This window comes from Neolamprologus brichardi, chromosome 9, assembly GCF_056152115.1.
Source record: "Neolamprologus brichardi isolate AB-2024 chromosome 9, ASM5615211v1, whole genome shotgun sequence".
NCBI lineage: Eukaryota > Metazoa > Chordata > Actinopteri > Cichliformes > Cichlidae > Neolamprologus > Neolamprologus brichardi.
The window spans coordinates 13,205,710-13,277,798 of record NC_142112.1 but is presented as its reverse complement, the minus strand read 5'-3'; positions in this window follow the sequence as shown (position 1 = coordinate 13,277,798).

The following is a 72,089-nucleotide window of genomic DNA, read 5'->3' as shown; positions in this document are numbered from 1 at the left end:
AGCTGCATGGTAATCAGAGATTAAAGGTAACGAGTGAAGAAACAGATATTGGCTTGTGCAAAAAGCCAGGATGAAACGTTCTCACATTCAGGCATGCATACACATGCGCACGCTCTAACAAACACTACACTTACACTAACTAAGAGATGAAAAATGACCACGGGCGTTTTCACACACTCGACATGCCGGCACATGCGCTTACGCACCAATTCACCCACCGATGCAGACCTGACCTGTAATTCAACACCTGACAGGATGGAATTTATCACAGATATTTGCACTTTTCGGTTTCACATGGACAACACCATTGTGCAATCGTGATGTATAGCAGGGTTACACCTAGCGCTCATGTCACAGGTAGACTCAGGCGAGTCTTGACGCAGAGCAGAAATTGATATTCAGTTTTCCCAAGAGATCAGCTTGTTTAGACTTGTGTTCTTGTTTCAAATTCTTTTTTCTCCCGTTGTGATTGTGACCCTTATTTTAGCAGTCTGTCCGCTGGGTGAATCGTTGGCTCACACTAACAATGCCAGTACTTGTCATTTGATGGATGCAATATTAATCTTCCACCTGAATTTGCAGAGTCTGCTGAGGCGGTTGGAAGCCTTCCGATTTCTGTTTGTAGTCCGAGCAGTGTTGACCAGTCATGGTTTAGGTGGCTTTAGCTTCATATTGGAACAGTCCCTCTGAAGCCCAAAAGAGGCAATGCATTTGAAATCTTACAGCTAAAGGCTAGATGGCTCTGATGATGATATTTAAGTTGCTTTACAAGCAGTGGGGTTTTCAAAAAATCAATACTTGGAATCGAAAAATGTAAAAATCAGTCATTTGCAACAGTATCGATACCAACAGAGCCGTCTTTGCTGCTTATAACTGACGCACAAGCTCTTGTTTCAACAACACTGAATTAGTAAGAAGTTAGCATAAATGCTAACCTGGCCAGCGCAAAAGTTAACGTTAGCCTTTTAGCAATTAGCAACAACAACGTTAGCCTCTTGCTGTCATTAACGTAGCAGCTAGCAGCAGTTATTGGAGGCTGAACGGGTCACAGATTGAATATTGAGCTGTCACAGAGAGGATTACGGACACATGAAAAACCAGGCGGGTTGCTGGCTGGACAAAATGACCAAATTTAACTTTTCTGTTTTTATACAATAATTTATGAAAATGTGTCTCTGTTGTTGTTGTTGTAGCCAGCTGTGAGGTTCTAAAACATAATTTACTTTCATGATCTGTAAGAAAATAATAATTTATATGACAAACCTTTTTTATCTTGTTAAATCTAACTAATAATTGGGTAAATTAGTTGAAAATTAACAAGTTCACTTCTTCACAAGTTCTGTTATTGCAGGATGGGGTTGAAATCCTCTCATTTTCCTGGGCATCGGTATCAAGTTTGAAATTCTAGTACCTTGAAACCCTAACAAGCAGTCAAAGTTGTCACTTCTGTAACTCACATGCTGTACATTTCCCTCTTACACTCTGTGGCCTATTCTAACTAGAAGTAAACATGTACATATGGTGTGCTGAAACAACAAGTAGGACTACTTCACCATAACTGAAACAACAAAAGGGCACCTAGCAGTCAGTCAGTCACTGTCGTGGGAAAGATCCTCACGTCCTGACGATTAGTCCACAATAATATTGTTTTACCCTCATTTAAATAATGAGGAAATATATGAGTTCTGTGTTTTACTGGTCTTTGTATACAAGTCACCTAAAAGGTTTGACCTTCCCTTTGCGCCGCTTCTATAAACAGTGACGTCTAGGGAAAAAAAAATCAAATAGTTTCCATGTAAGGCTCCGTTCACCTGATGCCATCTCAGTTTATCGCGATTTATTGGTTGTGATCTTACACACGTCTATAAAAGTTAACAAGCTCGCTGTTAAACCCAGGTTTGGACATTTATATGGGCTTTCTGCCTCTCTGTGTTGTGCAGAGAGAGAGGACAGAGGGCATTTGTTGAAAGCCCCGCTGATCTATCGGTCATCCTCGGACTTCAATGAATACATCTTTTCTTTGATCTGCTAAAGTTGTTTATAATGATTCTTTATTAGTGGGACAGTCATTACCTTTTCCCATGGGAGTGATGCATCCCCACATTTTAACACACACACACATATATGTGGACTATTTATTCCCATCCACAGCAGAATGTCCAGCAGATTAAAAAGAGAAAGGGGACATTTCTCAGAGAGCCCATACATCAATCCTCTGTGGTGCCACTGTAAAGGCTGGGGTGCTCTGCTGCCGCTTTATGTCTTGTAACTCTTCTTCTTCGTCTTTTTTCTTAAAGGAAGAGATAGAGGAGCCTTTCATTGCTGGTTGCTGTCGGAGATAGTTAATCTGGGGCCTGTAATAGACTCGCTTCAACTCTACAACGTAGCAGAGCATGTCCCTCTGATTTGAAGGCCTTGTTCCAATCTGGCTCCAATCAGCGCGTTGAGTTTCTGAGACTGCTGCTGATTTTCTCGCCTCAGATGAGTGATCGCTGGGAGACAGTCGGACATGCGATGCCAAGCCCTCTACTCCCACCCGGCTCCCCGCAATCACATGTTTTGAAAAATCGCACAATCTTAACGCTGAAATGACCAACTGTGTGTATTTGTGTGCGTGAGTGTCCTGCCAAGGCGCCGCGGTAAACCAAAATGCGCTGGCTGGCCTCCAGTTTGGGAGCTCTTTAATGCTCCATCTGCAGGGGAGCGCGCAGGTTGCACGGCACACCTCGGCACGCACGCTTTCACACGCATTCCAAGTGCTGCGCTGTGATATTATGCTGTTTGCGTTTGATGTGGGAGACTGAAGAATCATTTTGTAACGTGGCACAAAGCAAAGCCACAGTGGGGGGAAACAACCTGCTGCTTCGATTGAAGCGCGCTCGTCGGTGGCGACCTGCCGGATCAAAACAACCACGCAGCAAACCCCTGTGGCTTGCACACCTTTGTCACTTCCTTTAGAAGATGCAACGTTTAGAATTTAAAAAGGGACGAAGAAGAGGTTATTACTTTGTCAGAGGATATTTCCAGATGACAAAAGATGACAAATACTCCCCTCACCGTGACAGCCGGCGAACGAGCGCAAGAGAGACGGTAACCTTGGTGGTTGGTGATGCGCTGACCCGGGTCACTTTGCCTGATGTATGATGCAGCATCACGGGGCACACAGCACATTTATTAGGCGGTGTAATGATAAAAAGATAGCGGAGGGGAATGGATGACGGTCGAATTGGAGCCCACACATGGAGACGAGGCCGCTGCTGGCAGTCTCCTGGCGGTAATATCATAAAGAAGGCGAGAGAAGACGCTCCTCAGGAATACAAATGCTGCCTTTAAGTTGGAAACGTGTGGTCTGAGATGTGCCACCATATTGGAGGTGGAGGGGGGGAGATTTAGCTCTTTAGCCGATTAATCTTTGTCATCATCTCGGCATTGTGGAGAAGCAATTTAGATGGTAAATACAGTTTGTGTTCCATATATCATCTGTTTGGGTGCCAAAGTTTAGGCGCACATTTAGGGGCTAAGCAGGATTTATGCTAAATAAATGGTCTCGTGTGTCATTGAGATTTTTTATTTATTTACTTTTTATGTCTTTTGTGGCAACAAGAAGGAAATTTTGCCACTGCACATTTGAATTTCATCACCTATGGAAATAATATGGCTTGTGGGGCAAAATGTCAATATTGTCCACAGGAGGAGAAACGTATTCCACTGTATGACAATATCAACATGTAGCAGAAAAAATGATAGATGCTCCTTTAAAATTAAAATGTTAAAACTTGGGGGTTGGAAGCACGTTAGGCGGTTGAGTTATGAAACGCCCTCCTCTGCTGGAGTTGGCTGTCAGACCGAAAAACAGCGCTGCCACACCCACTCTATGGGCTGGTGTATTTGGAAGCCACCATGCTGGTTTATATCCAAGTTATGCGTTGCAGTGAGCTGTTTTGACTTAGAAAAGGAAAAGGGGAAAAATACCAACAGTTTCAGGTTAAAATAAAAAAGTACTTTTTAAGTTTAAGTTAACTTACATCTTGCTTATTGTCAGTGTTGGGGAGTAACGGAATACATGTACCGCCGTTACGTATTTAAAATACAAAATATGAGTAACTGTATTCCGTTACAGTTACCGTTTAAAAAGGTGGTATTTAGAATACAGTTACTTTGTTGAAATAAATGGATTACATGGCGGTACTTTCCTGTTTCATATTGTGGCGGGTCAGGACTGTTTGGGTTTTGTTTGACAGCTACGTTCTGTTGTTCCAGGTGGCAGCGTTACGGTTGCCGTGGTTACAGGGTGACGCTCTCTCTCTGCGTGTTTCCTGGGTGAGAGAGGCCTTTTTGTTGTTGTTGTGCTAAGCTAATAGGCAGAATGCTACAGGTATAGCTCTAAAGAATGTAGCATCATAGGCAGTGTAGTCCGTGCTGCAGGGAGAATGGACTGCCATACACGTTATGTGTCTGTGAGCGAGGGAGGGAGAAAAAGGAAAAGTACGAGCTGTCATCGAGCAAAAACGGGAGCTGGAAGCATGTAAATATAATAATAACCACTGCAGCCAAGAAGAGTGCCTGACGAGCCCAGTTGTAAGTAAGCTATTAAGACTCGACTGTACACCGTGTTCGTGTTTTCCTCCAAAAACAATAAGTTCAGTTGGAGCAGCTTTTCAACGCCTCTCTTTGTCTCTCGCTAGCAAACTTGACCCAGACAACAAAGTAAAGCTAGTTTTCGGCTACGAGCCCGACACAGAACCCACCGTATTAGTCAGAGGTCCCTTTACTACGGTTCGGAGCCGCGGACCTTCAGTAACAGTAATAAATTACAGCAATAGTACATTCATGTAGTTGTAAACAGCATGATAATATATTAAGTAATCCAAAGTATTCCGTTACGTTACTCTCATTGAGTAACGTAACGGAATACGTTACAAAATACATTTTGGGGCATGTATTCTGTATTCTGTAATGGAATACATTTTAAAAGTAACCTTCCCAACACTGCTTATTGTCTGTGTAAGTAAAATAAGGTTGATTTTTAGGGGGAAATTGTTTTACTTTCCTTTTAAGGAGACAGATGTTATGCATTGTCTTTTCTTTTTTCGTACAGTAAGTGTCAGATTGATTCCCAGGAGTTTCAAAGTGGTCAGTTTGTAATGTTGCTAAGCTTACGTGAGTTTAAATCTGCCTGCAAACGTATAATTTATCCATGAAAAACAGCATTTTTTGCAACAAGAAGCTGAATCAACAGCTGTTTAAAATAAAAATTTTATAAAATGAACGTAATTAAAAGACCAAAATAGCTGTATTTTAATGTGTTTATAGCAATATCATAGTTCGTGTTTATCCAGTTTCATATTCATCACAATAGGTCAAGCAGTCCTCTAAAATAGCAATGACTGGTAACAAATGTAACTGTTTCTCATAATTACCAGGCTTTTTATCATTTCGTTTGTAAATGCAGTACATTTTGGCTCAAATGCAAGCTGAGCCACTGCAGCCTATTAATATGTCAACAATGAAAATGTGGTTATTAAAAAAACTGGAATTGTATTGAAACTTTTTGATACCTGTAAAGTGTAACTTTACCAGTTATGTTGCTTTCCTCCAGAGCAGCTCTGCCTCTGCCAAGCGTTTGCATAACCAAACCTCAGCCTGCATGTGTCCACGATGCCTATTAGACTTTCAACATATGTCATAAACACTCTCACAGAATCAAACTGGGAGCATTTTTCTCTGTGCTGCTCTACTCCGTCTGGCTCTCCTCACATCTTACTTTTAATGAGCAAAATATTTCTGGAGTCCGTCCAAGACTTTTGCTGCTCCCCGGCAGACCTATAGAATAAGATTATCTGCCCAGTAGCTGCTGAAAACTGTGGGAAAGAGAGAGAAAAGTGTGTATGGAAATTACACAACAGTCGCACCGCTCCCTTGACTGTAATGTATGAGATCTACTGCCTTAATATCTCTGTTTGAAGGCATAAAGTCTGTCTCTTTATAAGTCCCGAGAAAACTCCAGCGCGCCCGCTCCACTCCACTGGCCCGGTGACAGAAGTGGCTTGATATGGAACGCATGTTTCATATTCAGTAGTCAATGGGGTGAGTAGTGAATTATGCTACAGTCTGCCAGCAAAGCATACAGATTGTCCCCTCTGTGTGCATAACAAATGCAAAACAATTTTACATATGGTATTCAGATGACATCTGGAGCTAATGGAAAAGATATAAAACACAGCTTCACCCTGAGTGATGGAATTTTAAATAGTATTCTACACACGAATGCCTCCCTGTGTGACCGTCGGATAGTCCTTTATGGCGACGAGGATGTTTGCGGCAAAGCCACGAGAGAAATGGGAAATGGAAGATGCAGAAATGAAGTTCCTTTGTGTTGTTTTCTTTCCGCGTGCACGTCTGCCAAAGGATTCCCTAGGAGGGTGATGTCACCCCGTCGTTGCGCGCGTTGACCTTACATCCCCGTAGCCGAGTGAAACCCATGTGAGCAAACTGGAAGCAGCTCAGCCTCGGATAATTGACAGAGGAGCGGCTTTGAAATGCTGATTAAGCGCAACCTGCCCCGTAGCCTCCCAGACTGATGGCTCCTCGTGTGGAGGATGGGGGCTTCTGACACAGGGAGAAATCCTTAAAGAGGAGCTCTCAGTGATGGAGTTACAGCATCAGAATTCAGGGCTGCTTCTCCAGAGATGCTCGTGTAAAAACGGAGGGGGTGTGTGGGTATGAACAGCATTCATTAGGGCGTCAGAGCTTCATTAAAACCTCCTTTTCTGGGTTAATATTTCCTGGGTAGCTGCACGCGAATTCTGTCACATCGCCTCTGCTTCTTCGCCACTTCACTAGTGCTATCTGAGCCGCCTTACAGTGGGAGATAACGCCACTTGTCGAGATTAGGATCACATTTGGAATTAAAATTTCAAGGCTCATTAATTTTTAAATCAGCCTTTCCACGCCTGCGTATGTTAACACGGTTTGTATCATTTACAAATTTCATACTTTTTTTTCTCTCTTTAACATAACTTCAACAACGTGGACATACGTTTTTAGGCGTGCTTCCAGGGAATGTGGTAATGATCCAATCAAGCAGCAATAAGCAACATCTTTAATAGCTGCATGTAAATAATCAGAGCAGAAACTTGTCTCCTCCTGCCAATAACCACGGCAAGGTCAAAGCCGTGGAGGTCATTTGTCTCCCTCCCACCTGATGAGAAATATTGACCAAGAAGCTGTGAAGAACCAGGAAAGTGCCGTAGCGCAACTTTTTCATTCTGACATATAAGCGAGGCAGAACAGTGAGTGTGGATTAAAAGACTTGACACGGAGGAGAGAGCTATCACTCAGGATGAAGGATTGAGGGGTTACGTGGGGGCCATTTGCGCTCAACCTTTTTTTCCGGGTATATAGTCAGTGTCAACAGACTGGAAACCCATAGGTCGAGTTCTGCCCGACAGAAGCGACGGCTTACCCTCGTCTCGCTCGGGAACCGGTCAAATTTGTCCCCTGGGAGTGGAAAGACCTTCTAACATAACTCAGCCCTTTGACCTTTCAACCCCAACGAGGCCTTTTGCCAACTGTGATGGATGGCTTTTTGTGCAAGTCTCATGATTTATAGAGAGCTGCAAACATCTTTTCCCCCCTCCGCCCGCTCTCTTCCCCAGCTTCGTGCCGATTTTTGATTAAATCGGGTCTCCCAGCTCACATGTTCATCTTTTCTTATCAATTAGCATCTCACCAGAAGATCCTGTGACACTATGTGAGGCGGACTAATGCAGGGTTACAGATGGATATGGTAATCGTGACAGAAGCTCCCTCTCTCTCTCTCTGACGTCTCTTCACTGGGGTAATTTTTCACTTTTTTAATATCCATGTGCCAGAATGTGTGCTTAATGGCTTCGTGGGGGCTATAGGCTCAAATGCATTTTGTGTCAAAGTGCTGTTTCCTAAGTGTTCTGGGAAACTCCCATGGTGAGGAAACCTTTCCATTAGAGGTATGAGAGGCTCCATATCAGTCTTAGTTTTGACCCAAACCCAGAACTCTGATTCTATAACGCTGGTCGTGTCTACTCAGAAACTTTAATAATGAATCTGTAACCAATATGCAGTTATGGGGATTGCCTTAACTTCAATTGTATCTTTAGGCACTTTGTTATTAGCAGCCTGTCATATAAAAGTGATCATTTGTTCCTATTTCTTTAGTTGAAACCATGAAAAATGCCAAAGATAACACAGTTAGACTTACACAAAATAGTATTATTGCACCAAAGAGCTATTAGCTGAAAACTTTGCGTATGTTGGCGTGGTGTGCAGTGGATCATTACAGAATTACAGTACAAAAGAAGAAGTGGGGCTTAAAAACTTTCTGTGACAGATGAGCGATATCTGAAAGTCATATCTGTAAAAAGTCCAGCAAAGACCTGACACAGGACCTGAGAGACGCATCTGGCCCTTCAGCGGATCCACCTACTGTTTACTGAAGCCTCATCAGAAATGGCCTCGGTTCAAGGGTGGCTGTCAACAGCCATTCTTAAGGAAGGAGCACACTGAGAAAAAGCTGAGATATGCCAAATTACACAAGAACTGGACTGAAAGTCAGTGTAGTTCTGCTCAGTTTGGGATTGCATTACAGCCAGTGGTACGGGCATCTTTTCAAAATGATGGAATTAAGAACGCAGAAAAATATCATCACCATGCAGTGGCATCTTGATTTGCACCTATGTTTTTTTTCAGGATGATAATGAGTCCGAACACACAGATATAGATTGGCCTCCCCAACGGGACTGTGGGGGCGTCAAGATTCCTGTTTATTGTATGAAATGTCCTTCAAGAAGTCTGGAGAAGTATTCCTAAAGCTGGGCATATACTGTGCGATTTTGGCCCATTTTGAGCCGATTTTTCAGTCGTGTGACCGTTTTGGCGATCGGCCCGATTTTGGCCTTCATCGTGCGTCGTGCATCGTGTAGTATACGTGGGGTAACGAGAAGCGATTAACACCTCACCACCAGTTCCGGATCATCAATCGCTTGGTCGGGATTTCAAACCTGTTTGAAATCCTCCCGACCATTGTGAGGGTGTCACCGCAGCTTCTCACACTGCTCACGCGCAAACACGTAAATGTCGGTGAAAAAGACGGAGCTGCACGGCTGTGCAGCGTGTGATCTGGACACAAGCAATGGACGCACAACTTGTAGAACTTTGGAAAGCTCATCCGAACCTTTTCGATGTGGCCTCACAAAATTATCACGACCACAACAACCGTGAAAATAGTTGGATAGACATTGCTGCTCAATCACAGCTGCCTGATCATGTTTTTCATTAGCAATTTAGCAAAGTTGATGGCGGTGGTGTGCGTGTCTGTGTGAGTGAAAGACAGAGAGGGAGAGCGAGCGACAGATTTTCTGTTATAACCTTCATTTTTATGGACGCACAGTGTGAGCACTCGGGTCGCATCAGAGCATCGGGCCGTATAGTGTGAGACCCTGCATCGTGACCTATGAACTTCTAACCTCTGCGAGTCAATCGTACAGTTTGAGCAGGAGCTGAACTGAAAAAATCGGACAGTGTAAGCCCAGCTTAAGACCACTGAAGGAAACGGCCTGAAAGCCTCCTAGGAACTAAAGGTGGTCAGACCAAATACTGACTTTAAGAACTGCACAAACTCAGTTTCAAGTTTTTCCATTTTCCCAGCAAAGTATGAATAAATGAAGGGTGGCTCAAGACTTTTGCACAGCACCATGTTTCAGTCTTTATTTCTGTCTTGTCATGAAGTTGGAAGCAACATATGAAAAAATCCTTCATATGTGCACAAAGTGTGCTGGTGTTCCAAGACATCCTAGTGGACATATTTTCCATCCATTCTCTTCCACTTCTCCTTTTTCAGGGTGATGGGGGGCCGGAGCCTATCCCAGCTGTCTTAGGGCAGGAGGCAGGGTACACCTGTTTCTGGGCTAACACATGACTGGGCTGACACAGACAACCATTCGCACTCACATTCACACCTATGGGCAATTTAGAATTTCCAATTAACCTATACCCACTAACTGCATGTCTTTGGACTGTGGGAGGAAGCCGGAGAGAACCCACTTCATGCAAACTCCACACAGGAAGACCCGGCCTGATGGTGGAATTGAGCTCAGGAAAAAAAAAATCTACAGTAGGAAAATGTAACAAAGCTTATTTATTCAAATCACAAAAATGTGATTCAATAGCCCACGAAAAATTAGGTAATCAGAGTATGCATACATCAAGAATATTAAAAAGAAAAATAATTATACAACTGTTTAAATAATGTGCACCACAGCTCAGTATTCAACGCATGATTAAAATTAATACCAAGTGCCATTTCCCTGCAGAGGAAGTTGTTTTGTCCTGTTACCGTTTTTATCTTGTGGTTTTATCTTGTGTCAGAATGGAGACGAGTCAGAGCAAAGACATGCAGCACAAACTGTATCGGTGACAACGCGTGCACAGGAAACACAGGAAATCTCAAGACCTTATCCTCGGAGGCCTTTTATTTAGCGTGCTAATCACGCCTCATCTCTTTTATGTCACACGCTCATCATTTTCTACATCAGAGCCAGGCCATATAAGTTTCTCTACCTTTTCTTTCTTTTGATCTTGCGCTCGCGAACAGGGTGTTAAATGTTACGTTTCGCACTAGGGTCAAATTTAAACCAGAGAACTTTTTCATGTTCAATTTAGTTCTCTGAAAGTCACCGTCCAGAAATGTGTTCAGCAAACGCTGACTTCTTCCACATCTGTCTCTGCACGACTATCTAATCATTTGTGGTCACACCTCAAACAGGAACTACTCGAAGGCTCATGCAGAGCACCTCGCGGAGCAGATTTTTACAAAATGTGGTCGAAAATGAGACGACGCCAGCGCCGCAGCTAACGGACCGTCTCTGCAGCAGCATCACACTTCCTGTTTATTGTTTGTAGATGATTATTGTTGCCTGGCAATGCAGTCCAAGAATTTATGAAGACGTATGCACTTGTGCCGTATCTGTATCTGACAGATGAGTGCAGATCTAACGATTACGGTGATGGATTAAAATACCAGCAAATGCACTCTAACTACTTTTCCAACTAAACATGTCACTCTGTAAGCTGCATTTGTTGGATATCTGCAGTATCAGTGAATCCTGCCAAACTACAGTTCAGTCCTTGTACTCTCAAAGCAGCCAGATGATCTGCAGCGAGGCCTGTTGGTAAAAAAAGATGAAGGGTGTTGAGAGTGTTGCTCTTCTGGATTACTTTTGACACTCGCGCTCTCTCGCTACTGTTTTTTTTGTTGCTAGGGCTCATCTTTGTGTCCTCACTGTCAGCCGAGCTCCATCCACATACAATGATCTGCAAAGAAGCACAATTTTTTTTTTTTTAAATGGCTGAAAGCTGAAAATGGAATGTGAGCAAGCTGAAACTGGATGGAGGCTTTAACAATGTTAGCTCTACTCTTCTCCACGCTGTTGCATCTACACCCCGGGCTCTCTACCTGAGAAATTCATGCTTCAGGTCCTTGTCAGTCGTGCAGACAATCACAGCTAACCCATGTGATCCATAGGCCGAGTGGAAAATCACAGACAGCCAGAGTATATGGGGTAAACTGGGCCAATCTGTTACATAATAGGCCGACAGGTTAGAACAGTGCAAGCAGCTCCCCGTGCAGATAAGTGACCCAGAAATATCAGCTGCAGGTTTATGGCACATATATACTACATGTAGTTCTCACTTTCACAGCGGCTGGCTGGTTCCCTGCGCTCACGAGTGCATGTAATGTTCAAGCCAAGAATTAAAAACATCTTCATGTCAGGTACAGAGTAACACGTTTTTCCAAATCATACATCTTGTTCTGGTGTTTTGGCTTAAATAAATATACCGAAAATTTTACTGTCTATAAGGTTGCTTTAATAAGCTTTTTCTTTCACACCTACTTGTGTACGCAAGCTGTGTGAATATATTGCAAACATTTTTTTGATATTTGAGATGAATAATGGGCTCTTACCTTAAAATCCTTAAAAACAAATTGTGTCACAATAACTTAAGCAAAAAGCAAAAAGGTCTGGATGTTACCAGAGTTCTGTAACCATGCTAGTTTTGTAGCACTGTGACAGGATGATCTGTTTAAACCTAGACAACATGATGATTACCATTAGATTTAATTGTACAGACATTCATGTTCACGAGAAAAAACAAAACTCAAAAAAGGTTGAATCCTCTGACTTTTCTCTATAGTTTTCTTTGGAAATTGTCATCCAGCCCACATTTCACTTTCATTTCATGTGTAGCTGTAGCTTTGGACCTGCTGTGCAGACACTAAGCTCACCAACTAAGCAGCACAGAAAGAAGAGGAACAAAAAGGAAAGTTCATTCTGAAAGGAGAGTTTACAATAAATTAATTCAATTCAGTTTTGTTTTTAAAGCACCAAATCATAGCAACAGTCACCTCAAGGCTACCCTACAGTGATACAGAGAAAACCCCAACAATCAGATGACCCCCTTTGACCACGCACTTGGTGACAGCAGGAAGGAAGAACTCCCTCTTAACAGGAAGAAACCTCCAGCGGAACCATGGCAAGCAAGCCAGAGTTTAATAGCAACTAATGATTAGATGCAGAGTGGTGGATAAACACAGGGCGGGAAAAGAACTGAGTGAAGTTGCAGCAGACTACTTACTGCTTAATAAAGTGTAAAAATAAAAAAAGCCCATGAATGCATTTACCATGAGACAAGCTATGTTTTCAAAGGATGTAATTTGCATCATTATTCTGATGATTGAATACACACAGCAGCAGTGGTTTAGCTAATACGCTGGAAGCAGAGGCTTCAGCAGAAGCCTGCAGCTACAGCTCAGCACGCTAGGTTTCTTGGAGCCTAAAAGCACAGCAAAGACAAGTGTCGTGACAGGAGGGCTGACTGTGTGGTGCTGCATGATCAAAGGTTTCTTATTGATTTATTTACTGAAAAATAAAGCTCTTAAATTCAGGCTTGTGAAGCAAGTTGGCTGTGTGGTAGTCTTCCTTCAGAGATGTAATAAGTATGAAGTGTCTTTTTGAAATATTTAAACTTTGGTGCAAGTCAAACGATTAACTAAGACACGAGTTTGATTAAATGAAAGCTTCAGACGCACCTGGTAAGCAGTGTTGGAAAGGTTACTTTTAAAATGTATTCCATTACAGAATACAGAATACATGCCCCAAAATGTATTCTGTAACGTATTCCGTTACGTTACTCAATGAGAGTAACGTATTCTGAATACTTTGGATTACTTAATATATTATCATGCTGTTTACAACTACGTGAATGTACTATTGCTGTGATTTATTACTGTTACTGAAGGTCCGCGGCACCGAACCGTAGTAAAGGGACCTCTGGCTAATACGGTGGGTTCTGTGTCGGGCTAGTAGCCGAAAACTAGCTTTACTTTGTTGTCTGGGTGAAGTTTGCCAGCGAGAGACAGAGAGAGGCGTTGAAAGGCTGCTCCAACTGAACTTATTGTTTCAGCGGAAAACACGAACACGGTGTACAGCCGAGTCTTAATAGCTTACTTACAACTGGGCTCGTCAGGCACTCTTCTTGGCTGCAGTGGTTATTATTATATTTACATGCTTCCAGCTCCCGTTTTTGCTCGATGACAGCTCGTACTTTTCCTTTCTCTCCCTCCCTCGCTCACAGACACATAACGGGTATGGCAGTCCATTCTCCCTGCAGCACGGACTACACTGCCTATGATGCTACATTCTTTAGAGCTATACCTGTAGCATTCTGCCTATTAGCTTAGCACAACAACAACAGGCGCTCTCTCACCCAGGAAACACGCAGAGAGAGCGAGAGCGTCACCCTGTAACCATGGCAACCGTAACGCTGCCACCTGGAACAACAGAACGTAGTTGTCAAACAAAACCCAAACAGTCCTGACCCGCCACAATATAAAACAGGAAAGTACCGCCGTGTAATCCATTTATTTCAACAAAGTAACTGTATTCTAAATACCACATTTTTAAACGGTAACTGTAACGGAATACAGTTACTCATATTTTGTATTTTAAATACGTAACGGCGGTACATGTATTCCGTTACTCCCCAACACTGCTGGTAAGCATCAATTCAATTTTCACTCATGCAGTAGCGAATACAATGACAAATATCACTGGCGCCTTTGCACATTAAGATCAAGACCTACAGTAACAGTGCTGGAGAAAGAAACTCAGCAGCTACTTTTGAGCAGCGCTTGGCGAGAGTGGGAAGAATAAAAAAAAATGCTTTTTATTGGATGAAGCTTGCAGTAGAACCAAGCTGAGACAGGGCAGCCCTCTGCTTTGACCTACTGGGGTGAGAGATGAGCAGTGAGAAACAGCCAACCGCATAACAAGCGCTCGACAGATTGCGAGGCCAGAAACAGCAGATCCTTAAAAAAAAGCCTGAACTTTAAAAGGAAATTAAAATATCTTGGCATTGTTTATGGGGCTACAAGAAAGCGTGAGTAACAAAAACCATGTTCATTCACGTTTCTATACAATCAGCAGCTCCACGTGGGTAGATTTAACCCCCCACCCAGCCATCAAATTCAGAGTGACAGCACCGTGCCCACCCCCTCCGAGCTTCAATCGACCACAGGCACGAGAATTTTGAGGGATAAGTGTGTTTTTATTGGGAGAGATGTAAAAGGAAATAATACAAAATAGCTGTGGGCCAACTGGAATTAATTGAAATCTTGCACAAAAACATCACTGAATCACTTCCGAAATTCTTCTTCCCAACCAGCTGTGATGTTTACAACCTTGAGACCCACACACACGCGCATTAACGCACAGATGTATTTCCAATGGAAAAAAGAAAGCGGCAATGAAAGAGGAGGGGAAGAAAAACAGAATAATTACACAGATCAGAGGAAGAGATCCCTCGCTAGAGGTCATGCGGCTGATAAACGATAGGCTAGCTCGCGACGCATGCTAAGTGGGTATCGGTTTAATTATCCGGGCTGTGGCACCCGTAAGAATGTGTGTAATGTCACGGCCTTTCTTCCCTCACCCTCCTCAGGCGCTTTCCTTCCTTGTCAGACACTGCGCAGACAGGGAGTGAAGGTCACTTGACCACAAGAAGAAAGGTCGAGGGAGGGACCTGGCCCACGACGCACCGATCACCCCACCGCCACCGAACGGTCCATTTAATTAAGATGGAAAGTGACATTTTCCTTTCTCGTCTCCTCTTTCCCGACTTCCTGGTCTCCGAGGTTCTGATTATCAATTTTTCTGAAAGAATAAGCACTTCAATCAAATGAGGATAGAGCCTCCTAAGGGGATTAATGAAGGTTTAGTAGGCTTATTTTCTCATTCCCTCTTCTTCTTCCTTTCTTTTTTATTTCTTTTAGCAGAAACTTTTGGGAAAATCACATGCCAAAAATTCTCTTTTTACCTAATCTTGGAGGTTGACAAGTTCGTGCGTAACAAGACGCTCTCAGAAATGTGTGAAATATCTTCATTAAAACATCAAAAAAAAAAAAAAGAAAAAAAACTTTGGGATCCAGGCAGCGGCTCATCCAAGGCAGACCTCCTTCCTCTAAATTGAGAGGAGCCGGTGCCACGACAATCTGTGCTTGCTTTGCAGATTCTTTGGAGCCATTCGGAGGGTGGTGGGGGGGACCCAGTGCAATAAAAGGAGTCCTTCCTGAAGGTTTGGCGGTATGTTTCTGTGGGCGACACGCAGGAGATCAAGGGAGCGAGAGAACTGACTGGGCAGGCCTAGAGCCGCCTCTCTCTCTCCGGGGACTCTTCTCTTTAATCACTGTGCAGCCAAGCAAAGTGATGGTGAACTCCACATGCCTTTGGTCTCCCTCTCCTCTCTCTGTCTTCATCTCTGTCTCTCCCATTCTGCTTCTCTTAGTTTTCTCTCGCCGTCCTTTACCCCACCGCTCATCTCCTCCTCTTGCTCGTTCATCTTACCCCCTCGTCGTCTTCTTCTTCTTCTATTTCACCTCATGGATTTTTGTTGTAAATTTCAAACTACCGCCTGCATGCATCTTTTTTTTCCTCTTTATATTGCACCACAAAGTAAATGCATACAGCCCCGCAGAGGTGTTAATCGTGTAAAAGAAGGCGCCTGTAAACAAACACGGGCTCTTTCCTGCAGCTCTAATTGAGGGCTGGACATGTCTCTGATCACGGGGCCTCAGGAGGCCAGCTGCCATAAAAGCAGTGCTAGGAGCGGTCATTACTGCACAGGGAAACATATGGTGTCAGGTATCTTTACTTAACTGTCCAGTGGCACAGTGAAGAAATGAATGCTGGGGACACGGGGAGCTGACCATTATGAGAAATCCTGAAGGTTGTCTTAGACAAGCATGTCATTTACCGCCTGTTGTCTCTGGCATGTTTTATTGAAACAGCTGCAAGCTGAGGATGTGCTGTCAGGCTGCAGATAGCATGTCGTCACCCCACCGTCCCGCAACCCAACATGCTTACAAACCACTGCATGGATTGTGCTTTTCTCTTTATTCACTATTTTCATTATATTTCAAAAATAGATACACAATGCAATTAAAGTTGCGCTGCTGTCAGTATTTGGAATATTTTATCTTGCTATATTATCATCTTCTTGTGATCTTCTTGTGATGCCTGAATTTTCCGGTTGGTTTTCCACCCTGGACAGCTTCCTACTCCATCACAACTACATATTAGTTGCAATAACAGCTTTTTTGGGGAACAATTTGTGAACACTACATCTTTCATATTAATAGTTTGAGGTGATTTCTTTTATTTACACATCCCGCACCAAAACTCAAACTTATTTGGAGTTGTCGTTTAGGGTGACTGAGGCTCAGCGGGTACAGCGGGTTATTTATCAATCGGAAGGATGTCGGTTTGATCCCTGGCTGCTCCACTGGTTCATCCACTCTAAGTCTATACTGAACCCGATGCTCCCGATCCATTTATCATCAGTGTGAATGTTAGCTAGAATTAATGTGTGTGTGTGTCTCTGTGTGTGTGAATAGGCTCTTTGAGTGCTTTAGTAGAGTATAAAAGTTATATACAAGAGCCAGTCCTGTCCTGTCCATTGTGCCCCTGATGAATATAAGCCCTTTCTGCCCAGCTGTTGGTGTTTACCTGTTTTTATTCTGGCCTTTCAGGTGAAGAATGCTCTACTTTGATCTCCTGCTAACTTTGTCTGTCTGCTGTTTGATGGCGAACAGGAAGCACGCAGCAGGTTTACCAGAGCTTCTGCCTGTGGGCTGGAAAAGCAAAGCACATGCTAAAAGCTCCGTAAAGAAGAAGGAAGACAATCCACTCTGGTTTTATAATGATGAACAGCTCTAACACGCTGCTCGCGTTCATTCGATTCTTCGGCGACATAAAAGTCATAATTATTGCTGCTTTTAAAAATTATTATCTAGTACTTTGTAGCTCCAAAATCTTTGAGAGGGAACTGTTGTTTTTCCCCCCTTAAGCTTCTTTTTTGCACAGATCATCACTTTTTTTGTTTACGGTATGATTTTTTTATGGGCCTGTCTAATCCTGCATGTTTAGCAATGTTTAAAAATTCATGCTGGAATTGCAACTCTGCATCACTTTATTAACATTATATCAAATTCAAATGATTTCTTCAACTCATTCAGCTCAGATCTTGACAGACCCCAGAAGTTGCGACGCGCACATATCCCCGAGCTGTACTTCACCTCTCCTGCACGCGGTCTCGTACGGCGGGTGCTGCAGCCGCCATCCTGTCAAATTTGGCCCTCTGGCCTGTGACAGGATCTCCACATTCCCAGAATGCTTCTTTAGGCAAAATTGCAGAGAGCGAGCCGCAACGTAACATACCGATACAACAGCAGGAATTGGGTTAGCGTGCTTAAAGATACTCTCAGAATGCTCCGTTATTGCTTGCAGCAAGGAGCTGTGAGCCATTAGCATTTCAGTCCTCCTGCTCTATGATGCAGGGTAGTAAAACTGTCAGCGAGTCCTTATCAAGTCAGTGACGTCTCTGTTGTTCGGCAGGCGTCAAAAACAAATGACGGTTGAAGCACAATCTTCGTTGTGAAACTCATTTCCTCTCGTGTGTTTGTGTGTGTGTGTGATGGTTCGGGGGGAGGAGGGGAAGAGAAATGTTATTGAGGTTACTATGGCGATTCAATTTCAGAACACCCCCCCCTCCACACTTATACACAAACACACGCTTCCCTCCGCCTCACTCACCCCGATTCCCTCGCTAGAACAAAAAAGCAAATATTTCTGAGAGGAATTCCCTCGGTCGCGGAGGCTGCGTCGGGTTTCACCAACTGATCTGAGCGAGGTTTGGGTGAACGTGTTCCCCGCTGGGGATCCCTGCTCACATATGCATCCTCACAGATCTGCTGAGCACGGAAGTTACACAAAACAATGTTAATTTCTGGAATTTTAAGTGTTTTGTGAGGGGCGGGGGGGGTGGAAGTCAGACTGGAAATCAGTAGAATGGAAATGAGGAAAGCTTGGAAAGACTGCGACAGTTAGGAGAGAAGACGGAGTTTGTGCGAGTAAATGTCACATCCTGCGCGTTCTTTATGCTCCAGTCAAAGGTGAACGATTAGCATGTGATTTCCAGGCGCCGCCAAGTCAAAATGTCACTCTGGTAGATGCAGATTTATGCTTCACATTAGGAAGCGTTTGGTGAAACTCTGCACTGTGTTTTTATTTGAACTTCAAACAGGAAGGCTATTTTTGCCCCTGAATCTCCTCCCACATCTCAGCAGAGTCCGCTGAGGTTTTGATTTTTCCTCCCAAAAATAGACCGGCTGGTAACAGAGGGAGAATGCTTGTAATTCCCCAAACAAAAGATGAGCACCGGGGCTGCTCTATTTTGACATCTAACAGTCTGATAACAGCAATTTGTTTCTCCCTCATCACTCTAAATCGCCTCAGGTGGATGAGGAGCCGCAAGACGAGCAGCCCCGAATGTGTGAGCTTGTTAGAAGGGTGTTTTTATTTGATTTATACACTTTCCTATTGATGAAATGCTGCGGACTGTGATACAAGCCCCCCCCACACACACACTCACAGACACTCTGGCTTCCTCTTCAGCTTAAGCTCGGCTCTTCCTCTCCACTGACTGTCTCGCAGTCACCATCTGCCATGTTGGAAGTCTGCCCTCAGTCTGAGAGCTGGAGGCCGACTCGGGAGCTGTATATATAGCTCTCCATATTTCACCTCTTTAGAAGTGGGGTTTTATAATCTCGCCTGCCTGTAAATCACAAAAATCACAAACCATTAATAATTGAGGGCATTTTTCAACTCACAGCACAGCACCTCGGCCCTGGTTAGCGCGCTAAAAGCACAGAACCATACAACCGCATATTGTGGTTTTCCTGCACCGAGGCCTGCGTGGAGCGGTAATTAGAGCCGCCACATGTTCTGGTTGAGGAGTGCGCGCGTGTGCGCGTTGATGGGGGGATTTACCGCCAAGCACTTGGCGCAACTGAACAAGATGGGGGAAGCCCACAGTAATGCCAGGGAAAGGTTGACGGGAATCCGTGTCACTCTGCGGTCGTCACTAGGCTGAATAGGGAATCCCTTCCTGCCACCCCCTCCCTACTGTTGTCAGACTACTGCCATGGCGACCTGGTGTTTACTGTAGTGACGCGGCTGGCAACTAACTACACAGCAACAGGCGGATGATGGGCTCATATGGTAATGCCTATTTATAAGTTTCAACCGTAAGCCTGTGCATGTGTGAATGCACCGCCTCAGCGGAAAACAACAGACGCTGATTACATGAGCGACCGGTCAGTTGCTGCAAAACAGAGGTTCAAATCAAAAGAGGGAAAAAAGACTTGTGGTAACTTAATCTCCATGGCAACCTACTGTATCATAAACAGATGATTGCTGTTAGATCTACTCATTTTCTTACGTTGCTTTAGAATTATTAGCTGATTTAAACTTTGTCTTTCTCTTATGACATTGAAATTCTCTGGTTTGTGAAAGCTGAGTGGGATCTTTTTTTTTGAAACATAAATTAATCTTTCCCATAAAAAAAGAGGATATTATGCATGTCTTCTTCTTTTCTTTTTTTTAAACACAAATCCAAAATAATGAGAGAAATTCTGGAGAAAAGGACCACCAGATAGCAGCGCTCTGTAGAGCTCAATTAGGAGTCATCTCTATCATTAACTCAACCCATAAACTATTAATGGTCTCCAGCCATTTTTCATGATAAGGCTCCCCGCATTTGAAAAAATCTCTTTAGGGGCTAAATTAGGGAGCTCTGGTTGATCAAATTTGGTCTTATCTGGGACTTTTTACATTCCAAAATAAAGATTTAATGAAACATCGCTTCTGTTTTTTAACTTTATCGCCAGGCTTTCTCTTCTGCTCCTCTAACAGGGTATTTCCATGCATTATAAGCAGGTAAATGCCTAGAAAGGTGTATTTTAATGTGCAAATTCTTCCTCTACGTTGTGAGATCCGCTCCTCTGTTTGTCACATCGTTTACCTCAGAATACCCAAATGACTTCCAAACTCCACAAACACCCAACACCTTTGATTTTCTACCAAAAAACGAGTGACTTATAGAATAATACATCACCCGCTCCACCCCCACCAACCCTTTGCGTGAAAAAAAAAGAATAAGTCTGAATTTTAAACAGCTCCATATGAATGAAAATGAAAGCCGTGTAAAAATTAATATTACATTTCCGTGACTTCCTATGCTGTTTAAAAAGTAATGAGACTGAATAAAAAAGCACTCAAGTTAATAGCCTTGAAATATTGTGCCCCTGACATTTCATCTGCACTTCCAGGAAGCAGACAGTGTTCAAATTGTTGGCAATGGAACCCGCCTTTTACATAATGGTTGTGTCCATTTGATAACTTAATTGTTCCCTGCATTAGGAGGAAGCTTTTACGTGCATTCGCGCAAATAGCTCAAGGATGACAGGGAACGTCGGGAAAGTTGACAAGTATGAACAGAACGAGGCTCGACCGAGGAAGAATTTATAGAAGCAGAAGAACAGATATGCAGATAGTGGCTTGGTGTGGACTTTCTCTCCCTCTGCCTCACACACACACACACCACTCCTCCATTTGTTCTGGTGTTAACCTGTGGAGGAGTGTGAGCAGGGATATCCCCTATGGTTTTCAAATAGGTCTGACTCGTTGCCAAGAACATTTTTTTCCAAGGCAAACACTTTGTCCTATTTGCTCCAGAACAAGTTCCCTGTTCCCTGAGAAAGATCCAGCTTCCAGGAGTGCAAATCTACAGCGAACCTTCTCAGGGTAATTCCAGGTCAGTGTAACCTTTGAGGCGAGCAGCCAGTAGACATGTTTCAGAGGAAAGAGTTATCACAAGTTGAAGTGACGAAACAGATTTTCTGCGGCTTTAATTTAAAACCACCGTGCTGTGGCTTATATAGAGAGGAAGGAAAGAGAGAAAGCTAACATATTCGTGGGTAAGGCCTTTAAAGAAAGCAAAATAAAAATATCCTGACAGCTGCGATGGAGCTCAGGGAGCAAACCTGCTTTGTGACAAATGATTCAGCAGTATAAACCGTGACTCTGAGGAGTTGAAAAAGAACCTGATCAATCATCTCTCAGTTAGCTATAATTTATAGTTGTGAATAATCAGGGTAAAGCCTGTGAGTTACACGTGTAAATACATGGAAGTCGTGGGTGCTCATGGAGAGAGACCGGTGTTGTCTAAGGCTTCTGAAAATAACCAAGTCCATCTTCTTTACTCTCTGTCATTGTCACCTTCTTTCAGAAGCGTGATCTCCCAATATCTCTGTATTGGTGTTGTTCCATTATAATTAATGTTGATGTCATAGTTTGTGATGTGGAAAAACTTGCTGATATCTAAAGAGGCTAGGCTCAGGGTCAAAAATGTGATTGGTCAGTTGCAATGTCCAACCTGGACCAATATTAATTCTGCTGATCCACGAACAACACCAACACAGGGATTTTATGAAGATCATGCTTCTCAAAGGTGATTTCTACGGAGCCCCGCAGGGGACATGGGAGAAAAAAAATTAAGAGATCTCGCAAAACTAACTCGGGATCTCGCAAAACTTTTACGAGATCTCGCAAAACTAACTCGGGATCTCGCAAAACAAACTCGGGATCTCACAAAACTTTTGCAAGATCTCGCAAAAAAAACTTGGGATCTCGCAAAAGTTGAATTCCAACAATGGCGGCAGCTACTTAGTTGTAATATTACTCTTTCTGGGTCACAAAATACAGTTTTAAGATATTTTGAGGCGTGAATGTAGACATGAAGACATCCCATATTTGCAAAAGTGCTCCGACGTTTTCGGAGATCTGACACCCACTAGCTCGAAGCTAACGGGAGGTCAAGACCTACTACAGCTGGGAGGAACACCGCTTTCCCGGCACATCGTGCCTCGACCTCCCGGTCGGCTTCGAGCTGGCGGCCTCCGAAGAATGCGGTTAAACTTTTGCGAGATCCCAAGTTTGTTTTGCGAGATCTCGCAAACGTTTTTGCGAGATCTTGCAAAAGTCCGTCTTAATTTTTTTTTTTCTCCCATGTCCCCTGCGGGGCTCCGTAGATTTCTGGTAACAATGACAGAGAGTAAAGATGGTCATGGTTGAGATGGTTGGGTTGGATGGGCTGCTTTTTCTCAAGTCTTCTTTTGAAACGTTTCTGCCGTCACCGTCTTGGCTACGAAAAACAAGTGCGACCAGGAAGGATGACACACAGCACACTTGTTGGCTAACCACAAGACAAGTTCATACCACAAGCCATACTATTTTCAAACATGGTACCATCAAGATACACAAAATAAACTTAACTTGACCCAAAAATGAGCGACTGAGCCAGAAGACTTGAAGCACAACCACGGCGATCACCACCTGGTGTTGGTTTTAGGCACTTCTGCAGTGGCTTCATTTTTCTGACCTGGAAGCTACAGTAGATTCAAAGTAACAACTTATAGCCAGAAAAGAGTGCAGTCAAAAACATAGCCTTGCCATTTCAGAAGAGTTCTATCAATAGGATGATGAGTCGCCTTGAAAGCTGCTTTCACAGTTGGTGAATCTGGGTTTGAGTCCCAGCCATTGCAGAGAGTAGCTTGAGATGAAGCACTTGCATGTGTCTTCAGTGTGAGTGCAGTTTAGGTCAAAAACACACGAGCAACTGCTTATATTCTGAAGCATCAGCAAATACTTTGGATCTTGTTCATCCAGGTTTACAAATGAGCAATTTGGCATCGCTGCTAATGTTGTCCACTGCTGTGGAAAGCATCTATTTACAAAGTCTCTTAGCTTTAATCACTGCATAAATCTACCTGAAACTTGAACCTGACACTACTACATAGCTACATAATAGGACATTTTAATAAAAACATGCAGTAGTGCAGTCCCCAGAGTCCCTCTTTGAATATTGTGCTAAATGGTTTTTCTGTGGTTAAAATAGACTCTTTCACAAGACTTATTCTTAGTTTCCAAGTCCCATCTAATATGTAATTTCTAGACTGAGAAGCAGTGACAGTGACGTCTTAAGAATAGAGTATACACAAAAAAAACAACCCTGCAGATATTCTTCATGCAGCAATTTTAACTCCTTTGTTGAGGTCAGGTTGAACGGGATTGTTTCATTGTTCCGATGTCACACTGACAGAGGATACACCTCGGGTTCCTGAGAAATGTATCAAAAATGTTTTTTATCCTCTGCATCATGTTGCAGAGCAGTTATAGTCCATAATTCAATACTCTATAATATTAGACGTGAGCTGTTAGCTTGACTAAGATTGACTCGTAATCCTGTTCATCAACCTGAGAATGCACAAGAACATGTGGCTCAAGCTTTTTATAAATTAATTTAAAAAATTTTAAGAGGACTTTGTGAGGACTGGTAATACTGGTCCATCTCTGCAAGGCTAAAATGGTAATCTCCAGAAGAAAAGATGAGAATGGCCTCAAGCAGTGGAAAGCATTCTTTAGCATGCATTCAAAGAGGCCAAAAAGTTCTGCGGTTCTGTTGAGTGTTAACTAAATGTTAACTAAAAGTGCACTGCGCGAAGCCTGTGTCCTTTTCAACACTGCATGTACACAGCTAAAAATGACTGAGTTTTCAGGCCTGTCGGCTACAGCGCCACGGCCCCTGCAGAACTATAAAAGAACGTTATCCTATACTGCTGACAGATCTCTGCACCAACTCGAGCTCTTACTGCAGCATGTAAATATTTCAGTCCCATTTAAATTTAGTGCCTGCAAACAGCCATCAGTCCCCTGTGTGCTTTTTTTTTTTTTTTTTTGGAGTGAGAGGCTTACGACCTTACTGTAGTAACGCAAACAAACCAAAGGCTGGAGCTGCGTAATTAGGAACATCTGGATGTCATTTTGGTCTTTTCAGCCCCACAGTCATGATCGTTATAACATCTTATTTGGCCATTTGCAACGCTGCGGACTGGCTCGCGGATGAAAACAAAACAAAACAACAACAATAAATTCCTGAAATAAACGTCCTTCTCTGGCAACCGGAGAGTACGACATGCATAAGTGATGTGAGAAAAAAACCCATCAAGACATATCGAACGGCACTCCTGCGCCTTTATCGTCACCATCGGATGATTATTATCTCGTTGTGGGTTATAGTGAAGTAATACCAGCCTGTCACCTTGCTCTGACCCGTGCGTGCCACTGAGCATTTCTTTCACCATCACTGGTGTTTCCCACATGCTGTCTGCAGCAGATAAATGACAAAATTGTATATTAAAGCCGACAGCAAACAATGAGAAAAATGGAAATATGTGTTTGGGAACTGACAAATAAATACACAAAAATGAATCACCTGCAGGTCTTGAACCAGGGCCACCTTCTTAAAGATTGGATCTGACAAGCGGGTAGCCCACAAAAGCTCTGCAGCCGGGGTTAGAAAATGAGAATGAATGAGCTTTTAAAGCCTAATGAAGGATTTAACCTAAATGAAGCACAGGTGGCTGGTAATAGTTGCTGCTGCCACATCTGCAGGTTTGAAAGATTTTTAGTCAACGCTCCACTGCTGCCCCCCACCCCAACACCCCTCCCTCGCCTTTGGTATTTACTCATGCTTTTTTCCTGAGGTCGCCGTGTCACCGAGCTTAGCTGATGGGAACGTGTCGTTTTCCAGTGTTTTCATTGGCTCTGGAGTATATGGGAAAAGAAGTCGGGCATCCTCTGTGGTCCCGCTCGGAGTGGAGGACCCCGCAACCCCCCCCACCCAACTTCCCCGCTCCTGCCACATCCAACCCGTTCGAAACCAGCTCCAGCACATGTAAAACGTTCTGCTCCGGACATGCGAGGAAATAATGATGTCAGAAAGATGGGGCTTGACCTTTGCAGCCTCGTTTCATGGGAAGAACTTTAAACCAAAGTGACAAAGTATCCTCTTGGGTAAAAGCGGAGCAAAGGAATTTCAACTCTCATATCCATGACAGAGTTCACGAACTGCTTTTTTTTTTTTTTTTGCTGGTGTGGCAAACATGACTTTAATGGAAGAGGAGTAAATATATCAGCGTTTATGTGCTCTAAACAATAGCTTCAGATCCTCTTTTGATAGATTAAGTAAAGCACCAAAGGCCGTGTAAGAAAAATAGAGCTTATTTCATGATTAAACAGCTACATGATCAAAATTATCCAGATCAAAGAAACTCCTGGAGTTAAAACTGAATAAAAAATTACTCAGTGGAATTAATTTATTTTCTATTTTCTGTGTTAACATGTATTCGTTTGCATTTGGCATTAGGCAGCTTCAGCTTTCAACAAATTAGCTTTCCCCTTCCTTTTCTTTCCACTTACTTTATACATTTGTAATCAGATATTAGCAGCTGATGTTTCAGATATTACTCAAGCTGTGTGGAGGGATCCCTCGCTAATTTGAAGCTTGCGTGTTGACTGTCGCTTCCCATACACACGGAAGTTAGTCATTTTCCAGCGTGAGTGGCAGCCAACAAGGAAAAAAACACTCAAGCCTTTTGTTTAAGGGAGGTGCGTTCACTGTGCTTTGAATCATGTAATGAGATTATATACAGTATGTGGTCATGTTTTCCAGGAAGTACATTTAAAAATATAAATGTAATGCTGCTTTGCAAAGACTGTGGTGCATTATAAATGACTTAAAACTATAATTATTGCATGCTGTATATCAGTTGTATTTACTCTGTAATTGGTTTAAATTTATCTCTGGAAAAAAAAGCTCAACACCTCCATTTTTTTTAAACCCGCAATTCTATTTACTATCGAGTAAATCATCCAGCGAATCAATTATTTAAAACCCTCCTCATAATGAGGCAAAGAAAATAAACTGGCCGGCATATTACACCGAGAGGAGTTTGAGGGTCAAAGCAGAGTGATTAAAAAGTGGAAGAATCCATCTCGCACGTTTAAAAGTCGGCGTGCGTGTGCGATCACGCACCTGCACGTCATTAATCTGGGATGTAAACTCCAGCATTTTGGGTGTAACCTGTTTGCCTCCCTTTGACAGAGGGTGTTTTTCATTATGCTAACGTGTCGTCTCATTTCCTTCAGTCGCATCTTAACTCCTCCCAGAGAGGATGTGTGTGATAGATGTGAGGATGGAGGAGTTAAATGAGGAATGCTTGACTCCATAGTCTGACTCTTAAGTGACATCAGTTACAGGTGACATGCTTTGTCTCTTTTATTCCTACAGTATATAAAAACTTGTTAACACAGTTGTTTGTAAGTGGTTGCATTAGTTGTCATGGATCAGTGTTGTTATTTGGATATTTAGTACTGTACTTTTAAAGGGTACAGCCTGAGCAAGCCGTCGGCAGCAATACGATCACTCATGATCAGAGATGGGCACGTTGCTGTAATCTGATTACTTTTTTCAAGTAACGAGTAAAGTAAGGGATTACTATTGCAAACACTGTAATTAGATTACCGTTACTTTCCCGTAGGAACGCTGCGTTACTGCGTTACTAAAACCGTGATTTTTTTTTTGCCAGAATGTCTCATGACTTGACGTAAGCGAGTGCGACATTCGTGACAACAGCTGTGTGCAGATCAACAATGGATAATATATCGAGTGCGGGAGAGAGTATGAGCGTGCAGCGTTTAAAGCGTGGAAGTACTGACCTTACTTTGAGTTTGATTCCATAAAAAGTGACAAAAACATTAGTGTCCGTTGTGCGTGGGAAGAAAACTTCTTTTTACAGCAAAAAACCCCCTAAACTTCCAAGCAAACACCGAGTGCACTACGACATAATGGGAAATTCACAGAGAAACTCGCGGATTCTTCCACTGACCGCTGCGGCACACCTGCACCAGGGTAAACCTCCGCCTACCCAACTCCTGCTTTACAGGTGAAAATAGAGCAAAAGGACCGCTAGTCTTTGGCTTTATTTATTTTCTGCTGTGTTTTACTTGTATCTATTTGAAAGAGTGAGTGTAAACACAAAAAAATATTTTATTTTATGTGCTGGAATGTGCAGAAAATAGGTTTAAATATTAAACAAATTTCTTCAAGTTAGTGAATGTTGCATATAATTAAATTTTTGCTTGATGCATAAAGTTAAAAGATTAAAACTAATAAAACATGTTAAAAAAAGAGACTTTTCCATTTGATTACATTTTGTATGATGGATTATGCAGAAAAAGTAGAATTGGGCTGAAAGATCTATCGCTTTATCACCTATTCAGGTTGTAAATTGTGTTTTTGAAAAGTAACTAAGTAACTAAGTAATTAATTACTTTTGAAAATAAGTAATAAGTAAAGTAACAGGATTACTTTTTGGGGGAAGTAATCAGTAATTAGTTACTGATTACTTTTTTCAGGTAACGTGACCAACACTGCTCATGATTAAACCTAGAAATGGCAGTTAATCAGTTAACAATCATCTATTGGAGTTGGACTCCACCAGTGCACCAATGCTTATACATATCATTATGGAATCATCACTGTGTTGAATCCACATAATTTGGTATTTGGAGTTTGTGCTTGTAAGCACTGCGGTTTATGCCACAGTTAGCCTCTGTTAGCTGCAGTTAGTGGGCGTTAGTAAAAGTTTGTTGGATTCCGACACTTAGTGTGTAAACTCTCATGTGATGTTAGATCAAAGTGTTTATCAGAGTGTGATTTGTAACAATCACCTAACATTAGCTGGCATAAAGTTAGCCAGAAGGGTTGCATTGTCTAATCTGCTGAAAAGAAGTAATTGCAACAACATCTGGAATAACTTAGCATTTTTCTTTTTTTTTTCTTAACAGGGACAGTGTACATTAATAAACGTTTAGTCATAGGATAATTTTCAGCTGTATTCCCTGGCTTAGGAGTAAAGTGTATGTAGGTTTTCCTGTGTTAGAGCCCTGACTTCAATTCAGGAGATGAGGCTTGAGTTGAGGAGGAAGAGGATAACATTTGCATTCATGTTTTCTCTTCTTTGTTGAAGGGGACCCCTTCTCAATCGTAGATATGAACATCCATATCTTGAGTAAATGGTAAATGGACTGATTCTTATATAGCGCTTTTTCTACTCTCCCGGAGTACTCAAAGCGCTCTATACAACACGCCACATTCACCCAGTCACACCCATTCTCACAAGCACTACCTCTATACTGAGTGCTTTCTAACTACACTCACACACATTCATACTCCGATGGATGCATCGGAGAGCAACTTGGGGTTAGTATCTTGCCCAAGGATACTTGGCATGCAGACTGGAGGAGCCTGGGATCGAACCTCCAACCTTCCGATCAGTAGGTGACCTGCTCTACCTCCTGAGCTACAGCCACCCAGTCTGAACGTGCAGATACAAATTAAAATTTCCCTCCATAAAACACAAACGCCAACAAATTCTTTTCTCCTGCCATTTTTGCGTACTGCATATGTTCATCTAAACCACTGTATTCAGGTTTCTTGGTCAACATGGCAGCTTCCACAAATTGGTGCCCACTCCTGTGTATTATGGAAGATTACATCATTAATTACACACTAATCAATGTATAGTTATGAGCACAGCTTTCTTTTTTTCTATTAAGTGAACTTGAAAAGTGACTGATTCAGGTACAGTACTTTCTGCTTTATGCTCTGCCATCACAAAAACCCCAGATGTGAATGGCTCTCAGAAACATTGATGGTTTTAATATGAATCAGATTATAGCAGCTTGTTTAACGATGCAATCTCTATATTTGCTTAATGTTAATCCTCCTAGTGACTAATCTGTATGGGTTAATTAACAGCAAAGTTGGGATGAATTTCTGTTGGTGTTAAAAGAGTGTACACACAACAACCTCTCACTGGATTAACCCATCGTCCATTCAGTCCATTATAAACCAAGACAATCTATTTACTGTGTGCTCGAGTCAGTGCAAACACATTTATGTGTACATGAGTAATAGAGAAAGTATCTCAAATTTGGATGTAATATTTCTCATTATGAGTTACTCTGTTACCAGTGCTACCAGTCGCAATGCCACTCTTTCCATTAATGAGCTAACCGTATTTATGTGAGTGAATCTTATTCAGCTGTGCATTTGTATAAAATATAAAATAAAATAGCCCTTCAGGTAAGCAGTCAAACAGAGCGATCTTATTGGCACACATCATGTTAAATTCTTTGTGAAAAACAAACAAACATGAGATTTCCTTGAGTTGCAGCCTTCCATTGAAGTAGCCGTTTAGCAACACTTTAATTTTCTTTTGAATGACTCATCGGGGGTTTCTTGACGTAAATCCACTTGCTGCTATTGTTTGGCTGTTAAAAATACAGCTCTGCCTCACGTTTCCAGGAGAACGCTGTTTGATGAGAAGCTCGGTGGGAAAAATGACATCGGCCTCAAGTGAACGTGTCAGAAATCAGATTGTTTTTGTGAGCGGAGAAGGGGTTTCTTACCACCGAATAATGGCAAGGCTGACGTTTTCTGAAGGGGGTAACACACAGAGATCTTTAAAAGATTTTAAGGTGTCGCCAAAGCACAATAAAAAATGTACAAACATCAACAGGAGAGCAATACAATGAGCCTGGCTCACTGGGGGATAGAGAATAAGTTCTTCGTACATACAAATGTATTTAAGCCCAGGAGACGAACAAGCAGAGGTCCATCAAAAAAGAAGGTTTCTAGTAGTGATTGGTGAGTGAGTGGTTTCTCTAAACCACTTTAGGGCTGAAAACCAGGTGAAAGGCTTGTGACGAGGTGGGGTGCCATGTTGGAAGATACTCCCATTTAGTAATGAATCCACGCCTGAGGTTAGAGGCAGTAACAGAGGGTGGAAGGACATGAAAAGCAGAACAGACTGTGGAGCATCACACATACAGAGAAACACGGAGCTGACAAAAGCAGAAGTCCACTCTACAGAGACCTGCCCCACCCTCTGCATCTTTGTGGAACACTATTCTTACCACAGCAAGCATAATGACCCCAAATACACCTCAAAGCTTTGCAACAACTACTCAGAGACCAAAGAGGAGACAGGAGTGCTGACTGTCATGGACTTTCCTCCACAGTCAGCTGACCTCAACCCCACTGAAAATTTATGGGGGGCACTGAAAGCCTGACCAAAGCCGAGCATTCCTGACATCAGAAGAAGCTCTTTGAAACATTGCCAGATCACGCAGGGGTTACGGGGGGTTATCGGGTTTTGCACAAACCTGTGGAGTTCAGGGAGCTTGAGGGCAGCTGTCAATAAAAGCGAAAAATGCGCAAACATTTTTGGACATTGTTCAGAAATTCAAGTTTTAATAACTTTAATAGCAGCAATGCATTAAGCCCCAAACAAAACAGAGCAGTGGACTCGTTTTCAATATAAAACGCAAACGCAGACATGATGAAAGTCTAGAGTAAACAGCTATGATTTGCTTTTAATGCTTGTAATGAATAACTAGAGCCAAATTTAATCTTAGAAAGCAATTGAGCACATGGCAGTGGTTGGTTAAACACCACAAGAACCTGTTAGTGTTATTGCACAATACAGATGAACATGTCTGATCCAGTTTGACCAAGACTATCAGACGACTTATATGGTTATTATTTTTATTTGACCACTGCTGTGACATTTATAGATTTATATTAAAGGTGTGAGATGTCCGCTACAAAAAAAAATCTCTATCTCTCTCAAAAAAGAGTTTGAGATTGTTTGCTGAATTTTATTAAAGTATAAAGAGAAGAGGATGAATTTATGGCACGAATTCAATAAAAGTCACTTTCAGCTGAGAACACCAGAGGATAATTTTGCATAAAGTTATTTGGGAGAAAATCTCAAATGTGCATTTCTAATTACATCTGCAGAGAAAGTGAATCATCAAAAAAAAAAGAAAAAAAAGGGGACTCTTGAAAATCAATTTTTTGCTCGCTGGCATGCTTCTTCTCAGCAATCCACTCAGGCCTAAAGCAACGGCTGAAGAATTAGCACAGAGCAAACCACAACAAACCACACAAACACTGCACGGCCATCCTCCTCTTCTGTCGAGTTCATCGTGGGTGTGGTGCCTGAAAAGTCCAGCTGCTGCATACTGACTGAGTGAATAATAAAATAAACTGTGTTTGAGGAGACTCACATTAAAGATTAGTCATTCATGAATCATGAATAGAAGGGGAGACGGCTCCTCTTTGCTCGCAGTTTTATCCCAGCCCTTTTATGGCTTACCACCAGCATTTTTAACCAAACCCAGGCCCCGGTGCTTGGACTGGGCTCGATCCCATTCTGACTCACGGCGTGCTTTGTTCTCTGCTCACAGAAGGCAGGGGGAGAGCTGGGAGAACGACTGGTGAGCTGCTTTGGGCAAGTTCAACCCAGCTGGTGGCTGGAGCTCTCAGCATGCAGCCCGGTCAACTCTAAAACTAAAGGTTGGCCACACAGGGATATTAAAAGGTGTCCACAGGATAGCCATTGTAACAAGTCACCTTGGTTTACTTTTCATTTTTATGATGCGAAACATCTGGCAAGGATAGCAGGACGTTTTACAAGTTTCAGCTGTTTTCATCTTGGATCAAAGTGTCATTTACTCTTGTGTGAGTGTAGATGTGTTGGTTTTAATTTGGGAAAGGGGATATTAAGCCTTCACTTTGCATTCATTCTAAACTTAGCTCAAAAAGTAAGGAAATTTGTTTCTTTTTTGTAACAATGCTTCTTGGAAATAAGTCCTATCCTGTTTAGTTTTCCTTTAATTGTGTCAATATGTAACAAAAATGCATTTGTGGGTTGAGCAGCAGAGTTGAGTGTGTGGGTTGAGCAGCAGAGTTGAGTGTGTGGGTTGTGCCCATGAAATACTTGCCAGATCTTCTCTGCTAATGCCAAACACCTTGTTCTGCTATTGACTCTTGTTTGGCACTCGATCCAGCTATGATCCAGCTGCTGTTGGCAGAATCTCAACTCATCGCTGAACATAGCGTTCCTCCACATGTTCAGGTTCTATTGCACATGTTGGTGACACCAGCGCAAACAGGCCTGATGGAGAAGGGCAGTCTCCCTGTGAGATCGTCCTGCAAACACTGAGTGCAAATCTGTACAAGACTGCCTACGGTACCTACACGCTGACAGGGTGAGGAAACTTGTGGTGTTGTCTTCCTGGGACGCCCACTTCACCTGACATCCCCTGTTCTCTATAACTTGAGTTTGGACATGGTACCATCAGGGGTCACTCCTGCTGAAACTTGGTTTTGTGGAACATCAGCCTGATTTGCCCTATGGGACAGGCCATATCCAGATCAGTCAAATGTGGCATGCTTGGTGCAGACACCAACTGACCACTATTGCACAATCCATGCTGCTAGTCAGGCGCTTGATGGGCATCAAAACAAAAACAAGAGTCAGTAGAAAAATGCTGACATACATACATTTCCTTACTTGTTGTGCTTAGTTTTCTATTTTTCATACAAATCTCTACAAATCTCTAGACTTCGAACAAAAGCCTCGTAATTTAGTCTGAACTCTTTCATCAAAGCAAGCCCAGCTAGTAAACTGTAAAGTCTATGAAGCTGGAGCATTAACATGTTTAAAACTGCTTAAAGAAAAATCAAAACAGGAAACCACAAAAAGAGGCGCAAGTAATAAGGGTAAGACTCGCAACAGGAAGGACAGGATCGTAACACTCAGAGGAATGATTGGTGGTTAGATAAAGGTCTAAACTGATAGATTATATGATGACCAAGACAGGGGAACACAGAAATCAGGGAAAGAAAATAAAACTAGGAAAAATGAATGGAAACCATAACAGTCTTAACTAAACTAACCAGCAACAAACCAGTTGTTGTGCACAGCTTCAGTTGGTACATTAATCTATAATAACACTATTAATAAATTTCATGTCACTTTAATCCCTTGAGTAATATTAGCTACACCAAGTGTAACAACACACTCAGGTTTGCTATCTTACTGGCTATATTAGCCACACGTGGGCGTTAGCCAAGAAAAAATCAACAAACCAAAAAAAGAAGCATATTTTCTTTTGTTTATCACTTAAATAATAACCCGTTAAAAGATTTAGCGTCAGATTTTAATTGTTTATACCCGTGTTTCCTTTGTCCTTTGTCTAACCACCAATCATCCCTCTGAGTGTTTCATGCTAACAGCTAGCATACAGATTGACTCCCAGCTGCTTTAGCTAGCCTGTGAATACAGATCTTATTTTAAATGCTTGATTTAATTGTTATGAGTCTAAATAACTATAAGCTAGTCATTAAAACCATTAAGAGTTGGGCCTGATTTTGTTATTTTAATGGGATTTTTCACAAATATTAACTATGAACTCAGTCACCTTTTATTTGCTTGTATTACATGCAAAAAAAATGATAAAGAAACAATAAGGTCAGAATACGTCAGTGTGCTGCAGTTACACCTACTTGTTCCTTACATACACAACACACTCATATAGGCCTACACACACTCTAATTCAATTTCTTCATCTTGTACCAATCCTGTGGTTATTGACTGACATTTGAGAGTGAAATCACTCAACGTGGAAGACAAAGGAACAAACCTGCTTAGTTTCATCTTCCCTACGTCTTGGTTCTCCACTCCCTCTCTGGCCTCCGTCCCAGCCTTGTGCCCTGTGGGCAGGAAGCAGGGAGACTTTCACCTTATCCCCTATTGATTTCCCCTTCTCAGCAGTGTCATTTATTTGCAGGGAGATATAAGTGGGACTGATTAGAACAAGGGGCCTGATTGATTTGCGCACACAAGCAGCGCGACAACCGGGAGAAAATCAGGCCCGGCGGAGAGGGAGACCATTCATCTGAGGTTTGTCCAGCTCTGTCATGCCAGAAAACATTATCCTCTATGTGTGTGTGTGTGTGCAGAGCCATGTGTATGTGTGAATGATTGCAGGATGCACACAATGCTTTAAATCAGCCTGGAAAGCTTTGAGGTAAAAAAAAAAAAAAAGGGGGAAAAAACCAAACAAATGCAATTTGCATTCCAATTTGTTTACAAAGAAAACCTTTGCACACCATCAGATGATAAGATAAATGATGGTGTGCGCCTTTTGTAAAGTGCTCCCTTGATTCTAACTCTTTTGATTGATTTGAGGTGGACGCTGACCCCGGCACTGAAGCGCCATTATAAACATCTCCAATGTCCTTGTTTGCGCATTATCTCTTGCTGAGTAACTCTAATAAGCATTTTTCACTTGTTGTGTTAGTGGGATGAACAGAGCGAGATCTCCCCTCCCATCTTCGAATTGATTAAAACAACGGGCCTTAATAAAGAGCTTAAAGCTTCTCTCGGCCCACGTTGCAGCCGTGTTTCTTCATCCGTCGACTTCAGGTGTTGTTGGTGCCTTGAAATGGATGGAAAAAATTTAATCGAACACTTTGCTGACTTAAACACTAATATGTGCTTCTTTTTAACCCCAAACAAATTCAGTTTCTGATGATTCACCCGCTTTGCCTGCTGGTGTTTTGAGTCAGCACAAACTCATTAGGCTCCACTTTAGTCTTTAGCTGGATGTTGTTTAATTAGGACGAATTCAAATGAGAGTCAAAAACCCGGATCTGGTCACGGCTGACACCGAGACACGTGCCCCCAGCTTCCTTAAAAGTGAGGCGTGTTCTTGTAAACATGATCATTTTTTCCATCCTCCCTGCATTATGTCCTCCTTAGTGACAAAGAAGCAGGATGGGAAACATCTGAAAAATCACAAGAAGCTTCTCTCTAATGTCTCCGGAAGCCACGGGGCTCTGAACAAAAATCCTGCCAGGCTGCCTCAACGATGAAGTTAGTTATAACGGCACCTTCCCGACACCGCTGACAAATCCGAACTGTAAATGCCACAGTGATATTTTCACACTGCAAATCTCCCCTTCTGCTATCTCCAGAGGAGCTCCGGTTTGAGACTGATCCTGGCCCTGCGGGGGACAGGCTCGTCGTCCATGAGGCGCTATTATCACTAAATATCTGTTAATAACAACCAAATAAACCGCAGTCAGTCTGCATTCCAGTGGTGCTGCATGACAGATGCATATTATGCAGCTAACCGTTGCTCTTTTTCTATACGTGGTATTTTTAAGGACATTTACTGGTGTCTGACATACTGTAATCATTAAATGTTGCAGAATTTGGTCTTTATTTACTTAATGATTATGTCTAGTCTGGTTGATTCGCTTGTTTTAACTGATAACCCTTCAAGTCTGTTCCTGGGAGATGTGAAGCTACAAAGTTAGAGGAATTCATCTTTACAGTATTTATGTTCAGACTTTTATCCTCAGCTTTCAAAATGAACTTCTGGCACTAAACAACATTCCATGGGCAAGTTGATAAATGTATAATAATAGTTGTTGCTGGTACGCTCTGTTTCTTTAGTGTTTACTGCAAGTCTGGTGTGTTTATACAAAACTTCGTCAAGGGTGCGTCTCCCAGCACTATGCAAACGTGACTAATGAATCTGCAGTTCTTCACACAAGTCAACAATGCGGTAAAATAAGTAGCCAATTAAAAGCTAGGACACTAAATAACACTTTGGAACATCTGTACATGCAGTGGCTCCGTGGATTTTAGGGGATTAAAAACTGGATTTAGCCATGTGATTTATAAACTAAATTAGAAAGAGTGGGCCCCTTTTGATACGTCATTTCTGATCAATAGTTAAAAAAAAGAAAAAGAGGTTTGCTTCTTTTTTTAAATAATAAAGCCCACAAGGTGCAACTCTAACCTTCTCCATTCCGCTAGCTTAGCCCCCTCACCTGAAGTGCTGGACTAAACCATCGGGGAAATGGTCCTTGCTCACCGTTTGCCAAAAGGGTCAGTGCTTTCAAAATGAATTAACCATTTTTTGCCACGACCATCTAACTCTATTTGATTTAAACTAATCAGATCAATAAACTATTGAATCTAGAGAGCGCTGTAGAGGAAAACTGATCGGCAGCCTCAGAATCTTGAAACCTAGTAGTGTGTTGTTGGATGATTATTACTTTGTAAGAAAAATCAGTAGGTGAAAAGCACTCACACGCAGTCTCTTTGTAAAAAACACGACATACGAGCTGTTATGTGACTGGATTTTTCATCTATCTCTTGTCACCTACACAGACAACTATAGCCAAGACCTTGTTCCCCAGTAGGTCCTTATAGGTTGCTGACTGGCCTGATCCAACTGGGGTTTGAGTAAAGCTATGTGTGCTCACTCAAGCTATTACAATGACAGAAATCACACACGACCAAAGAAGCGTTTCAAGCACAGACCAGAGACCAGACCTCCCAAAGTTAAGCCGCGGAGGCTGCGTATCTGTAAAACTTTCCTCAAACCCAGATAAGAGTTTATTTGTGAGACGTCTGACATTAAATCTTTGGCCAAGTGAGAATGTATATGTCAGGATGCCAGAGAGAAACTAAGACACATGTTATCTGGCAGAAAAGCGTGGAGGAAGATGATTTCTGAAGCCGATCGTCTAAGAAGGAGCATAACTGCAGCTGTATGGCTACCATTCTGGAGTTCACTGCCCAGTTCTCACCATACATCAAAAGTAAATAAATAAATAAACTTTACCCTTAACTGCACTATCAGTAATATTGCTGTGTATCTACCAAATTCAAGGTCTGGCCAAGTAGTCTTAATTCTGCCTCCCTCACCGTAACGAAAGCACTTAGTCTGCATCTTCTCTCAGCAATTGATCTTGAATGTCCTTCTCTCTATGGAGACTTTAGCTTGTTCCCACTCCCTAATGCTCATCTATCTGCCTTTCTTTCTACCTCTTTCTGCCTCGCTCCTCCTCACTTGTCCTCTTTGCATGCATATTAACGAAATGTGCCTGCCTGAAAGTCATTTATCCTAATGTGGGAGGAAGTTGCAGCTTTACCGGCCTGCTCATGACTTATTCAGGATAATGTGAGACTGTGACACTCTAATGGCATCCTGTTGGAGAGCCACTAACAAATGGGAGGCCTGGTAGTGTCCACCCAGAGTCTGATTAATAAGCGGTGGCAATCGATGGAGGTGGTGGCTTAACCCCTCGGGTGATCTGTGCGGAGGAAAGCAGACAGGACAACGGTATGGACAGAGCGTACATAATGGACCATATGTTTGACCAGCTGAATGCATGCAGGTCTCTGTGTACATGTCTGAAGTCCCCTGAGCCACTTGTGAGGGATGAACAGACAGGAGTTAAGTGTTTTGCTCAAGGACAGTTTCGCAGCTTATGTAGAAATCCGTGGACATAATATCTGCCTCTTGAGTTTTCAGTCCTGTATTATTTCTGCATTCATTTATTCTTGGATTCAAAAGCATGTCATGACCCTCGTTTTTGCAAAGTTCTTCATCTGAGCAACTTTTCTTGCTTTTTCCTAGGCAAACAGTTTCTTTTAAAACTGCTTTGACACTGTGAAAAGCAAAATACACACAACTGAAGCGATTTGGTGGTCAGTCAAGACATGGAAAAACCATCAATAAAACTACAGCGGCATTACACAGCGGGAGCAAGGCACTTCCCAGGAGCATCCCTTTTTTTAAACAGCTACTGTTCCTTTTCCCAGGAAACTCTCAAACGATGACAAGCCAATTAACCTGCATCATTAGTTTGCGAGGAGGCTCTTTTAAATGAAACCACAAGGCAGAACTTTAAGGAGGTTTTGCATTATTGATCTAATGTCAGGGCCGGAAGCAACGGTTGTCATTGGGGAGTTGACGCAGGCTGGAGCGAATTACAGTAATGGCTATCTGTGCCATCTGAAAATCAGCTATCATTGTTAACCACTAATGGGCTGTAACATACTGTTAGTGTGCTTGCTAATGCATTGCAGATTAGCTGGATTTGGTTTCCTCCTCTTCATCTGTTTCTCACAGAACAGATTTGATGGGCAAGTTTCAGTGTGGATTGTGCATTAAAAATCCATTTTCACCTACAATACTCTCTTTAAACGAGCGGTTCTAGCTGGTAACTTATATAAATATATATATATAGCTTCTCACATAACACCTTCTCACTAGTGAGTAAGAAGAGGCACATAGTTTCTTTTTTGTATTGCCCCGTTTTCTTGTGCCATATACTTGTGTTTTGGAACATGTTTAAATAAGCTAACCATGCTCATTTATGTTCCTTCAGGATTTTCCAGCATTTATCAAATGTAAAATGAATAAACAGATGATATAAATGCTAAAGCAATTGGTGAAATTGGTTTAAAGCCAGCTTTGCCCACTTTTGTTCTTAGGTTTTTAAAGGTCAGACGCCAGTAGGGGAAAAAACGGTTGGAGATGACCAAAATTATCGTTACCGTGTGCATTGAACTTTTCCACTTGAAAGACAGCATCCAGCTCTGCGATCACTCACTGTCACTTTTTAGCCACAAATTGCCTTTCGTGCATTAAGATGGTGAGAAAATTGCAAATCTGTTGCCAACTACATAAGCAGAATTTCTGCTACTACAACTGCTAACATTCAGATTCCAGCCAAAATGTCACAGAAAAATCCAAAACTTCCTTCACAAATAGTCATGTAGTTGCTGCAGAGCTGTGATTTAACTGCAAAATGTCACACGGCCCTGGCGACTTTGTTTTAAATAAATAATTTAACCAGATGACAGTCAGCTGAGTTCAGTCCCCTGTTGCAGGCGGGTTGTACTTACCAGGCGGACCGACTCAGATTGCTAAAAACTTGTTGGCAATCTGTCTGCATTTGTGAATTGAGATTTGCATTTATTTGCATACGTTTGCAGAGCTCTAGCTGGAGACAATTTGCCTCCCACCAGGCAACCTGTGCAATCGCCTTTTGATTGAAAGTGATCACCCAGAGACTGAGATTGTTGCACGCACGACCTCTGAAAGACCGACTATATAAATAAAACTGAATTGAATTTTTGAAAGCAATGACTGAAACATAAACTAGCCGTAATGTCAATAACATGTTTTTTCAAGTCATTGTAACTTAAACTTAGTTCTCACTCCCGACGCGTAATATACTGACGATTTATCACGTCCCGAGGCGTTCCATGGGAATGCAAAACGTGACCTTCCTCGTTTCCTATGCTACGCGCCGGATTGTGGATGAAATCGAATAGAATGACGCTCCCGCGGTAACACACGTTCCAGCCATGTATTCCAGCCTTACCCCGAACCTTATCCCTAATCGTAACCACTACCTTCATCGTGTTAGATAGTGTTTTCCAAAGCGATTAAAGTAAAATAAACGTACATGTGTAGATTCACTCCAAACGGTTCTCATGTTTCCTAATTTTTCTGAACTCGAAATAGGGACGTGTTGGGTGGCTGGAAGCATAATATACCGACAATTTGTCACCTAGCAGAAAATGTTACGCTTTGGGAGTGAGAACGTGTTGAAGTCAAACCATAGTGGGCATAAACAGTGGATGTAGCCCCAGTGATGTCACCCATTTGATCATGAAGTCACATGTGCAGGGCATTTGTCATATTGGTGCTTTAACCAAACGAAGGGTGGATCTCAATGTGAAACTGCACTCGTTGGATTCAATTCAATTCAATTTTATTTATATAGCGCCAAATCACAACAAAAGTCGCCTCAAGGCGCTTCATAGATACAGAGAAAAACCCAACAATCATATGACCCCCTATGAGCAAGCACTTTGGCGACAGTGGGAAGGAAAAACTCCCTTTTAACAGGAAGAAACCTCCGGCAGAACCAGGCTCAGGGAGGGGCGGCCATCTGCTGCGACCGGTTGGGGTGAGAGAAGGAAGACAGGATAAAAGACATGCTGTGGAAGAGAGACAGAGGTTAATAACAGATATGATTCAACACAGAGAGGTCTGTTAATACATAGAGAGCGAGAAAGGTGACTGGAAAGGAAAAACTCAATGCATCATGGGAATCCCCCGGCAGCCTACATCTATTGCAGCATAACTAAGGGAGGATTCAGGGTCACCTGGTCCAGCCCTAACTATATGCTTTAGCAAAAAGGAAAGTTTTAAGCCTAATCTTAAAAGTAGAGATAGTGTCTGTCTCCCGAATCCAAACTGGAAGCTGGTTCCACAGAAGAGGGGCCTGAAAACTGAAGGCTCTCCCTCCCATTCTACTTTTAAATACTCTAGGAACAACAAGTAGGCCTGCAGAGCGGGAGCGAAGTGCTCTAATAGGGTGATATGGTACTACAAGGTCATTAAGATAAGATGGGGCCTGATTATTTAAGACCTTGTATGTGAGGAGCAGGATTTTGAATTCAATTCTGGATTTAACAGGAAGCCAATGAAGGGAAGCCAAAACAGGAGAAATATGCTCTCTCTTTCTAGTCCCTGTCAGTACTCTTGCTGCAGCATTTTGGATTAGCTGAAGGCTTTTCAGTGAGTTTTTTGGACATCCTGATAATAATGAATTGCAGTAGTCCAGCCTGGAAGTAATAAATGCATGAACTAGTTTTTCAGCGTCACTCTGAGAAAGAATATTTCTAATTTTAGAGATGTTGCGCAAATGGAAGAATGCAGTCTTACATATTTGTTTAATATGTGCGTTGAAGGACATATCCTGGTCAAAAATGACTCCAAGGTTCCTCACAGTGTTACTGGAGGCCAAGGTAATGCCATCCAGAGTAAGAATCTGGTTAGATACCATATTTCTAAGCTTTTCAGCGCCGAGTACAATGACCTCAGTTTTATCTGAGTTAAGAAGCAGAAAGTTAGTGGCCATTTTTTTTTCTTTATGTCTTTAAGACATTCCTGCAGTTTAACTAATTGGTGTGTGTTATCTGGCTTCATGGACAGATAGAGCTGGGTGTCATCTGCATAGCAGTGAAAATGTATGCTATGTCTTCTAATGATGCTGCCTAGGGGAAGCATGTATAATGTAAACAGAATTGGTCCTAGCACTGAACCCTGTGGAACTCCATAATTAACCTCAGTGTGTGAAGAGGACTCTCCATTTACATGCACAAATTGGAGTCTATTAGATAGATATGATACAAACCACTGCAGTGCAATACCTGTAATACCTACAGCATGTTCTAATCGCTCTAATAGGATATTATGGTCAACAGTATCGAATGCTGCACTAAGGTCAAGAAGGACAAGCACAGAGATGAGTCCACTGTCAGAGGCCATAAGAAGATCATTTGTAACCTTCACTAAAGCTGTTTCTGTGCTGTGATGAACTCTGAAACCTGACTGAAACTCTTCAAATAAACCATTCCTCTGCAGATGATCTGTTAGCTGTTTGACAACTACTCTTTCAAGGATTTTTGATATGAAAGGAAGGTTGGAGATTGGCCTATAATTAGCTAAGACTGCTGGGTCTAGAGATGGCTTTTTGAGTAAAGATTTAACTGCAGCCACCTTGAAGGCCTGTGGTACATAGCCGATTATTAGAGATAGGTTGATCATATATAAGATCGAAGAATTAATCAATGGCAGGACTTCTTTGAGCAGTTTTGTAGGAATGGGGTCTAAAAGACACGTTGATGGTTTGGAGGAAGTAATTATTGAAGTTAACTCAGAAAGATCGATTGGAAAAAAAGAGTCTAACTTAACATCAATGGAACTAAGAGTAGCTGTAGATAATATTACATCTGTGGGATGATTATTGGTAATTTTTTCTCTAATGATAAAAATTTTATTTGTGAAGAAGTTCATGAAGTCATCACTAGTTAACGTTAAAGGGATGGTTGGCTCAAAAGAGCTCTGACTTTTTGTCAGCCTGGCTACAGTGCTGAAGAGAAACCTGGGGTTGTTCTTATTTTCTTCAATCAGTGATGAGTAGTAAGCTGTTCTGGCTTTGCGGAGGGCTTTCTTATAAAGCAACAAACTATTTCTCCAGGCTAAATGATGATCCTCTAAATTTGTGACACGCCATTTCCTCTCAAGAACAAGTCATCTGCTTTAGGGTACGTGTTTGAGAATTATACCACGGGGTCAGGTACTTCTGATTAGAGACCTTAGTTTTCACCGGAGCTACAGTATCCAGAGTCGTACGTAGTGAGGAGGTGAAATTATTAACAAGATAATCGACCTCTGTTGGGGTAGCGTTCAGATAGCTGCTCTGCTCTATGTTGGTACAGGGCATTGACGATGATAACAGTGGCTGGATTATATTCTTAAACTTGGATCACAACTTATGTCTGACATGTCTAAACAAAGTTTAGTTTTTCGCTTTTTTGTGACCACAACAGTTGAGCCCTGCTGGCCATTAAAATAATACAGGTTGAATTCAATTCAATTCAATTCAATTCTATTCAATTCAATTTTATTTATATAGCGCCAAATCACAACAAAAGTCGCCTCAAGGCGCTTCATAGATACAGAGAAAAACCCAACAATCATATGACCCCCTATGAGCAAGCACTTTGGCGACAGTGGGAAGGAAAAACTCCCTTTTAACAGGAAGAAACCTCCGGCAGAACCAGGCTCAGGGAGGGGCGGCCATCTGCTGCGACCGGTTGGGGTGAGAGAGGTTGAAAGCATCAACCACAAAGATCTGTTTTCCCTACAAATTTAATTCTTTACCTTTATGAGGAGCAAGGTTCGGTTTGCAAGACGAAAACCTTGGGATTCGTTATTAAACCTTTTTTACGAGTGTTTGAATAAAACCCTTTTTTCTTTCAAAACCTTCGCTACATCAATTATGGTTTCACTATTGTGCTCGGGGTTAGTTCGGATGGAAATTCATAGTTCCCAAACCTATCCATTTACATAAATGAAAAAGACTGTTGAAGTTTGAAACTTTTTTTTTCACATAAATTCTTCATGATGCCCATATTATCTTTTACTACCCAAAACCGGGCTAATAGCCACGCGCTTTACATTCTTCATCGTCACAATGTGAAAGGTTTTTGGAGAAACAATAAAAAAATGATTTTCTCTCGTACCTCACATGTATTATTAACAACCCGACAGGAGATTCTCTCATATCTCATTACCCATAAAAAAGGCCAGTATAAGTTTAATACAACACCAATGCTCATTGCAGATAGAGTGGTGTACTTTTTAATAGGGCTAAGACTGATATCAGTTTTATCCTGGTGGAAAAATGTTAATTTCAATCAGTTTGAATTGTTACTTCCTTTAACTGCTTTACACACATATGGCCTTAGCGTGGGTAGGGCGTGATCCTGCGCTTCATTAGAAATGTACTACACGTGCCTTACTAAAGTGATATGTAAGCAAAAAAGAGCCCCAGATGAGAACGAGCTGCTTTGCTGTGGCACTGCTCCTTGCTTCTGTGTGCCACAAGCATGCCTCATTACCTTCAAAGAGCATTTTCAAACAGCATTTTGGGAGGCTTGCCAACATTCCTTTTTCCTCAGGAAATTTTCAAAACAATTTGGTTTTGCCATCTTTATTTTTGTGATTTGAGCGTTGAATAATTAATGCTCTCTCTGTTTGTCTCATTGAGCACATCACACACTCTGCGCTCATCCGCACCCCCCTCCTCCTTTGGCTTATTGTCAGCGATGAAAAGGCAGACAGTAAATATGAAGATATCATTCCACATATGTGTGATGTTTGAGGATGCGGGCTGCGAGTAATTACCAATAAAGGGCAAGACATTAGCCCCCCGAGTGGTCGCGGGTACAAGAAACACCACGTTGAGTGTCATTGACCGGATTAATCAATTTTACAGCTTTTTGCTTGCTTTTTTTAATTTGGGTTTTGCAGGTGGGACGTTTTAGCATCCCTGAGCTGCAAGAAAGAGAGACGCGTTCAGCACATTCTTTCAATACATAAAGCTCCGGGGGTTATGTCTCTCAAAGGAGTTGGGAAATGAACAGTGAGCCCGACGCTTCTGAAAACAGAGCCAGATTTATAGACAAACGTGCTCAACCAGACGTAAGTCAATTTGTTTAAATATCCTGTGACTTCGCAGCATTATCAGCGAGCTCAGGCCTCAAGTTATTTTTCCCCCTGCTCTGAAGCCAAGATGCAATTATAGATCTTCTGTTATATGTTGAGGATGTATTTGTGTTTCCATGCATGCGTGCACACTTGAAACGGGTGGACAGACTTGATTTGCGTGCATGGCGGACTGAGCACACCGAGCCGTGGCGCTCGTCCCCTCTGCATGATGACAGATAGTTGGCCCGGAGGCAGGGCTCACCTGGCCTTTCCCTGCGACCCTTCACCTTTCCCACCTCACAATAAAACCTTGGCTCCGTGTAGCATTTTATTTCGAGGGTTAACTTAAAGGAGGCCACAAATGTCACATTTTGAAATTCGTCGACTCGTAAACCGAAATGTCCCAGTTTCAGGGAAACGTCGAGTATGTTTTCAACATATTTCTGTCCAGAATAACACACTGGGACCGTCCGCTGTGTTTGCCAAAGTAGACAGCGTGCTTTCCAAGCAGACATGACATGAACCACAATAACGTTCGAGCAAGGGAAGCTTTTGTTCCATAACCTTACTCTGCATGTCTCTCGGGGAGCTTCTCTTCACGGAAGAGCATTTTTCCAATGTTAAAACATATTTTCCTCATTGCTGTGTTGAGTGTATCTGAAGGTCTGAGCCATAAAATTCAATGAGGCATAGATGACCGGCCTTGATCACACCACGAACTACAAATTTGGCCAGTCTGACAACGGGCGGCGCTGTGATGAGAATCCAGCTTACAAAGCAATTTGTAACAATCGCAGCAATCGAAGCATCGAAGTCGTGCGTGCAATCGAAGCAACAATCCTCAGATTAAGCTGATCGGAAAAGAAGTGCATTCTCTGCTCTTTAATAAAAAAAGCGCAAACTTGCCACTCATATTACAATCAGCAGAAACTTTCACAAATGCACTTATGTTTTTTTTTTTACTCTCTATTTCACGTTAAGTGTTTGAGGTCAAATATTTTGACCTGGCCTGCAGTGATGGACCGATAGGTGATAGATGTTGACTACCTCCCTCCTTTCCCTGCTCTCTATCTGTCTGCTTCTGTCCCTCCAGCGGAGCAGAAGAGAGCTGTATCAGATCCCTATGGGCCTAAATCAAACCAGACCCCTCTGTGGCTTCGTTTAAGGGGGGCTAAGAGGGGACACACAGGGGAGTGGACCTGCTTTAAGGTTTAAAGGCCTTGATCCCCTCCAGAAGCCGACCACTGTCAACTCCAGCAGAACCAACACCTTTGATTGCCTCCTTGTCCTCTTGTATCTACCAGAGGTTATCCACTTGGACTGACAGATGCTAAAGGCTGTTAGCTTTGATAGTGAAGCTGGGAAGAGGGGAAACTACTGAGCTCACGTGGCTGCTACTCCTTAACGTTGCTAAATGCAGCCTTTTTGTGATTAACTGTGTCCTTCGGTGCGAGCGTGGCTATCGACGTTCGTCTTCTTCATACATCTTTGCTAAAACTTGCCGACGCCACCTTTTCTTTTTGTCAGAGTTTGACTGAAACCCAGTGTAAATCAAATTAATGGCAGCGGGCTGCGATGGCATCTGATTTTCTCTGACAGTGCATCGCATTGCAGAGAGGCGCATAGAATGTATTCCGAGGATGTCGGAGGAGGGCAACATGCCTCATTGGCTTTCCTGTGATGTCCTCGACCGCTTTGAAGATGTCCTCCAGCTCCATTCACCTTTGAATTCTTATCACGGCCCAATAGATCAGTAGTGAAATATACCCTCAAAAGTTATGAATTCATGAATTTTACACAGGAATATCTTTCACCGAGTCCATATCACCAAGGGGAAAGTTTCCCCGCTCAGAGGCAAAGTTGCAACCTGTAAAAAAGAAAAAAGAGGGAAGATAGCAGCATTGATATTCCATGCTAACACCTGCGTCATGTTGCCTGGAATTAGCTTCATGTAAGGGAGGGTCTGTGCTTATTTTATATAAAGGTCACCTTTTTATAAGCCTGATAAAGGTTGAGATCATGCATCCAGCGTGGAATAAAAATGATGTACTGCACTGCTAATGCTGTGTGCTGGGAGTATAATTTCTCTCCGCGTTGCAGAGAAAAAAACAGCCGCGCGGGAGTCTCGTGGGAGTGATCGGCATGATCAGCAATAAATGAAACCTGGCTATTATAATTGCAGCGGTGTGTCAACAGAATATCTTAATATGAAAGTTCAGACATGTGCCGGCGTGGGTGTGGGCCCACGTGTTCTGTACCGTACTGTCTGTTTCTTCTCTGGCCCTTATAATAGCTCCAGCAGTTTGTAATCGCTCCAGCAGTGACTCATCCTGTCTTTAGTTTGCACTTGCAAATAATCACAGGCGGACAAGTGCGAACGCTGGTGCCAACACACACACACACAAAGGCATATCTCTTTCCATGCAAACATTGTCTGAGAGATGCAGATAAACAGCTGCGATTTACTTTACTTTTCCATTTCTGCTCATAACAAAGCGCCACATTGCAGCGGACTCGCTCACAACCCTCCCGTTTGCCTACTTCAGAAGCTGCTGAGCGGCCTAGCTTGGCGCGACCCAGCGCAGTTCAGGTTCGTGGCTCCTGGGAGAGAGAGAGAGAGAGAAACCTGAGATGATGGAATAAACAACTGTGATTTAGCTCCCTGTTATCCAGCATGAAAGGTGTGTGTGTGGGGGGGGAGAAACGTCGGTCGTAGTGGCCTCTGGTCTCTCTGAGAACAGCCGGCTGCTCGCGTTGCCCTGAGCAAATTGTCCCAGAGGTCGAAAGGAACAGGGAAGCAGCTGGAAGTGTGAGAACAATACACGGCATTTACAATAGGAAAACACACACATGCACGCGCGCGCGCACACAAACACACACAACTCGCATGTATATTATCACATCCTCTCCCCTTATCAGACCACATCTGTTTCCCGGAGCTCACGGCGGCTGACCAGCGCTATTGAGCGACCCAGGAGGGAAGCAGCCCGCGCTGTTCGGCCGAGCTGCTATTCATAAATGCTCATCTTCCCCGAGTGAGTCACGCAGAAATCCAGGTCCACTCATTTATCTCTCCTCACTCCAGCAACTATAAACACTTAGAGGATGTTCGCCGTGTCCTCGATAGCCTCGGCGTCCTACAATAACAATAGCGTGGCCATTGTTGACAATGTTAACAGAGGCGTAGAGCGGATGTTAGATACTCGAGCTATGAGTTAACCGGCTCGTTGCTTCTACATGTGCGTTTTCTGTTTATTTGGAATTCAACCAATGACGTGTTTTTTCCGAGGAAGGGTTTCCGTTTTTCCTTTTTTTTTTTTTATAACAAATGCATTTAAAACGTTCCTTCTGAAGATGATCATTTCCTGCAGTTAAATCAAATCAGACCTTTGAAGTTTTACGATAGCTCAGAGGTTTACTAACTAATAAGTAATGAAATCTTCAGGCTATTTTAATTACTTTTACTCTTTCAGGATGTCAGAAATGTTTTAAACTATTGAGATCAACGCAGAAAAATGGTTATTGTCTCTTTTTATTATAGACATTCTTCTTTCTTGTCAAAAGCTGCCTCCTACATTACCCACAATGCATTCAAACTAAGACAGGTCAGATTTACAGGTGTCACGTTAATGTAAGCTACTGTCGCCTGGAGACTCAAGCAGAGATTAAGAGTTTTGAATTTTTCCTCCCCACATATGAAGTAGTGTGTAAAATAATGTGTAATTCCCCTTTCTCTTAATGCCTTCTTACATAATTTGGTTCCATGATTAGCCACTGACTCACAGCTTTGTGGTCTAAGCTCCTGGATTATATAACTGCCTCCTCCCAGGAGTCCAGACAGAAAAATGTCTTTTAAAAACTCACCTCAAAAGCTCTTTTCGAAAGCATTTTATGAATGCTTCCCCCCCAATTTGTTCCTTTTTAAAACATTTCCTGATCGTCTTTGTTTAAAATATCTGGTTGCATGTGTTACATAAATAAAATTCATTCGATGTTTTTCTATAACACAGTGGAGGAAAAATTACTTGCTGAAATTTACTCATTTTCAAAGAAATAAACAGTCTCTAATTTTTATGATAGTTTCATTTTAATGGAAAGAGACAGAACATCAACCAAAAACCAAGAAAAATGACACAAAAGCTATAAATTCATTTAGTTGTGTGTAACAGGGCGGCCCTTAGCGGCTGGAAACACAGTGAGATGGACCAAGGCAAGTGTAGTGGAACAAAAAGTATTTATTTTCTATACAGCTCTCCTTACAATAATTAACTTGCCGAGCTTCTTCACAGCACAAAAATCCACACTCTAATGACAACTGGCAGCCTTGAATATGTTCAGCTGTCACAGACTAAACCATTATTCCACTCTCAAGTAAGTTCTTAAATCCCAACCTTCCACCACAGTATACAATATATCAATAAGAATAAATAAATACATCTCACATTTACATATTAATAAATATTTCACACTTTAATGTTACACCAAACCCAATATTATAAAAACCCAGAAACCCAAGCACAAAAAGATTCACCACACTCTCTTTACCAATGGTCTCTCCTGGAACCTTTAAATGGTGTCTGGACCCCCGGGGAAACATTTGCCCAAACACCTTGAAGAGGACACAGGCAAGAAAGGTGAGTAATCATTGTCTTACACTTCTTTGCACCACTTTTATCCCTAGATTTCACACACACATTTGCATTAGTTTTCCTTACTGGTAAACCTTAATCACAATCTCAATCACCATTCTTTTCTCCTGACAGACAACCACCACATTCCTTGATGAGGAGCAGCTGTGCATGATCTGAAATAAGGCTACCAACTGATTTTAAAATTCCCAATAAATAGTCAATAAATATTTAAACTTCTTGTGTGCAAATGTTTTACTGTGCAAATCCATGCTTAAAGTGTGATGCTAAATAAAGTGCTTGATAAGGTGCTTTTAATAAAGTGAAAGGTGTGCTCTAAAGTGCTATACAGATAATATAATATAAATAAATGTAGTAAGGGAGTCCTGTTCCTTACAGTGTGACTGAGTAAAATAAGTATCTGATCAATTACAGATCTGATCTCGTAATGTGTATAAAGCACGCCTGAAAATGACACCAAACATACCACTAAGGCAACAAAGAAGTGGCTAATGGAGAAGGAAAATAAGGTCACAATGGCCTCACTAGTCTCTAGTTCTCAGTGCAATAGATATAAAACTGAACACAAAGAGTCCCACAAACAAGCAGCAGCTGACAGTGGATCCAGTAAAGTCCTGCAGAGCGTCTCAGTGCATGAAACACAACAATTGGTGATCAATTAGATTTGAGTCTCTGAAAATGGGGTACTACGTAAAAAAACGACTTTCCTTCCTAAACAGTTAATGCAATAGTTAAACCCTGTTTCAGTGTTTCCTATAACCTCCAGTGTGTGAGCTGTAGTGAAATGAAGGGGTAGATAATGAAACGGAGACAAGGAGGAAGACAGAAGAGTGTAGGAGAGGGTAATAATTTGTTCCACTGTGCTCCGAGCATTCTAAACACTATAGCAGACAGAGGCTGCAAAGAAGCATCGTGTTTCGCGCTCAGCGTGAATGCGCTATGGGATGCAAATGAGACCTTGATTGCATTAGTAACCATTTTCTCTTTCGATGCACGGCACATACAGATGTTAGGGATCTGTAAACCATACACTCCCCTTGAACCGGCCTGTTGGGGTTAAGCTTAGTGAAACACTGCAGCTGGAAGAGATTTGCATCTCCACCCTCATCCTTTTCCTCCTTCTCACTCTGTCCCTGTGTTGCTTCATCTTTCCATTCTGCACAATAGCATTGTCTGTCTGCCTCCAGTTGACCCAGGCCTCTCAGGTCCGAAGCAAAGGCCACCATCACTTCTGTTGCTCTAACCCCGCTGGACATGCTTGCCTGCACACGTGTGTGTTTGGTATATGTGTAAATGCCGTCATCGTTCACTCCGTACACACAATATGGGCCTGACCGGGGTGCTGGGTGGATGCGGGTGGGGGCTTTGTTTTGGTCTGGGCCCTTATCCACTTTCCTAAACCACACACACATGCACACACACAAACACAAATCCCTGCCATAGTCCCTCATGAAAGAGGCGGCAGGATGGTTATGAATGAAAAGCAGGGAGGAGTCGGGGGGCTGATAAACGGGCCGTGCACAATGACACTTAACAAAATGTCTGAGTCAATTCAAACACATCTAAATCCTTCCTCTTCTCCCGGGTTCCCCACTGACGCTCCATTATCCCTGCTCCACACAAAATCCCTTTAAATGGAGAACGTCAGAATGGCAATGGGGATATGAAACAAAACTGTCTATTCATCTGCACACCTGACTAGACCCCTATTAAAACCCCACAGGGAAATATTTGCATGATGTGTTAAATCTGCCATAGTAAACAAAATTCTTGTTTTTTTGTTGCTTTTTATATATATATATATATATATATATATATATATTAGTGGTGCAACGATACACAAAATTCACAGTTCGGTTCGATAATTTGGTGTCACGGTTGGATATTTTTTCGATACAAAAAAATGTTCATGCTTTTTTAATTTGTCATTTATTAAAATTATAAATATATATTTTAACTCAAAAGTACAGTTTTTAAATTTAATCTTGCTGAAACAACAAAGTAATAAAAAAATAAATCTGATCGAGGAATCACTCATCTTTGGAAAAGAGAGTTTATTACAGAGAAATGGCTCTTTCCAAAATAAAAGCTATACTATACGCTTCTTCTGGGCTATATTCTCAGCAGCATATTAAACATATCAGGTCCCCATAAGGAGAATCATGTGCTAACGGCTGTCTAAATGACTCGGGTTTGTTTGTAGCATGTGTGCTTGTTGTTTTTGTCTGCTTCCACTTGTCTTTGCACTAGGATGATGTCGCGTAAATGTGCAGTCATATTCGTTGTGTTCCCACTAGTGCTGTCAGCGTTAATCTCGTTAAAATGACGTTAACGCCACAACACGGCAAATCTCCGTTAACAAGCTACCACGGATCGCCCCGTTCGGGGGGCTGGACGGCCAACACGTTAACAAGCTAACTGCGCTAACACACTAGTTCCCACCAATGTAATTGAGCATTGCTGGCACATCCAACATACTGTTTTACTTTTGTCCATGACGCGCTTACCTTCAGGGTCATACGTCACATGAAGACCAAAATAGTTCCAAACGGCACATCTGAATGAGGGTGGGGAGGTTCAATTTGCCATGTTGCAAGGAGAGCTTAACTTCTGTCTTGCTAGCTTGCCCTGCGCTCAGTAGATCTGCATTCGACTACTCCGCCTAGGCTGCACTGTCGAGCGCAGATCCACTGAGCGCTCAACACAGACAGAGACAGAAGGAAAGTTGATAAAATAAATTAAAAATGTTGTATTGTTCGATACATATGTGTACCGCACCGAAAGCACTGTATCGAACGGTTCAATATCGATACGAGTATTGTTGCACCCCTAATATATATATATTAGGGGTGCAACGATACACAAAATTCACGGTTCGGTTCGGTTCGATACTTTGGTGTCACGGTTCGATATTTTTTCGATACACAAAAAATGTTCATGCCTTTTTATTAATTTGTCATTTATTAAATTTTCACGGCACATTCTGCACCACATCTCTGTGCGTTCATCATTTGTTTGAAGCCAGCTCACCTCCTGCAACCACTTTTCCGAGAATACGCGCTTCTTTTGTGGTTCGGACTCCTGACATTTCTTTGGAGGTGGAGGAACATCACAGTAATTGCTTAAAGGAGCTTCTTCGACATCTTTAAGAGTTCTAAACAAATGTCTGTCCTCCTCCTGAAAATCTTATGTACGCAAACACGCGTTGCAACTTCTTATCTTGTGCGGGTTTTTATTTTGACAGCGAATGCGCACCTGCGGACCACTTATGTGCAGCCCTGGTTATTTAGCTTGTCATATTGCAGCCACAGAAATTCTTTTGTCCATGAAACCATAAAGCTGCACTTTCTTTTTTCCTTATAGTCTGATTTGTCATAACTTTTCCGTTTTGTGGTAAGCTTTTCTTTGGCTGTCACTTCTTCACCCTGACCTGTCTTATTTGGCTCAGCAGAACTAAAATATATATCCTGCTGCTTTTACACACGCACTTACATAACGCTCAGCGATTCTCTGCGCGATCAACCTCTCACATGTTTAAGCTGCGGGAGATTTCACTTGTCATGTTTGCATAGTAAGCTAACGATTGATAAGACGATGTCAGAGGAATTGGTGCGCAAATTATCATCACTCACCAATCAGTACTGTCGCTCTCTATACACAGTTCACGCGAGTGCAAAGTGAAAGCAAAAAACAAGCGCAAATTCAAACGCGATTTCAGTATGTCACATATTGACAGTGGCCGATGCCAATGACATAATTACCCAGCTACATTTCCGAAAGAATGCAAAAGCATTGACATATAGTTTTCCTTCCTACGATAGGCCGACGGGCAGGGCAGAGATAGATTTTGGTAGCCCGACTGGAAAAAAGCCCCAGGACGTCGGGCTAGCGATTTTGCGAGCCCTGTATCTGATTGAGGAATCCCTCATCTTTGGAAAAGAGAGTTTATTATGGAGAAATGTCTCTTTCCAAAATAAAAGCTATACTATACGCTTCTTCTGGGCTATATTCTCAGCAGCATATTAAACATATCAGGTCCCCATAAGGAGAATCATGTGCTAACAGCTGTCTAAATGACTCGGGTAAAGTTTGTAGCATGCCTGCTTGTTTTTGTCTGCTTCCACTTGTCTTTGCACTAGGATGATGTCGGAGTAAATGTGCAGTCATATTGGTTGTGTTCCCACTAGTGCTGTCAGCGTTAATCTGAAATGACATTAACGTCACAACACGGCAAATCTCCGTTAACGAGCTACCGCGGATCGCCTCATGAGTGGGGCTGGAAGACGTCAACACATTAACGAGCTAACTGCGCTAACACACTAGTTCCCACCAATTGAGCATTGCTTGCACATCCAACATACTGTTTTACTTTTGTCCATGATGCGCTTACCTTCAGGGTCATACATCACATGAAAACCAAAATAGTTCCAAACGCCAGATCTGAATGAGGGTGGGGGAGGTTCAACTTGCCATGTTGCAACTAGCCTAGCTTCTGTCTCGCTAGCTTGCCCTGCGCTCAGTGAATCTGTGTTCGACTACTCCGCCTAGGCTGCACTGTCGAGCGCAGATCCACTGAGCGCTCAACACAGATAGCATCGTCAGAAGGAAAGTTGATAAAATAAATTAAAAATGTTGTATCGTTCGATACATATGCATACCGAACCGAAAGCACTGTATCGAACGGTTCGATATCGATACGAGTATCGTTGCACCCCTAATATATATGTGTGTGTGTGTGTGTGTGTGTGTGTGTATATTATATATTTATTGCTCTAGCTCATCCAGTTTCCTTTGCTGCCCTTTCCCCTCTCCCTGACCCCCTTGTGAAAAAAACAACATAAAAACAGGCTTGTTTTTGCCGACATCACTCAGTTTTCTCAGCTACAAAGTGATGCTAACTGCCCCGATGAGTCCATCCTCAAGCAATCTAAGCAAAACTGAGCCCGTCTCTGAAGTACCATCAAGAGGCCACTGAACATATGCATCTCTGAGCATGCTCCAGCGAATGACTCCTTGCCCCCCACCCCAACCCAGCTTCCACTCCACTTCCATCTGTCTGCAGAGGCATCACAGCACTGAGAAGGCGAGGAAGATCAATGGCCTGCTGCTGCCAGTTCAAACCAAGGGATTGAGCTCTTCGCAGCAATCTATACTACACTGTGATATACAACAAAGACAGGTTCTCTGCAGGTCTGTAAACATGCGTTTCGCTTTATTTGTTCTGAACCCGTGCCTGGCTGCTTGCTTTGGGCACTTACTGTCTCGTACGGACGAGCAAATGATTCATCCCATGGCTTTAATGTTACAGTTTATGAGGTAGCACCACTACTGGAAGTCAACCTAAAGATGTTTGGCCCTTGAGCTATAGACCATTCAAAGGGAAAAATGTTCTTTTCCCTCACAGTGGAGAGCATAGTTATGTCAGCAAACTGGCAAATTGAACATTACACGGCAGCTCGGCTGTCACATATTAATGCAGGAACAAGAAGGAACAGTTCGGTCAATTCTGCCTCGTACTCACGGCGTGCCAGCAGACACTTCAGACCAGCAACTTGATTCCAATACTTGATCTGACCAAGCAATGGGTCTAATATGACAATTACACACTTGGAGCAGCCCGCTTGCCAAAAGCCCTCACAGTTAATGACAGGAGATGGCGGTTAATCACATCCTTATGCAGGGATCAGGGTGCGGCTCAGGGGAGCTAAAGCCTCTGAGTAACCTGCCAGCGCAATTACCTTTTTAGCAATTACAGCAAGCGTTGTTCAGGACACTTCAGCAAAACGCTTGCAACAAAGAGACGTCTGCCAGGCAGTGCAGCGGGACGGACCGCCATCAAAGGCTCCAGCCATTTCTAGGTCAAACGCAGGACAATGGATTTGCTTAAACATCCTTCCTCTCAAGTTACCCCCACTCACAAGATCAACACTCATAGAAAACAAAGCTATTACAGCTATAAAGGTTCAATTTGCATTTAGAAAAAGTAGAAAAAAAGAGAAAAGGTACAAAACTGCTGAAGCCCATCAGCTTGGAATTGGGTTCATTATCCATTTCATAGTCCTTAAGAGGCTTAAGATGTTATCATTGGTCGGGGTGATAGTTGCTACATGTGTTTAATTCATATGGAAGCCCGAGAAACACATGTTTGCGACTGCGTTTAGTTCACAGGATCAGCTGTCCTCTGTGACCAACATCTGTTAGCCTGACGGTGCCCCGAGCTGAAGTTCGGCACGAGAGGCAGATTTAGCGTGCAGATACACACATGCAGTATTTAAAAAAACAGCTAATGGCCATATGTCCACTGAATTGAAACATTTTGGTATACAGATGCTTTTTTTAATATAATTGCATATAAAATTAAAGTGGCAGGAAAAAAAGGTGCTCTCAAGCCTCGAATGTCTTCAGCTAAAAAAACCCTTCATGCCTAGTTTAATCCCATTGTGCAACCATAACAGCTTTTACCCCAGTTAATTATTTCCAAATCTTAAACAAATACATAAGGTACAGCCTTCAATTGGATTTCAATGTGCAAGTCAGGCCTCTGGAGGCTGAAACCGCTGCTGTTCTGTATCCACTTTTACTGGGTAATCAAATGACTGATAATGCTGGCTGTGTGTTCTCAGAGATGAGGGGAAATGCAGCATCTTAGAAAGATAAGAAATCAGTTCCTGCTTTTTTTTTCCTTTTTTTTTTTTTTTTTTTTTTTTTTTTTTGATTGGATTACATCTTGGGGAGGGTAATCCTTCATAGTGCTCACTCTCTGGGAGTACATGCAGACCAGAAAGCAAATGTGGAAGTGAGTAGGGCGGAAAAAATAATGAAATAAAGAGTGTCAGAAAGGGAGAGGATTTGGAGAGTCGAATCCCAAGACAAGCTGAGAAAATCTGGGTGGGGAGAGTGAATTAGTAACTCCATCCTGTATCCCTGAGTAATGGCTGATGAGTTGTTCTGGAACAGCCACTTCTCAGCGAAGCTCCCAGGTGTAAATTTATCTCCCTTAATGATGTTTACGATGATCACCATTTTAGCTAGCCTGCTAACATTAGCTAATTATTACTTAACACCGAGGAGAGTTAAAGTTGATGGGAATGTGTTTACCGTATTCTAATTCTGACACAAAGTAATTACAAATTAAAATTTGGACCTGATAGTGGTGATTAATGAAAGGTTAAATTAACGAGACCAAAACAGCAATGTGAGAAATGTTTTCATTGAAACGTGGGCTCAAATAAGGGAACAGTTTTAATTCAGCTTTAGATTCAAGTTTTATTCATAATCACACATCCCGTAGTAATGTTGATGTCATGCAGTGATTCTGTAATACTTGTTACAAGGGTTTATTCTACGATGCATCATGACATCTGTGTAAATTAAAAAAACAAACAAACAAAAGTTCAGTTAGCTAAAGCAGCGCTGAAAGCTCAAATGCACGTCAACCTAAGAAAATATCAGCAAATAAAAAAATGCTGCAAAAATACACAAATAACACCAAACTCACAAAACACAACAATGTATTGTTGTGGAGACCATAACTTGAGGAGCAGTTGGGAAAGTAAATGGCTAATAGCAAACATGTGTATACAGTATCATATGAATTACCTGCATCATTTTCTCCCTCAAAGCACCGATGAATCTTCTTTTAAGCACGACTGCGATCATTCACATGTTCTGGTTTCTATCACTTTCATAGTTACATCACTGTCTCCTCGAAAACCCTTCCCCTGTGTACTGTGAGGTTTTGTTTTTTTCTACTTCCATTGGATTTTTTCCCCCTGTTTCCTGTTAGTTTTGTGTTTTTGAAGCATGAGATTTGTTTGATGATTCTGTAGCAATCTGGGTTTTACAGGGGGGGGTTGCTAACCCCACACCCAACCCTCCTCCTTTCTCATCTGGGCTTCTCATCATCGCGAAGTGCATAATCTGGACTTCGTGGACGATATTGCCCTGCTGGGCTTGACTCAGGAAGACCTCCAAGAGTCGACCGCGGCTCTGCAACGGGAGGCGACGAAAGTGGGATTAAGAATCAGCGCCAAGAAGACGAAAGTAGTCCGAGTTGGCTACGCACGTGCCCGCGTTCCTGTCATGATCAACCAACAACGTGCTGAAGAGGTAGAGAATTTCACGTATCTGGGCGGCATCATCTCGAATGACGGGATCTCTGATCGACATGTTGATGTCAGAGTAGGGAAGGCGGCCGATGTCTTCGACGTCTCCAACGTACTCGGAATTCGACCTCCCTGAATGCTAGGATCAAGATCAGACTATTGAACTCTATCATCATTCCAACTGCACTTTACGCAAGTGAAACCTCAACAAATGCGATCACTCGACGCCTGAACGTGCTTCAACAACATGGCCTGCGCCGAATCCTGAGAATTTCCAACCGGGGCCAGATAACAAACGAAGAGGTCTTACGAAGAGCAGGCACCCGCCCCTTAGCCGATGTTGTTGCCGAAAAGCGCTTCCACTTTGCGGGCCATATTCTATGTCTACCCTCTCATCGCCTTGCCAAGATCGCCATTACATGGTTTCCACGCACTGGCAAGCGAAAGCAAGGCTGACCAAAGATCACATGGTGTCGAACGTTTGAGAAACAGGTGTCCACTGTGGTAAAAAACAGCTTTTACCAGTTGCGTCAGATTTCCAAAGCAAAGCCGTTCCTTCCTTTAAAGGACCTTGAAAAGCTTATCCACGCATTTATTACATCCAGATTGGACTACTGTAACCCCCTCTACTCGGGCCTCCAACACTCTTCTCTTTGCCGGCTTCAGTTAGTTCAGAATGCAGCTGCGCGTCTTTTAACAGGTACGAGAATCCATGAACACATAACTCCAATTTTAGCCAAACTACATTGGCTCCCTGTTAAATATCGTATAGATTTTAAAATTCTTTTGTTCACTTTTAATATTCTGAATAATTTAGCGCCCAGCTATCTTTCTGAACTACTCCACTTATACAATCCCAACAGAGCACTTAGATCGTCCAACCACAGGCTCCTAGTACAACCTAGGACTTGAATGAAGTCGAGAGGTGACCGGGCCTTTGCATCCGTGGCACCTAAACTCTGGAATAACCTCCCTGTTCATATTCGTACTGCCGAGTCGATCCAGTCTTTTAAATCACGTCTTAAAACTTATTTTTTTACTTTGGCTTTTGATTCTGTCTAGTTGGCTGGTCTAGCTTGTTGTGTTGTTACCTATTGTTTGTTGTCCTCTTTTATTGTTTGTTTTAACTGTCTCATGCTTTTACTGACTGTGAAGCACTATGGTCAACACTGTTGTTTTAATATGTGCTATATAAATAAATTTTGATTTGATTTGATTTGATTTTGGTTTATGGATGATCAGAAAACCAACGACATAGCCTGGGACGAAGCTGAAGCAGTTGCCGCCGTCGATGGAGATTGTTAGCTGCCCAATGCACCGCTCGGCGTAGGAGGAACTAGTGCTAAGTACAGTGCATTTGACCTCCCATAGCCACCGTAGTTAATCTCTAATTTTCTTTCCACTGTGTTCAGTTCTCGTTTCTTCATCTTTACTGCAAGTTCATTTTCATTTAGTTTAGTCATGAAAGTGATAATATATTAGCTTACAGATATATATATTTTTTACTATTTTCAACAGTTGAATCAACTGAAATTAATCAGAATCTGAAGCAGAATCACTGCAAACCATGTCTCTGTTACAGATAGCTGCACAAAATGTCAATACAACTTTAAACTAGAGATTGGATGATTCTTATCTATATGCACCTTGGACATTATCGCTAACTTCTTGTATCTTCAATGTATTTTTTTACGACCCATTTAGCTTTTCAGGACTGAACTCGTAGAGTTAATACCCAAGCTGTCGTGCTTCAACTGAGGCATAGATTTCACACAAGTACCCTGGTAATGTTTGGAGTATCATTGTCATGCACAGCGCATTTTACTATAGAAAGCAGTTACATATAACACACATCTGAGAATCCTTAATCTGCTATCTGCATATGGTAGAATTTTCCTCTTTTCCTTTTTCCACCAGCCTTACAATTCAATGTGTACTGATAAAATTCCTGCAGCTCCAAACACAAGCTTAATACTCCTCCTCTTTGATCTGCTCAGGGTGTTTCTAAAAGTAATCAGTTAGGTAACCTGGCTGAGCTCGTAGACACAGTCTTCTGTCCTGAGGTCTGAGCTGTGTTTAGAGCAGCTGTCTGGGTGACTGATTGACCTCTGGGGACATGAGTTTGACTACAGCCACTGGTCTGGACACCGTGAGAATGAAAGACATTAGAGTGCGCTGACAGATAGTCACCTCTCTTGTCTGCAGCGAGCACGACGACAATCACTTTCTCTAAATGCCCGAAAGGTCAGACTGGGTGCCGGAATGAATATGATGAATTGCTTTTTGCATTGTTACCTTGTTTATTTCTTTCAGCGTCAAGCAGAGGCAGCCAACAAGTCAAACGAAACCAGGATGGGAATAGAATGTATTCAGATGTTGTTCCAAGGCTGAAAATTGAAAGAAAAGAAAAAAAGTCTTCATATGCTATTTAACCTGACATCAAATCAGAATTTTCCTCCTCCACAAAGTGATTTTGCTTTGTGCGCTTTGCTGTCAAGAAACAAACAGTTGTCAACAAGGCAAATCTTCAGCAGTCCTTAGATAATAGGCCAGATTTGCAGAGACTGAAGACTTGTTTACATACTTTGAGCCCTTGTCACAATGTGCAAAGTTGCCCGAGGTGAAATGAGTCATTGACTCATATCAGGTCACATTATAGTAGGTATGTCTGTCTTCAGTACACCTTTGGTATGCAACCTGTGCAGACCTGTCTGATTCCCTGTCTGAGCACAGACGTAAAATTAATGGCTCATATTTTCAGCACATCATCATTACTTTGTAAGACAAACATTTAATCCCAGTGCAATACCAAACTGAACAAATTATCTCGGGTCTCATTCTATCAGCTGCTAAATGAGATGATATTGAATTAGATTATGCTGGAAAATGAGGTGTTCACACCAATTGAAAGTAATCAAGGTGGTTGAATCGAAGGGTAATGAAAGCCTCTAGAGCTAATCCAGGCCTGCAGAGTGTTCTTTGACTAATAGCTGCTGTTTGTCAAGTGAATAATGATGAAACCAGCAAATAATAAAGAAAAGCACAGGCGAGCTGCAAGGTACAGTAAAACAAAATATTTGGGTTGAATGATGTGTTGACCAAATGTTTACTTATCCTTAAAAAGAGTGGAAAGTGCTACTTGGGTTAAAAAAAAAAGGGAAAAAAACAGCGACTGCAAGTAATCCAATTTCGTGCATGGATTTCTGCCAAGGTCGAACAACGGGGGTGCAATAGTGCAGGTTAGCCTGCGTAATCTGGAATTGCAGGTAAGCAAATAAATAATTAGTGTCAAACATCCTGTTTGCTGCAGTGTTACACTTCAATCCACATTATGTGAAATAAAGCTCAGCAGGAATCGCTAGCTCAGTGTTTCCTGGGCTTAAAGCGACAGCGCCGAAATTCGGCAAAACTGCCTTTTCTCTCTATCCAGATTTGATCAGAGAAGCTTAAATTAGCTTGGTGCTGCTCTTCTCGTTTTTTGCCACATTACTGCAAGCATGGCAGTGCTGTTAGATATGCGATTCTAAACAGATGTTATCCTCAGATCATGACGTCTACTGACTTTGATAAGTTGATGACATAATAAAACCATAGTTTTGCATTTTTTGCAGTCTCCAAAACACATGTCCTTCTCTGATGACGACAGATGCAAAGATGAAAACAACATGTCCATAGCTTCAGCACATATTTCTTTTTGAAACTCAAGTATTTGGCTTTTATCAAGGCTTAAGTCGAGATGTCGACACTTTGATTGATAGACTAGCAAATAGAAGGCTTGGACTCACCTCCACTGAACTGAACTGACTGTGCTTTGAGTTTTAAAGGAGTGTTTTTAATAAAATGATCTGGCAAATAATTATACGGCTATGACACAGCCCTCCTCTAGGTATGGTAGAACAGTTTTACTTTCCACAATCACTGGTTCATACAACAAAAGCTTTTCATGTATTTTAGTTGTTGTTTTTTTGAACAGCTGGAATGTAAATATGCCCGTCTCTAATGCACTTGTGTAAATTTGCTGTAGGCAACAAATAAAATAGACGTGGCAGTCAACGCAAAAAAGTTCAGACTTTTTCATTTCCAAAAAATTGTATTCATTGAACAAAATTAAGTGACCACAAATGGAACAAAATATCAATCCTATCACACAAGTATTGATGTAATAACAGTAACATGTGGAAGACAGATTTGATCACACTAAACGCCTTGAATGTTCTTGCTCTCCACTTGATAACAACAGTATAACCACAACTGTACAAACAAACTATACGGAGCCCTCAGGGAAAGAGGAAACGTTAATGTCCTCGGTGCTTTGAAGTGACTCTTTATCTCAAGTAAGTCAGCAACGTAGATGTAAATAGGATACAATTAGACATAATATTAACAGTAAACAGAGAGGAAAACTAAATATTTCCGTCGCCGTGTAGAGTAAGTGGTAGGTGCCTGAAAATAAAAAAGAGAAGTGTCAGCACTTGAAAGACGTTCTCGATAGCTGCGCTTTGCAGCCAAATTTACCTTTCACTCACAAGCCTATAAATCAGAGCACAGATGGAATTTTGCAGGCCCATACTATTACGCAAGACTAGCTATGTGTGAAGATAAATGCACAGTAAATGCTGCTTGCTTGCTCGGGGTGGAGCAGGAGTTCGGCGGTGTGACTAAAGTATGGCCCATTGACCGATAGCGTCTCTTTCTAAAAGCTGCTCGCAGAGGCAGCTGCTTTATGTCTGCTTCGCTGTCAAATAAGACACGCTGTCCTGCACAGGGAAGGGGGATAAATCAAGCATGTAGACCGCTCTTCGAACAAATTCTGGCCTCACTGACACTGGAATTCTTGCAAAACCGCAGAGTTAAATAAATACCTAAAAAAACAAATATATAAATAAGAACTTGTTTGAATGTTTACCACCATCCACTTTAACATCCTATTTGGTTTTCTCCAAATTTGGCCTTTCTGTGCGAAATCGACCGCAACCATCTCAGCCATCCCAGGAATTTTACTCCAAACCATTGTTTTGCTTCTCCTCCTCTCGAGTGTGTGTTACATTATACATATGTGTGTGTGGGTGTGTGTGTGCATGTGTGGCTCCAGGCTAAGGAGTAGTGAGGGAGTTCCCCCACATCTGTTCACCATAAGAGCTTGTTGACAGCAGCTCTCTTCTCTCTCTCTCCTCCAGCTCCCTGTTCATCCCTTCTTTGGATTCTGTTCCCGCTGCTCCTCATCCAAGATTAAGTAGAACACAGCGTGTGTCTTGGTGTTTAGAGCCCCACCTGACTGGAAAGAGAGGTCAGGTCTGCAGCTTCAAGAGAGAATTGTTGGTTTATTTCCCCGTGTGCGCCCTATATTCTCAAATTCAATACTTCTCATCTTAGCCCGAATTACTCTTTATTAAAAGAAGTGTGCGCGCAGCATATTAATCCTCATTTTGATCTAAATACTGATACAGCGACATCGAAGCCATAATGGCTCAAAACAAGATTTTCTTAATGGAATAGACGGAAAATACATGATTCGTTTCCCCAGCATCACAAGGAGCGTGTGTATTTCTGTGTTTTCGATACAACGCCAACAAGAAGGGATCGCACTCGAGCCACTAAGCAGTTATCTGACGTTAAGGCCGGAGTGTTTCTGCACAAGGATTGAAAGCCACCCAAGCCTGTAATTGGGAAAAGGGCCATTTGGACCATCAGAGTTGTCCATTTGTTTTTAAAAGGGAGAGACGATCGATGGGCAGCATTAAGTAGATCTGTAAGAGATCTAAATGGCCCACAATCTTTACTTCCTACTCCAGAGATACTGGCCTCTAATGATTGGACAAGACCCAGAGATAGAAACGGAGCTGCGAAAACGGCCAATCAGATGGGGGCCGATAGTGCGCGACACCTACCTATCGACCCCAGCGTTTCCTCTTTGCTTTAAAGGTGCTCCAAGTTAAGATCTCACATCAGCCTCGGGCGCATACGCAGACAAATCAGCAATAAGCAGGTAGCTGAGTAACAACTCTGCTTGGTTCAGCTTTGATTGCACTGCTAATTAGCTTTGGTGTAATGACTTTTAGTAGAAAGGTGGAATCGGAGCGCTCGGATTCCATTATATCCTTCAGGGTTTTGCCGGCATGACGGACCTCATTTCGGATTGAGCAATTTCACATCTCTGTTCTCACTAACATACTCGCAGCTTTGCCGGTGCCTGAAAGTGTATCGATCCGCTCTCGCTCTGTACATGCACGGTATTGGCAGGTTGTGCGGCAAGATGGTGTGAAGACCTCTGGGTGGGAACTGCTCAACGGGAAAATGAAATATAAGGCTCACAAAGCCTCGAAATAAAAGAACTCATCTGTGTTTTTCTTTTCATTTTTTTTTCTGTCTTTCCAGAATTAATTATTGTTGTTCTGAAAGTTGAATTAAGGTGAAGCCCACAAAGGACGCACACCTGCTACGGCATCAGAGACGGCAGCTTAAACTGCTGGAGCTGTACAAATGGGTCCTCGGAGGACTTCTCTATTTCTTTCTTCTCCTTCAGAGTGTAAAGTTTTCTAACAGCTGGTAGACAATAAAAAGTGAGTGCAAAGGGGTTGTGATTGCAAAGCTTTCCAGAGGTTTTATTGAGGGGGGGGGGAATAACTGTTCGGTTAAGACTGCTGCTGAGATCTGTACAGTAAGTGACCCAGTTCATTTTTTTTGGAGTTCTCCTTTTTTGTTTCCACGCTACATAATAATCATGTTTTAATACCTTGATTATATAGTTAAGATAGTCAGCTGATATTTTTCCACACTAACCCTAAAAAGAAATCACAGATTTTCTCCTTAACAGAGACTTACTCTCAAGTTTCCTCCACCTCTCGTTTTATTTCATTGTAATTTAAAGTTGTCAAATGGCAAACTACAGAGTGATGTTCATTACTGTGTGGATGATCACATTAAATTTGCAGGGTATGGCTCACTGCAGTTGCCACTCAAAAGTCCATCCACAGATAGATCATTTAAACTATTTTCTTTCTACACTATGTGTGTGTTGTGGTGAAAAGCTGCTTGTCAAAGGAAATCTGATTGCGGCCGTCACGGTTATTACCACGGTGTCAAACACTGCAGTCTCATGCATGCACGCAAGGTGACCTTTGGAGTTGATACTGTGATGTGGTTACGTTAATGCATGTGCTAAAAAACATGGTGGTTAGCACTGTTGCCTCACAGCAGAAGGTCCTGAGTTCAATTCCATTATTAGGCCGGGGTCTTTCTGTGTGGAGTTTGCACGTTTTCCAATGTTTGTGTGGGTTCTCTCCAGGTGCTCTGGCTTCCTCTCACAGTCCAACGACATGCAGTTAGTATTAGGTTAGAATGGTTGTCTGTGTCTATGTGTTAGCCCTGCGACAGACTGGTGACCTGCCCCGGGTGTACCCTGCCTCTTTCCCTAAGACAGCTGGGATAGTCTTCAGGAAAAGTGGAAGAGAATGGATGGAATGGATGTACAACGGCACTTGACATACATTCAGCATATTTTCCTTTGTGATTAATTATTTGGATAAATAAACCTGATTTCATTTCTTGCTTCACGTTGATGAGAGTGAAGAATCATTGTCATTGAGTGTGCGTGATGCTCCCAACTCATCACATATGGGTGTTTGGGATCACATTCCAATGTACTGTGTAAGTGTAATTGTTTAAGGTCCAGGCTTAATGCTGTGGCATGTACAAGTCCAACAGTAGTCTTTACCTGAACCTTATAATGCTTACATCTAACCAGCAAGTGAAAATGAAAGTGTCTAGTCTGTGCTGTTCTCATGACACACACAGAGCAGAGCAGCCAAATACTGTGTTGAATACACAAATACACACAAGGTGAAACAGAGAGCAGAGCAGCAAAAGCAGTAGAAATGAACTTTGTTGCACGCTGTAACAACCCTTATTGTGTTTTAGCACCGCTAGGGGGTGTTGCCCTACTAGTGTAGTAGTTGGGGGGAGTCTCCTAGTGTGTGTGAATATAGTGTGGCAGCAGTCACATGCTGCTCTTCCTGTGCATCTGTTCCGAGAGAGACCTCACCATTGTAACGGGCTGGCACCGACGCCTACCCATCCCCACACATGTATGTATGGACGGAGTAGAGCCGTGGAGACCTGGCTTGTATGGTCTTGTGTTGCTAACAACCAATAAAGGTCTATTGTTCGATTTAACAGACTGGCTTCGAGTTATTCAGCTAACCTCTACACCACCAGCTAGCCGCTCCTTCCTCGCCAGACTGCTGTTGCAACACCACCTCTGACTTGTTAACCAAATCCCACATGCTGACAGGTTGTCTCCTTACGGTCCGAATCTGTGTTTCCTCCTGAGATTGGTAAACACTGCAGTTCCAAGGTGAAAACGTCATGACAATGACTGCTTTGTTTAGTCTTTTGAGCTCATAGAAAACACCATACGGGCACGTTAACAAGGTTAAAGACTCGATTTTCTTATGCGGGGATCTTTTTTTTTTTCACATATGCATTACCACTCCCTAAGACCTGGCAATTAAAACCACACGTGATTATAGTATCACTTGGACTGGCTCAGTTCCCAGACTGCACAAGAATAGCAGGAGTGCAGATCTAACATGTTTTTAGTTGTTACAAAGAGTTGGAGCAAAATGGGGTGGAAAAAAAAATCCACTCGAATCCAAATTCATTGTCAAACAAATTATTCTTATACAGCCAACGATATATTGAATATGTGTTAGACTCAGTCTGAATTCTCCAAAATCTGCATGAGGTCAAACGGATCCTCTTTTAGTATTCATGCCCCTTTGCTATTCAGCCTCTCGGCCATCTCTCGTCTAGTAGACGAGTCCTGCTCTCCTCTCTCCAAGTCTCTTTGTTCTTTCCAAAAGTGCTCGTCTTCCACTGAAGCCGCCACTGTTGCCGTGTCTTTGATGTGAGTCGGGGAGACGGCAGTGAGTTCTCACCTGTCAGCTTTCATGGCTCCCCGAAGGTTGACTTTCAGTCGGTGTCTGTTAAATTGGGATTGATCGCAACAACAGGAGCCACACATTACACACATACTCTGGGGAAGAAAAAAAAAAAGGAACACCAGATGCATTTCCTGACAGTCGCGCAGGGGTTGCCGGTGTCCGATGAAGAGTAGCCGTTTTTCATGGCGGTCGAGGCAGTTTGACGTGACCGCTGAAGCCATTTGTTTGGGATTTCTAACGTTTTTTCTGTGGAGGAAGCGAGATATGCAGGGAATACCTAATGTCTGTATCAGATATTGGAAAGAGTTGTTCTTCCAGGAGCATGTCTGATTCCTAAAGCCAAGTGTTACGGTTAGAGAATGATAAGCACAACATGCCGACCACAGCTAACCTCCTGAATGTGAAGCCAAGCTCAAATCTCCACTCCTTTTTTCTCTTATTGCCTTAACTGCACAGAGAGTGAACACCAGTTGTCAAACTTCTTGCAGGAACTGTCAAGCATCATGTGCAAGCCCCCAAACACCACCCACCACCGCCGCAACCCCCCCATGAAATTCATTCACCATGTGGTGAAGCAGCACCGTGCGTGTCATGGGAACGTCTTTGAAGATACAGTTTGCTTTTCTGATGGTTTGGCAGAAAACAATGAGTGAATGTGAACAATGCAAGCTTATTGGAAAAAAAAAAAACCATTGAAGGGAAAGTTTGTGAGCAAAGAGCCGAGGAACACCCGTCTCCCAGGCTTCCTCTCTAAAGCCATCATTGATCAGGAGAGAATTTTCTTTGGCTATGGAATTTCAATAAAGTTTCCCTCTCTGCAGTGATAAATGTGTAAGAGAGCAAGGGAGAGAGAATAGCGAGGTAGGGGAAAGAGAGAGAGAGAGACCATTAAAGGAGGAGAAGAAGAGGAGAGCCCCCCACGGATGCTACTGTCAGCTGTGGGAACCCAGATGAAAGTGGTGCAGCCAGATACCAGCGCTCTTTGATCGTGCCTTTGTGTGATAAACATCGGGCTATGCCAGCCATGCTCAATGCGTCGTGCCAGCCCGGCTGTGAAGGTGAAGGGCTTTGAGCAGGCTTCCAGCTCAGCTCTGCTCAGGACCAGCGAGCATTTGCAATGCCAGAGAGCTGTCTGCAACACACACACACACACACACACACACACACACACACACACACACACACACACACACACACACACACACACACACACACACACACACACACACACACACACACACACACACACATACACACACATTCTCCAGCCGATTGCTCTTACTTCCCCTCTCAGTGTCTCTTTCTCTCTCCTTATTTTTCTCTTTCATTCTGCCCCCCACTCATGAGATTTCTTTCTTTCTTTTTTAAGGGGGGGTAACTCGTTAAAAATGCAGCCTCGGTACCACAGGCAGCCGCTCCTGCTGTGGAGTGCGAGTCCTATTTGAACCAATAATCATCAAGTGTTCAAAATTAAAAGTGTGCAGGGAGAGCGTGCACAGTTTTTTTTCTCCCCTCCACCGTGTGTTGTAATAGTAATACCACTGCTGAATATTTCATATCTGCCACTGCTTTGAAACGGTGCAGGTTTGCGATGTTAGGTGTAACAAGGGAGGTGTGAGGGAATTCTGCCAGTGCTGCCTGCATAAATCCTCACCCCTTCTTCTTCTCTTTTCTTTCGTTTCTGTTCACAAACCTGTGCGAGCAACACATTTTTTTCCACCTTCTTCTTCTTCTTTTTTTATGGTATAAGGCAATAGGAATCCGGCTCTCAGCTTTAGCTTGCGCGTCTAGTGTAACAAAGCCACATGGTGATTTTGATTCACTGAAAAGGGAACAGGATTACTGCTGCTCTCTGTGTCGCTGTGAAGCTACAGCGTGTACGCCGGAGAAGGGGAAAGGGAGAGAGAGAGACGGGAGGAATGAATGCCATGCATGTGTGGGAAGTGGTTTTGGCAGGGTTTGAAATTAATGATCTCAACATGTGCTATAGTTAAGAATCATCAGAAAGAAAAGTGCAGACAAAAGCACTTGCAGTACAGCCATGCAGGGGCCACAGATGGAGAAACCACAAGGACTGCAAGACAGAAGCTGCAGAGAAAACTTTTGTTAAAACGAGGAAAAGGGCGGCGGGGGGTGGGGGGGGGGGGGTGGGTGGGTGGGGGGGTGTTCTTTTAATATGAAATGTCAACTTTGGTGCTGGAAAAGTCTCAAGCCCCAACTTTGCTTGAGATCTGAAGGCAGCTATGCGGGGACATCTCACAGAGTCCACTCCTTTAACCATCAGCCTGCCGTGGCAGCGCGATGGGGGAGTCTGACACATGGTAATGACACCTTGCAGCCACATTGCCTGACAATGCCTCCTTAAATAATGCACACTTCACGCAGATGGCTGCTTTATGAATATGTGGTGCCGGGGTTCATGGTGCGTGGTGGAGTAGCTATAAAATGAGTCTCTGCAAGATAAACACACGCAAATTGTATCGGCTTGGGGTGGGCATGGAGGGGGGGTCACTTAAATGTGATGTCAAAAAAAAGAAATGAAAGCCGTCACGTTAGGGTAAAACACCAGTCTGTGTGTGCGTGTGTGTGTGTCCCGAGGCTCTGAGAAGTCACCAAAAATTTGAGCCTTTTGAAGTCACAAAAATCTCGTTACAACAATTTCTGTTATTTCCACGTTTCGACCTTGGCCGCGGAGATTGCACACTTCTTTTTCAACCCACAGAATTGAGCAACAGAACGCGTTTAATTGGAGAACCGTAGTTACGCATGCCCCGACTTTTATTTGACATTTGGTGAACTCCCTTGTAAAGTGAAATATCTACAGAGTGGAATAAAAGTAAGCCCCTTTCTGCATCACACAGAGATGGTCTTGATTAGATTCTGACTCATTTTACTGATAAAATGCCACAGATGTCAGCAGCGGAATCAAATAAATAGTTATGTAACTACGCACAGATGGATATTAGAGGATATTGAAGTTGTGATTGCTTTTTATCCCACAAGGAAAAAAGCTGCACATGAGAGTTTTTATACTACGAAGAAACATTATTTGATTTTTTTTAAAAAGGGTTGGTTTTTTTTAGATCCAGTCCCAGAGTGAAAGTAAAGAATCTATATGCAGCCGAAATTTAACACGTGTTTCCCCGATATCTCTTTAAGACAATGGCAGTGAGTGAGATATCACCAAGTGTGTCAAAGTGTGAAGGGGGTTGTCAGAGCCCACTGAGCGTATCCAACGTTGTCATTGCCGCTCGCCTGTCTGCCTGTGGAGAACATCCGCCGTTGACAAGAGGTGAGCGCCGGCTCCTCTCCGCATCAGTTTTGGATCACTACTCTCAATCAAAGCCAGGAGAGGAGGGCCCGCATAATGTGACAGAGCCTGTCTCTCTCTTTGCCTTTTGATGCCTGAGGAAGGCTCAACCAGAGCAACCCCTGTCAGAAACCTGCCCACAAGCCTAGACACAAAAGAGATCCAGGAATATGAGGAGGCAGATAAACAGACAGACAGAAAGTTGCAGACAAACAAGCGCGGGAAAAGTGAGGACGCGATAAACCGAGAGAGAGGCAGAGTGCAACGGTAAAGCAGGTAGATGCATCAAAGCTGTGTAATATCCAGCTTATACAAATGCTATCAGCATCGCGTGATAAGACTGCACTTTTCATTAAACGGCCCCTGTGGACCAGCTAAATGTATTTGCAAATAATGGCAGTCAGATTTAATGACATTATGAGCCATTAAAGAGGAAAAAAAATAGTGACTGATCTTATCATCCCCTTGTTTCACATTGATTGCCATATCTGATATCTTGTTTCATATCTTTGCCAATCTAATGCTCTAACAGCTGTGGAAATCGGAGCTGATGTGCATTGTTAACTGTGTTTATTGTGGTTGTGTAATTACAAACTGTATAATGCGCAATCTAATTTATTAGATTAGTGAAAGTATTGGGAGACGGCGTGTTTGCTCTGTTGCTCCGTGCTGTTGTAAACAGTGCCATCTAGTGCGCTCCAGCTGGGCTCGGGTGTCATGACGGGGGCTTTGAAGATGGGAAAGGAGCTCAGGAGGCGTGAAGGAGAAACTGTACAGCTGGCAGCGCTGCGTGGAAGACATGAGCGTCTGCTAGTTGGAAGTAAGAAAATGTTGTGTGTTATTTTTCCCCAAAGCAGCATTCAGTCAGAAGGTCAGACGAGCTGTTTGTAACAGTGTAAGGCAAGATTGCTATTATAGCCTCTGTGTAGAGTACATCTAAGCGTATTTGTGTGTTTAGTGTTGTAAATAAATGCTGTAGTTGTTTTTTCTTGAACAGAATGCTCTAAGATTTAAAAAACAATGAATTAATTTTGAAAAGTTTCCACTGAGCGCAGATATGTCTTCAGCAGGCATACGAGGTCATCCGAGGATACGCGCAAGCAGGAGGATGCAGAAGAGTCGGAAACTACCGCTCATGTCACCGCAGCACATTCTTCAGCTTTTACACCACGGAAAAGAAATCACCGTACCAAAATTACCACCCAATCATAACACAATCGGTCCTGAGACACACATGCAGTCAGAATCTCAAAATAACCCCCGACCAGACCAAGACTGGACCTCTTTAAGCTATTTCTTATTCTGTCGTGGCAAAATATCAAGGAAAATATTAGTCAAAACTCGCCACTTGTGTGTAAATGAGATCAAGATGGATTAGGAGGCTCTGGGTTCTATTTGAGGCCGTACGAACCACAAGATTTCCACCCGCAGCTGAAAGCCAGCAGAGACCCAGATGTGTGGTGTGCAGCAACTTTGAATGTGATTTCCTCTCTTAAGCCTTTAGTGTAGGTAAAGGCATTATAGGCGATCAAACCTCTTAGCCCTCCTACTTGTGGGATTTGATGTGCATTACTGACAGTGAGAAATGGCCTGCCTGAAATACAATATCTCACTTCAGTGGAAGATGGAGAGGAGAGAGGAGGAGTGGGGAGGAAGCATGGAGAGTGATGCTGCCTGACAATAAGAAATACACACATACTACAGCAGTGTAGAGTTACCAGGGATTGCATGGATGCTGTAGAAAAGCTTAGCTAAATTAAAAAGAGGTTAAAAAAATGCATCAAAAACCATCTTTAAGGTGAAAATTAACTTCAAAAACACACTTTTTGTGTAATTTCTCTTACACAGAATACACACCTTTACAGCCCAAAATATCACTTAAACTAGTCACTGTGGCAAGAAGCTAAAAGGGTTAAACTTGTAGCTAAAATGTATTATAAATAAATAAAGCCCTAAATGGTTAATTCTAAACAGTAAAAGGACTCGGCTTACAAAAAATGGCTTGCTTAAAAAGTATTAGGTAAATGTTTAATCACTGTAAACGTTGATTTGTTAATTTAATCAAGGGATAATTACATTCAACTGCACTTATATCTGCTAATGTAAAAATATCTAAATGTAGCGATTGAAATAGCTAGCTTACAGTTTTTAGCTTTTAGCTATATGGTATACTACTGAAATAGTTAGCTTACACTTTTTAGCTTTTAGCTATATGGTATACTACTGAAATAGTTAGCTTACAGTTTTTAGCTTTTAGCTATATGGTATACTACTAAAATAGCTAGCTTACAGTTTTTAGCTTTTAGCTATATGGTATACTACTGAAATAGTTAACTTAACCGGTTAAAAGAATTCCCTTCAATCAATGGTTGAAAAACAAAGAATACACTAAAACAGTACGTAAAAGCAAAATGATTAGATAAAATTAGCTAGCCTATTTACTTTAGCCTATTTAAGTTAAAGCTAAATAGGCTAAAGTAGGCTAATGGATGGTGTTACACTGTTAATACAGGCAAAGCAATTAGAAATAATTATTTGACCACACAACAATAAACTTACTAAAGTTTAAAAATATTGACCCTACGTCAGGTTGGCGACATGTCTAGAGTGTAGCCCACCTCTCGCGCTACGGTAGCTTGACAGGCTCCAGCTCCCGCCGACCCTGATAAAGAAAAACGAAAGAGAATGGATGGACACAAGTTCAAATATAATAATATATACATATTAATGAGTGTTGTAAAAATATCCATTAATATGTAGGGTTGCCTTTAGAATCCTTAACTACCAGATAAAAAGTATGAAGACACTGTTTGGATAGCTTATAAGTTCTTTAGGAAAATTAAAAGCGACAGCTGAGTCATCACTTGGTAGTTTCTACTTTAAAAACATGTTATAGTCTTTTTGTTTGACCCATGGTAAAGTCTCTGCCTTTTGATATATTTCTAAAGAGCCTT